Below are 72089 nucleotides of genomic sequence, written 5' to 3' on the forward strand. Positions count from 1 at the left end.
TCTGCCTCTCTCTGTGTGTGTGTGACTATCATAAATAAATAAAAAATTAAAAAAAAAGATTTTTGTTTATTTATTCATGAGAGACACAGAGACAGAGAGAGGCAGAGACACAGGCAGAGGGAGAAGCAGGCTCCATGCACCAGGAACCCAATGTGGGATTCGATCCTAGGTCTCCAGGATCGCGCCCTGGGCCAAAGGCAGGCGCCAAACCGCTGCGCCACCCAGGGATCCCAATAAACAAAAATCTTAAAAAAAAAGAAGGGGATGGCCTGATGTACCCCTTCAACAATGAGTTGAGACACAACAGGCTGAAACTAAAAAAAGAATAAATCAGAATAATACAGACACTACAATGAATTTTCAAATCATATTAACTTCTGATATTGGTTTAAAATGATACTGAGTGATTGCTCTGTTTCCTTGGAATAAAGAGACACATTTTCCCTGGAGGATGATACCATTCTAGTCTTCAAAATATTTCTAGAACAATTTTCAAACTATAACATCTGGACACAAACATAGCCTACACACATGAGGACATAAGACAATTTATAGAAAATCAGTAGAACAAAATGACTCTACATGAATTGCATGTATGGAACTAAATATCAATATAGATTATAAGAAAATATGTAGAATGAATTACTAAAGGACAGGAAATTGAAAAATAATTAAGATATGGAAAGAGATACAAAACACAGTGAAATGATCTACATTATACACAATTAGAGATCCAAAAGGAGAGATAAGGATAGAAGAGATTATGATCAAGAAAGTTAATTAAAGATGACCCACAGAGTCAAGATTTGCATACTTCAAACAGGATAAATAAGAAAGAAATCCACATGTAGACACATTATAATAAACTTTCCGATTAATCAAGATAAAAGGAAAATCTTAAAAGCAGTTTTAGAAATATATAGGTTACCTTACAAAAAGTAAAAGTCAGATTGACAATTGATGACTCAACACACACACACACACACACACACACACACACACACGCACACACATTCTCTCCCTCTGTCTAAGCCAGAATGCAAAGCTGCCAGCATAGAATTCTAGGCTGAATGGAGCGGAAATAAGACATCTGCAGACATGTCTAATGATTTCTATAGTCCAATAGTTTAAATATTATTCATATGCTGATTACCAAATACTTATCTCCAGCCCCAAACTATATCTAACTGTTTATGTGACATCTTGACTTGAATGATTCATAAACATCTCAAACACTACATCTCATATCAAAACTGAATTCCTGACCTTATTATCTAAACATCCCAAGTGCTTACAGTTGCATATGTCTTGACAATACTCTTTTCCTCATATCCATTAGCCAATCACCATCCATCATCCTATTTACCAAATATACTCAGTAAACTGCTAAAACAGAAGCTAGAATGATCCTCTTTTAACTTCAGTCACATCACGTCACTTGTTTCCTAAAACCTTTCAACAGCTTTCTATTTCACTCATTAAAGATATGGTTCCTTCCAGCAGCCTCCACTTCCTTCTCTGACCTCATCTCCTAATACCCCACAGCCACTTTTCACTCTAATTCCCACTGGATTCCCCACTGTTTCTCAAACACACTAGACATTTAACAACTGTGCAGGGTCAGAGATTTTACCCTACTGTCAAGCTAACAAGTTAGCCTTCTAGACTTCTCTAGAAGCTGGCTAAAAATCCAAGACTCTTATGTCAGAAACAAACAAAAAAAGTTTATTACAGTGATAACAATTGCCAAAATAACACATTTTCTTAACTCATTCCCCAAGCCACAAGCCCAGCAGGCAGCATACCAAAACCAGATGATGCCAGCACATAGAAGGCATTGTGATCTGAAAAAGAAACTCCGAACTTAAAAGATCCTAATTTTTAAAAATGGCTATACGCCAGATGCTTATTTTTTTTCCAGAGGCAGACACTGACATTATACTGCAGAGCAAACAAACCTAGACATTTCTATCTTCCAATGATGTCTGTCATACAAACACTATTGTAAATATAATTCAGAATAAAAATGACTTGCTTATGAGATGCACAAAAACATTGTTGAATCATAAAGAATTGTTTCCTAAAATAAGCATATTATTTTCCTTTGAAAAAGATTTTATTTACTTATGGGGAGGGAAGGCATGCACAAGTGGAGAAAGTGTCAGAGGGACTAGCAGATTCCCTAGGGAGCAGGGAGCCTGACATGGGGGGAGAGAGGACTTGACACAGGGCTTGATCTCTCAGGACCCTGAGATCCTAACTCGAGCCAAAGTTAGATCCTTAATCTACTTAGCCACCCAGGAACCCCTAGGCATTTTCTCTAGGGTGATGTCATCCAAAATGGCAGGGTAGGAAATTCAAGGGGTCTGTTCTTCCACCATAGAAACTAATAAGCTGGAAAGAGATTGGAATCAAATAATTCAGAACTCTGAATCAGACTTATTTGGTCACTTATAACAACTAGGGAAGTTAGGATGAATGGACAGAATGCTATTCCAAGGAAAGAATATGAACATGATCCTTTCATCCATAAACAAGTCACCATATCCCTCAGCCATGCAAAAGCTGGCAGCTAGGAGCTGACTGGGAGGAAGGGCAGGCAGAAGGGCCCTAATTCTCCAAAAATTTGGAGTTGTGTGCTTGTTAGCATAGCAGCACTTTGAGGGACTGGCACAGATGCTTGCCTTGGTTTCAACTCTCTGACCACAGTAGTTGGTAACTAGAGATATGGCTCAAAAAATTTTAAAAAGAGAGTGCACTTTTTTTTCCTTTTTTGGAACCAGACAATTAAGAAACTCTTAGTTAAGTCACTAGCAGACTGCAGAGGTAACAGAACAGAAGCATCAATGACTGCACACAGCAAATCATATACACTATGCAAAAATAGTTTGGAAAAGTCAAAAGTAGATAGCTCCAGTCTTTAACAAATGGAAATCAGAAACCCCTGAGGAGTTAAAAGACTTGGATTTCCAGAGTTACTATAATATCCTGAATGTCTAATTCTCAATTCCAATATATATATATGATATCATATATGTATGAAACTAGAAAATGTGGCCAACTTATGGAAAAACAGAAATGGCAGAAACCATATCTGAGGAAAGCTAAACATTTGAAATACTAGTCAAAGACATTAAAACAATTCAAATATCTTAAATATGCTCAATGAGCTCAAGAAAATCACAGACAAAAATAATTCCAGGGAAATGATGTATAAAAATGAAAATATCAATAAAGAGGTATAAGTTATAAAAAGGAACCAAGCAGAAATTTTGAAACCACAAAGCACAATAACTTTAAAAAAAAAAAGATGTCTTGAGAGGGTTAAGTAGTAGATCTTTGCAGGTATAAAAAAAAATCAGCGGATTTGAAGACAAGGTAATTGAAATGATTAAGTCTGAGGATTTGAAATAAAAAAAAGAATGAAGAAAAATAGGCAGAGTTTAAGAGATCTATATGACATAAATAAGTATAGCAATGTATGTTTCATAAGAGTTCTAAAAGAAGAGAGAAAGGGACAGAATAAATATTTGAAGAAATAATGGCTGAAAAGTCCCCAAATCTGATGAAAAATGTGAATACATACACTCAAGAAACTAAAAGCAACAACAGCAAAGTCCAGTTAGTATGAATCCATTGAAGTGCACACTAAGAAAAACAGTTGAATTGTTAAAACCCAAAGGCAGAAGGAAATTTCAGAGCAGCAACAAAAGAAATAATTCATCATATAAAAAGAATAGGTAATCAAATACCTCCTGGTAAACCAGACTTTCAGACCAAGCTGCTTCACTGATGAATTCTACCAAACAATAAAGAATTTACAATTCTTCCCAAACTCTTCTAAATAATTGAAGAAGAGGGGACATTTATTAGCTCAGTCTATGTTGCCAGCATCACTTTGATATAAAAGCCAGATAAGGACATTACAAGAAAAGAAAATTGAAGGAAATATTCCTAATTAATATAGATGCAAAAATCCTCAAAAAGATGATACCAAACCAGATCCATCAGCATATTAAAATGATTATGCATGGGGCACCTGGGTGGCTCAGTCAGTTAAATGTCTGCTTTCAGCTCAGTTCATGATCCCAGGGTTCTGGGATCGAGCCCCACATTGGGCTTCCTGCTCACTGGGGAGCCTGCTTCTACCTGTCCCTCTGCCTGCTGCTCCCCCTGCTTGTACTCTCTCCCTGTCAAATAAAAAAAAAAACTTTAAAAATAAAAAAAAGTAAAATGATTACATGATTATGCACCATGATGAAGAGGTTTTTTTATCCTAGACATTCAAGAGTTGTTCAACATACAAAAACCAATCAATGTAATAATACATTAATAGAATAAAGGGTTGGTATACCCTTAAAACATTTGGCAAAACACAAAACCTCTTCATGATAAAAAAATTCAACAACTAGGACTAGTAGAGAAATTACTCAGTGTGATGAAGGCCATATATTAAAAACCCACAGCTAATATATAAATGGTGAAAGACTAATAGCATTCCTCTAAGATCAGGAACAAGGCAAGGATGCCCACTATTACCATTTTAATTTAACATAGTGCTCAAAGTTCTAACTAAAGAAGTTAAACAAGAAAAATACACAAAGACATCCAAACTGAAAAAAAAGTAAAATTTTCTGTCATGCAGATAACATGATCTTACATGTAGAAAATCCTAAAGTACCCCCCCACACACAAAAAAAAATCCTGTTAGACCCAAGAAACTAATTCAGCAAAGTGTAGAATACAAAATCGACACTCAAAAATCAGTTGTGTACACCAGCAATCAACAATTCAAAAAGAAAATTAAGAAAACAACTTCAGTTGCAATAACATTGAGAAGAATAAAATATTTAGAAATAAAATTAGCCAAAGAAGTAAAAGACCTCTACACTTAAACTTATAAAATATTGTTGGAAAATTAAAGAAGGCACAAAGAAATTAGAAATAAAACCCATATTTATGGATTGAAAGACTTAATATTGTTAAGATCTCAATACTTCCCGCAGTGACCTACAAATTCAATGCAATCCCTATTAAAATCTCATTGGCAAATTTTTGCAGAAGTAGAAAAATTGATGCTAAAATTTATATGCAGCTTAGTCATAGGCTGCTATACCAGGATAACATTCTTTGGTGATTTAAGCAACAAACATCTACTTCTTGTGTCCTAGAAGCTGCAAGTTAGAGACCAGGTGCTGACATGATCAAATTTTTTGTGAGGACCCTCTTCCTGCCTATGTCCTGACACAGCTTTCCTTGGTGTGTGCACTTGGACAGAGCAAGCTCTCATGTCTTTTTTTTTTTTCTTTTTATAAGATCATTAATACTATCATGAGGGTCTCATCCTTATAATCTAATATAACTGTAATTACCTGCCAAAGACCTCACCTCTAAGTGCCATCATACTGTGGAGTAGGGTTTCAACATATAAATTTTAAGAAGATACAAAATTCAGTCCATAGCAGTACAAAATAACAAGGGAGCACAGAAAGCAAATGAAGCAAAGCAAAACAAACAAACATTAAAAAAAAATTGAAAAAGACAAAGTTGAAAGACTTATATTTCCTAATTTCCCTGATTTCAAAACTAACTACAAAGCTACAGTAATCAAAACTGGCTGGTAGTAGCTTATACACCAATGGTATAGAATAGAAACTATAGGAATAAACTCATACATGTATCATCAATTGATTTTCAACAAAGATACAAGACTGAATAATTGTGGAAGGACAGACTTTTCAACAAATTAATCTGGGTAAACTGCATATCCACATGCCAAAATAAATAAATATGATAAAGTTGGACTCTTATCTTAGAAAAAAGAATGAATTTGAACCCTCACATTATATACAAAAATTAAAATGGATCAAATAACTAAATTTCATAAAACTCTTAGAAGAAGAAGATAAATTTTTCATAATCTTGGCTTTGACAGTGATCTTGAATATGACATCAAAATCACAGACAACAAAAGATAAATTAAACTTTATCAAAATTAAAAACTGTGCATCAAGGAGATTCTGAAGAGAGTAAAAAAGGTAAACCTACAAAATGGTAGAAAATATGTGCAAATCATATATCTGGTAAGGAATTCACATGCAGCTTTATAAAAAACTTTTCAGAATTCAACAACAACAAAAAATCTAATTCAAAAATGGGCAAAGTTCTTGCATAGATATTTCTCTAAATAAGATATATAAATGACCAATAAGCACATGAAAAGATGTTAAACATTATGAGTCATTAGGGAAATGCAAATCAAAACCACAATGAGCAATTACTTCACATCCATTAGAATGATTAAAAAAAAAAAAAGAAATTACGAAGTCAATTTCACTCCTAGTTATATTCCCCAAAGAACTGATAATGGGGACTCAGATATTTGTACAATAATGTTCAAGATAGAATTATTCAAAATAACCAGAATATGGAAACAACCCAACTATCCTATCCAATGACAGATAAACAGATAAACAATGGTATATCATTCAAGCATAAAAAAATGAAGATCTGATATATTCTGTAATAGGTGAACCTCATAAACATGCTATGTGAAAAAGGACAAATATCACACATCTCCATTTATAATCAAGTATTTAAAATGGGTAAATTCACAAAGACAGAGAAATTGAGTTTAACCGGTGCTTCAGATAAGGGTAATTGGAAATATTACTTAGTAGTGATTATAGAGTTTCTGTTTTGGATGATGAAACATTTTGGAAATAGTGGTAATGGCTACAGAAAATTGTGAGTATATTTAATTCTTTGAATTTTACATTTAAAAATAATGTATATGGTAAACTTCATTTTGTGTATGTTTTACCACATTAAAAGAATGAGAACTTTGCTTTGGCTATTTCTTCTATTTGGATTATTCTTTTCCCAATATCTACTTGGCTAACTCTCCTCCATGTCTTTGTTGAAACTATTTCCCACTAAAGCCTACCCTAACCACTCTATGTTTAATTTCAAACTCAAACATAACTACTCCTTTTACTTCCTTATACTCCTTTCCCTATTCCCCCTTTTTATAGAAATTATTTTCTAATATACATTGTTATCTCATTTTTTGTTTACTATTTGTGTTAGTTAACTCCACTGGAAATTAAATTTCCACAAATTATCTTTGTTTTATTCAAATGTAAACAACGATGCCTATCACATAGATCATAATCAATAAATATTTGTTGAAAGACTGAATCAATGATTTAAGTCTTACACTGAAAGCACTATTTAGAGGAAATATGAATGATAGTTTTCATTTGGAAATCAAACATGATTGACCGAACTATGGTAATATAATAAAATGTTGGTGTTTTGTGATTATTCATAGTTAAATAAGAGTTTGTTTATACTTAGCTATTTTTAGCCATTGCTTTTGTTACAATTAAATGGCTGAATAATATATGTAAGTCCTGAAGTTCATACTGTGGTTTCATTTACTGGGGATACCCTTGGAAACACAGTATATGAACATATAAAACTGAGAACATTTATTCTTCACTGTTTTTCGTGTCCTATATCATCTGTTATCCTTGCCACATAGGTTGAAAAACACAAATATTGATCTATTTATCTGTAGAGTAATCACACTTCCTCCACACAGTCATTGGCTTTTGGAAATTTCTTATGATACATCATAGAAGAACAATATTGTGTGAAGGCTAACCTTAAGAAAAGAGACTTACTTGTTTACTGAATCAAAATTAGTCTCTGTGGGTATTGAATTGAAATCAAATTTCTGTTAAATAGAGCCCCAAGAAATCAATTGTAACCAGCAGTTAATGACCAGTTTGCTAACAGCTTGAGGCAAGGCCAAGGGCAGTTAACACTCCAACAAATTAGTTGTTAACTGTGCTAATGACTGATTTTGCAGGGATTATTGCTATTATAAACAGTCATCAATCTAGCTTTACCACTGAGTCTAGATAAGTTTGCATCCAAAAAATATTTTCATGCCCTCAGTTTGATACTCTGAATTCTAGTTAACATGATAATCCCAAATCATATAATGTTAGATTTCTTGCTTTTACAGGAGTAAAAGTAATAAAAACTCCTTTTCATTTTCATTATTTGTAGTATAGATGGATGAATATATAAATTTCTGATAATTTCTTACAATCAATAGAGAAATATGATAATAGGAATAAGTAAATGTTTTCTCATTTGAAATATATATTCATCATCAATTTATTAAAATATGTGTGTTAAGACAATTGGGCACCATAAAAATGATGCTGATTTACCATTTGTAGCAAAATTTCCAATAAAAAAAGGAGAACAGGAAGAATAAATTAATAAGATTTATATAGGAACAAACTAAGTTTTGGGAAATTAAGTCCTAAAGCATTTTAAGAACAAAATATATAAGCTTTTGGAAATCAATATTAATCTTAAATTGTGAGTGTTATTTTACAGTAAATTCCTTTTTTACTTACCAATAAAACTAAATGAGATTATCTTTATATTCTGCATTTTAAACCAAAAACATAATATTAGACTTATCTCTCATTTTGTTTTACAGTATTTTGAAATGATTAACTTTAATCAAGCAACTTTTTTTTAAAGTGAAACCTTTAATTTTTTTAAAGATTTTATTTATTCATGAGAAAGAGAGAGAGAGAAGCAGAGAGAGAGAGAGGCAGAGGGAGAGGCAGGCTCAAAGCAGGGGGCCCAATGGGAGAATTGATCCCAGGACCCCAGGGTCATGCACTGGGCTGAAGGTGGCGCTAAACCGCTGAGCCACTTGGGCTGCCCAATCAATCAACTTTTAAGTCTAATTAATTGCCTATATCACTGGTTATTTTAATATATATTTTTACCATATGGTTGAATAATGTGGTTAAGCAGTCCTACTTTTAATTGTTGAATTTCAAGTACAGTTACAGAAATGTTATTATTTAAATGTTTCAACATAGCTTCCTTTAAATATTTCACAAGTACAGATATATCCTCTAGGAATGATAATAATATGATGTTTTAATTGTTATAAATATATTTTAATTAGAGGTCCATAATAATAAATAAATTATTAGTGCTTTCACTATACTCTCCATAGCCAGGTCTCTGCAGTTAAAATTGCATTTTAAGCTAAGTAATTATTGTAAAATTAAAATGCACATTCTTTGTTTTTCTTATACTACAATGAAAGAAAACTATGGTTACCTTTGAACATACACCCTGCATTTCAAAATACAGTTTTCTATTGAACAAAAATATATATTCTAATTTGGTTATATAAAGACAATGCCTATTAAAATAACGGAATTTTAAAAAGTTATGCTTAAGACCCACATAATTAAAGAAAATTATAGAGTATATTTAAGCAATTATTTTACTCTAATTTTTATATGGGCATAAGGAATAAGGAAAATAATGTTCACCTGGAATGAATCTATTTGATTCTCTGCTTTCCAATCTCCTTGAATCTTCTCTGTAATAAAATTAAACCAAAATTTGAAAAGTCATTTGAAAGGTCTTTACAAAATTTCCATTTACTTCAACACTGTTTCATGGATTATGTATTTTTTAATATTTTAAGCAATCTTTGTGAACTTTAATCGAAAATATATAATTATTGCTCTAAACTCTTAATTTAGAGTCTCAGCATATTTCTAACTACTTCAATTTAGACTTATTTTCAATTAAACATATTATCCTTGAAGAGAACAACTTTATTCATTTTATACTCTCAACAAAAAACATAATCTTCTTTATACATGATCACTTTTCTTCCCAGGTTTACTGAGATATAATTGACCTACAAAATTATGTAAGTTTAAGGTGTACCAATGGGATGACTTGATGAATGTATATGTTAGGAAAAGTTTACCACAATTAAGTTAGTTATCACATTCTTCATCTCACAAAGTTACCATTTGTTGTTGTTGTCATGTTGTTATGGTGAGAACATTGAATATCTCCCTTAATACCAACTTTCAAATATACAATACAGTATCGTTAACTACAGTCACCATCCTGTATTGCATCAGATTCCCAGTAATTTATCATTTTATAACTCAAAGTTTGTACCCTTGATCATACTATATTTATCTTTCTCTGTTGGACTTATTTCACTTAGCATAATGCTCTCAAGTTTCATTCATGTTGTCACAAATGGTAGGATCTCCTTCTTTTACACCTGAATATTTCATTGTATAAATATATACCAAATCTTATTTGTCCATTTATTTGTAGATGGATACTTAGGTTGTTTCCAGTTCTTAGCTATTGTGAATAGTGCCATAAGGAACATGAGAGTGCAGATATCTCTTCAAAATAGTGAGTTCAGGTGAAATAGGACTCTGGATTTGCCTCATCCCATGAATACAACTAGATAACTATCAAATCATCCTATATATCCAAGAAATCAAGCTGAAGACTGGCAGAACAAACTCCACAACTAAAGGTAGAGAAGAGGCAGCACTGAAGAAGGTAGGGAGTGCAGAAATTTGGTTTGGGAAAGAAACAGATAGTGGCTACTGCAGTGGGGACAGAGCTGCGATCATAGAGAAGGATGAGGGAGAGATAGAACAAAATAAGCACACAGGGAAAATGAAACCCCATAGCAATTGGCTTGGAACACAGAAGGGCCTAAATTTCATGAGGTCTTGCAACCTGTAGGACTTAAAGTCTAGAGTTTTAAAGACTCTAAGGGAGTCTTTAAAGGTCAGTGGGATAAATAATAAATAAGTAAGTAAGTAAATAAATAAATAAGTCAGTGGGCTTGGCTCTAGAAGAGCTGAGAGGACACTGGAGTTGCTCTTGGAGAAAAGGTAGGGCAAATATACTGTGACCATACAGCCTGAAAACAGCAATCTGAAGATCTGGGGAAACATTCTGGGGCACACAGTGGGGAGGTTAGTTGCTCATCTTGGATATGTTCCAGAGAGTCAGCATTCTCAGAAGAGATCCCTCAGGCTACAAAGGAACTGGAAGGTACCATTTCCCTCCCCTTCACCTCAGCATAAAACAAGGCTCCCTGCAGAAAACCCACACAGTGCTTACACTCACTAACTAACTTGCTTACCACAAGCCTGACACCCCACACTCTGGAATAAGTGCCCTTCCCAGTCACACTTCCTTAAGACCCAGAATGGTGGGCTTAGAAGACCAGCCCAAACCCCTACCAACTCTGTATCTCCCAACCTGGGAGTTTTGCAAAGCCTTGGTTCCAGTGGTAGCTGCATAGGTCACAAACAGACCAGAGCACACCTAGTTAAAACTCACCACATTCAGGCCTGGGACAAAACACTGCCTACAATAGGCAAAGAGAGCCTCCAAGGCAACTATCTTGAATAATAAAGAGGTCAGGACCCAACAGCAGAACATGTACACACACACACAGATATACTCCCAGAAGTACCAGGCCCTGAGGAACAGGGGACACTATATGGCAGTGCACCTCAGGACCTCTTCTTTATAAGATTGTTACCCTGGAGTACAAGACACATAATGACTTTCCTAATACAGAGAAATAGGCACAGAGACTTAAATAAAATGAGAAGACAGGAATTTGTCCCAAATGAAAGAATAGAACAAAGCCATGGCCAGAGATCTAAGCAAGATGGATATAAGTAACATGCTTAATGGATAATTTAAATCAATGATCATAAGGATACTCACTGGACTCGAGAAAAAAGTGGAGGACATCAGTGAGACCATTAATACAGAGATAAGGTATATTATAGCAGAGACAAAGGGTTCAATAAAATGAGAAACATACTTGATGTAATGAACAGCAGGATGAATCAAAGGAACAATTAATGACCTAAAAGACAAAGTAATGGAAAGTAATTAAGCTGAACAAAAGAGAGAAAAAAGAATTATGCAAAACAAGAACAGATTTAAGGAAATCAACAACTCCATCAAATGTAATAACATTCGTATTATAGAAGTCTCAGAAGAACAAGAGTGAAAAGGGGGCAGATAATTTATTTTAAGTAATAGAGCTAAAGATTTCCCAATCTGGGGAAGGAAACAAATATCCAGATCCAGGAGGTACAGAGAACTTCCAAAAAATTGAACAAAAGCGGATCCACACCAAGACATATTGTAATTAAAATGGCAAATAAATAATTAATTAAATAAATAAGGCACAATGTATTGATGAAGAAAAATATTAAAAGACAGTTGCATACAAAGGAGCCCCGTAAGGAAGATTTTTCAGCAGAAACTATCCAAGTCAAAAAGAAGTGGCATGATATATTCAAAGTGCTGAAAGGGAAAACCTGCAGCCATGACTATTCTATCTAGCAAGGCTATCATTCAAAATAGAAGGAAAGACAAAGAATTTCCCAGAGACAACGTTTTTCCATAAAAACTAAGGAACTTCATGACCACTAAACCAGACATGAAAGAAATATTAAAGGGGACTCTGGGTGGAAAGAAAAGACCAAAAATGATAGTATCAAGGGAAGAAACACAAAAGCAGTAAAAATAGATATTTCTGTTAAAAAAATAAATCAAGGCACTCACAAAATAAAAGGATATACAACATGACAACATATACCTAAAATGTGATGACTAGAGAAGTAAAGAATGGGTTCAAACTTAACCAATAACTTAATATAGTCTGCTCTATGCAGAAGATGTTATATACAAACCTAATGGTAACTGCAAATCAAAAACCACTAATAAATATGCAAAGAATAAAAATAAAGAAATTCAAATATATCATTAAATAAAACTAGCAAACATGATAAAGAGAATGACAGGAAAGACTCAAGGAAAATATTCAGAAACAACCACAAAACAAATAATAAAATGACAATAAATACATATCTATCAATGCTTACTTTGAATGTAAATGAACTAAATGCTCCAATCAAAAGACATAGATGTCAAATGGATTATGGAACCCAAAAGGACACCAGGGTGGCCCAGTGGTTGAGCACCTGCCTTTGGCCCAAGTCATGATCCTGAAGTCCTGGGATCAAATCGCTCATTGGGCTCTGCATGGGGAGTCTGCTTCTCCTTCTGCCTCTCTCTCTCTCTGTTTCTCATGAATAAATAAATAAAATCCTTTAAAAAAAACTGAACTCCATCTATATGTTGTCTACAAGAGACTCATTTTTAGACCTAAAGACACGTATACAATTGAAAGTGGCAAGATGGAAAAACATTTATCATGCAAATGCATGTCAAAAGAAGGCCAAAATAGCAATACTTGCATCAGACAAAATAAGACTTTAAAACCAAAACTAAGAAAAGGCAAGAAAAAAGACACTATATAATAATAAAGGGAACAATCCAACAAGAAAATATAGCAATTATAAATATTCATGCATCCAACAAGGGAGTGCTCAAATACATAAAAAGGTTAGTAACAAACATAAAGGAACTAATCAATAATAATGCAATAGTAGGTGTCTTGAATACCCTACTTACATCAATGGACAGATCATCTAAAGAGAAAATCAACAAAGAAACAATGGCTTTTAATGACACACTGGACAGGATGGATTTAACAGATATATTGAGAATATTCCATCCTTAAACAGCAAAATACATTCTTTTTCAAGGGCACATGGAACATTCTCCAAAATAAACAACATATTAAGCCACAAAACAAACCTCAACAAATTAAAAAAGATTGGAAGTCATACCCTGCATCTTTTCTGACCATGACAACCATGAAACTAAAAATCAACTGCAAGAAAAAGTCTGGAAAGACCACAAATACATGGAGGTTAAATAACATGCCATTAACCAATGATGCATCAATCAAGAAATAAAAAAATTAATTAAAAAATACATGGGAACAAATGAAAATGAAAACACAATGATATAAAACTCTTGAGATGAAGAAAAAGTGGTTCAAAGAAGGAAATTTATAGCAATACAGGTCTGCCTCAAGAAGAAAGAAAAATCTCAAATGAATAACCTAACCTAGAGATGGTTCTTTGAAAAAACTAATAAAATTGATAAACCTCTAACCAAACTTAACAAGAATAAAAAGAGAAAGGACCTAAGTAAATAAAATCACAAATTAGAGAGGGGGAAAAACCCACAAAAAAACATAGAAATACAAGCAATTAAAAGAGAATGTTATGAAACACTATATGAAAAAACAATATGCCAACAGATTAGATAACCTAGAAGAAATAGATAAATTCTTAGACACATAAACTACCAAAACTGAAACAGGAAGAAATGGAAAATTTGAACAGACCCACAATTATGGCAAAGAAATTGAATTAGTAATCGAGGAACTACCAGAAAAAAGAAAAAAAAAAGTTCAAAGCCAGATAGCTTCACAGGCAAATTCTACCAATCATTTAAGAGGAGTAATACCTGTTCTCCTCAAACTATCGTAAAAAAATAGAAAGGGAAGAATAACTTCCAAATTCATTCTACAAGGCCAGCATTAGCTTGACACCACAACCAGATAAAGACACCAACAAACCAACAGACAGACAAAATCAAAAACAAAAGATCTACAAGTCAATACCTCTGATGATCATAAATGCAAATATAGTCAATAAAATACTAGCAAACCAAATCCAACAAAACATTTAAAAAAAATCAATCATCATGATGATGTGGCATTTGTTTCTGGGGTTGGGAAGTGGTTTAATATTTGCAAGTAAATCCACAAAATCTCACAGTAAGAGAGAGGATTAGAACCATATGATCATTTCAATAGACACAGAAGAAGCATTTGAAAAGTAAAGCATCCGTTTGTGATAAAACCTTCAAGAAAGCAGGTTTAGGGGGAATTTTTAAAAAGATTTTATTTATTCATGAGAGACATACACAGAGAGGCAGAGACACAGGCAGACGAGAAGCAGGCTCCCCGCAGGGAACCCAGGACCCCAGGATCTTGACGTGAGCCACCCAGGCTCCCCTGGCTTAGGGGGAATATACCTCAACAAAACAAAGGTTGCATATGAAAACCCACAACTAACATCATCCTTAATCAGGAAAACTAAGATCCTTTCCCCCTAAGATCAAAAACAAGACAATGATATCCATCCTTACCACTTTTATTCAACATAGTAGTGGAAGTTCTAGCCACAGAAATCAGAGAACAAAAAGAAATAAGGCATCCAAATCAGTAAGGAAGTAGTAAAACTTTCACTATTTGCAGATGACATGATACTATATATACAGAACCCTAAAAACTCCACCAAAAAATTGCTAGAATTGATACACAAATTCAGTGAAGTCACAAAATACAAAATCAAACTGCAAAGATCTGTTGCATTTTGATACCTAAAGATAAAGCAGAAGAAGGAGAAATTAAGAAAACATTCCCATTTACAATTGCACCAAAAATAATAAGGTATCTAGGAATATGTCTAACCAAAGAGGTGAAAGACCTGTACTCTGCAAACTATAAAACTGATGAAAAAAATTGAAATGACACAAAGAAATGGGAAAAGCATTCCATTCTCAAGCATTGGAAGAACAAATATTGTTAAAATGTCTATCATACTACCCAAAGCAATGTACACATTTAATGTAATCCTTATTAAAATACCACCAGTGAGGTATGGCTCAGGTGGTTAAGCCACTGACTCTTAATTTTGGCTCAATTCATGATTTCAGGGTCTTGAGCTAGAGCCCCACATTGGGCTCCATGTTCAGTGGGGAGTCTGCTTAAGATTCTCTCTCTTCCTCTCCCTTTGCTCTTCCCCCCTTGTTATCTCTCTCTCTCTAAAATAAATAAATATATTTTTAAAATTCTACAAAAAAATACCACCAGGATTTTCCACAGATCTAGAACAAACAATCCTAACATATTTATGGAACTACAAAAGACCCTGAATAGCCAAAACAATGTTGAAAAAGAAAAGCAAAGCTGGGGGCATCACAATTCCAGACTTCAAATTATATTACAAAGTTACAGTAATCAAAACACTATGGTACTGGCACAAAAAATAGCCACATAGATCAGTAGAAAAGAATATAAAATCCAGAAAAAAATCCGCAATTCTATGGTCGATTAATCTTTGCAAAAGTAGGAAAGAATATCCAATGGAAAAAGACATTCTCTTCAACAAACAGTGGGGAAAATTGGGCAGGAACTTGACAAAAATGAAACTAGACCATTTTCTTATACAATACACAAAAATAAATTCAAAATGTATTAAACACACAAATATGAGACCTGAAACCACCAAAGTCCTAGAAGACAGCATAGGCAGCAATTTCTCTGAAACTGGCCTTAACAACTTTTTCCAAATAGGTCTTCTGAGGCAAGGGCAACAAAAGGAAAAATAAACTATTGGGACTTCATCAAAATAAAATTTTCCTTTAGAGTAAAGTAAATAATAACAAAAGACAATCTATGGAATTGGAGAAGATATTTGCAAATGACAAATCTGATAAAGGGTTATTATATAATACATATAAAGATTATCAAACCCAACACCCATAAAACAAAGAATTTAACAATGGGCAGAAGATACGAACAGACATTTCTCCAAAGAAGACACACAGATGGTCAAAAGGCACAGGAAAAGCTCCTCATCATCACTTAAATCACTCATATCAAAACTACAATGAGATACCACCTCACAATTGTCAGAATGGATATAATCAACAACACAAGAAACAACAGATTTCGGTAAGGATGCAGAGAAAGGGGAAACCTCTTCCACTGTTGGTGGGAATGCAAACTAGTGAAGCCACTGTGGAAAACAGTAACGAAGTTCCTCAAAAAGTTAAAAACAAAATTACCCTATATCCAGTAATCATACTGCTGGGTATTTATGAAAGGATACAAAAATATTAATTCAAAGGGACACATGCACTCTGATGTTTACAGTAGCATTATCAACAATAACCAAACTATGGAAAGAGCCCAAATGTGCAAGAGCTGATGAATGGATAAAGAAGATGTGGTTGGTATACACATATAGTGGAATATTACGCAGCCACAAAAAATCCTGACACTTGCAATAACATGGATAGAGCTGCAGAGTATAATGCTAATAGCAATGCCAGTCAGAGAAAGACAAATACCATATAATTTCACTCTTGTGGAGTTTAAGAAACAAAATAAATCAGCAAAGGGGGAAAGAAAGGGAGAGAGGTGGGTGGGAGGATGGGTGAAATAGGGGATGGGGTTAGGAATGCGCTTTTTGTGATGAGCACCAGGTATTAAAATAAAAACTTAAAATAATACATTTTATACAAAGTGATGGTAAAATACTAGAATGGATAACGACAATAAAAAAGTGATTTCATTTTCTTCAGATATATAGCCTGATACAGGATTGCTGGATCATATGATTATTCTATTTTTAATTTTTTGAGGAAACTCCATTCTGTTTCATATAGTGGCTATACCAATTTCTATTCCTACCAATACTGCACAAGAGTTCCCTTTTCTCTACAACCATGCCAGTATTACTTTTTTTTATATACAGGTGGGAGATGATATCTCATTCTTTTGATTTGCATTTCCTTGATGACTGGTGATGTTGAGCATTTTTCCATGAATTTGTTGATTATTTGTATGTCTTCCTTGGAAAAATGTCTTTTTAGTTCCTCTGCCTATTTTATAATTAGATTGTTCTTTAGCCATTAAGTCATATGAGTCTCTTATATATTTTGGATATTAATCTCTTATCAGATATATGGTTTGGAAATATTTTCTCCCATTCCTTGTGTTGCCTTTCCATTTTGTTGGTTGTTTCTTTTTCTTTGCAGAGATTTTTAGTTTGATATAGTCCCAATGATGATTTTTGCTTCTATTGCTTGTACTTTTGGTGTCACGTCCAAAAAAATCATTGCCAAGATTACATAAAGAGGCATTTTCCAAATGTCTTCTAGGAGTTTTATGATTTAGGTCAAAACATGTAATTCTTTAATCCATTTTGAGTTATTTTTTATGAGTGCGTAATAACAGGTTTCCAATTTCATTTTTTTGTGAGTATCCTACTTTCACAAGATGATTTATTAAAGAAACTATCCTTTCCCTATTGAGTATTTTTGGCTCCTTTGTGAAGCATTAGTTGGCCATATATGTGTGAGTTTATTTCTGTTCCATTGGTCTATGTATTTGTTTTTATGCCAGTTTCATACTGTTTTGATTTTCTATAGATTTGTATTATTATAGTTTGAAATTGGGAAATGTGATGGCTCCGGCTTTGTTCTTTGTCAATGTTGCCTTTGCTTTTTGGTATCTTTTGTGGTTTCATATGAATTTTAGCATTATTTTTTCTATTTGTTAAAAATTCTGTTGGTATTTTGGAGAGATTGCAATGAATCTATAGATAGCTTTGGGTAGTGTGAAAATTTTAATGAAATTAACTCAACTGATCCATGTGCATGGATGTCTTTCCATTTATCTGTTCTTTAATTTCTTTCATCAAAGTTTCATACTTTTCAATGTAGAGATCTTTCACTTCCTTGGTTAAATTTATTCTTAAGTATTCTACTCTTTTTTTAATGCTATTGCAAATATTAATGTTTCTTTATGACTTTTTCAGATAGTTCATTGCTAGCGAATAGAAATCCAACTGATTTTTGTATGCTTATTTTGTATTCTTTACTAAAGGATTCCTTTATTAGGTCTAACAGTTTTTAGGCGAATCTTTAGGATTTTCTATATACAAGATTATGTCATCACAAACAGACAATTTTCCTTCTTCCTTCTCAATTTGGATATATTTAGTTTATTTTTATTGCCTGATTGCCCTGGGTAGGACTTCTAATACTATGTTGAACAGGAGTGATGAGAATGGAAACTTTGTCTTGTTGCTCAAAGTGAGTAACAAGATTGAAGAAGTTTTTGATTTCTCACCATTTAGTATATCATCTATGGGCTTTTCATATGTGGCTTTTACTAAATAAGGTATATTCCTTCAATACACAATTTGTTGTGCTTTAACCGTGAAAGGATGTTGAATTTACTTATCTGCAGATGAAACATCCCAGTGATAAATTCCACTTGATATGGTGTATGATCCTTTCATTACACTCTTGAATTAATTTTGCTAGTATTTTGTTGAAAATTTTTGCATTTACATTCATCAGGGATATTTGTCTATGGTTTGCTTTCCTTATGGCATCATATGTGGCTTTGGCATCAGAGAAATTCTGGCCTTGTAAAATGAATTTGGGGGCATTCACTCCTCTGCAATTTTTTGGAAGAGCTTGAGAAGAATTGTCATTATTTCTTTTAAAAAATTGGACAGAATATACCTATGGAGAAAAGACATTCACCTGTGAGTTGGGATATGCTTGAGTGTGCTGTGACTCTGAGTTGATTGTTTAAGGTACCAATTGTGAGGGAGTGTGGTAGCACATCAGCTCAGGTGTCACTGGGTAACGAGAGCTTTGACAACTGTGACAACTTCTATAGAGGCATTGAAATCAGGTACTCATTTTTCATGTATCCATCAGTAATCTAATCTGTTATACTCATTTATTAAAAATTCTATTGCATTTACAACTGTCATTATATCAATTACATGACTGTATTTATACAAAAGAATGTTATGTTAGCAGCTATGAATATATAACATTATATAATAATACAAGGATCCCTTCAGTGCATTGGTTGTTGAACATAATAAATGGAAACTCAAGGTCATTGTTCTACACTTTTTTGCAATATATCAATTAACTGCATTTTTATCAAAAGTTCTCAAGGGGCACCTGGGAGGCTCAGTAAGTTAAGCATCCAACTTTTGATTTCAGCTCAGTGTTGTGAGATTGAACCCTGTATTGAGCTCCATGCTCAGCTGTGACTCTGAGATTTTCTCTCTCCCTCTCCCTCTGTCCCCTACTCTCTCCCTCTTAAATCAATCAATCAATCAATCAATCAATAAATAAATCTATCTTTAAGAACAGCTCTCAAGATTCAGTTGGGGAAAACGATGACATACATCATTATCTTATTTATTATACATATATTAAAGTAATAATGTTACCTTTTCATTGTTATGTCATTTAATTATACAAAAAGGGTCTTGCCTTTTGTGTGTTATATTTGTTCCATTATTAAGTACTTATTCATGATACTTTTATTGAATTGTCACTTCAGAGACTAAAGCATAGATTCGGGCATCTAGCATCACATATTGAAAGCAGCCCTACTAAAATATTAGGGCAGATCGTCACTATAGAAAAATGGATTATCTATCCAGGTAATAGTGTCATTCATCTAGATTTGAGTTATGTTCAGGTGTTCATGAAATAAAAACTAATTTTTTCTCTCTGAGACATCAAACATCTAGATTAAAATGAGATAAAAAATGGCCACTGATTCAGATGCATTTAAAGGTAGATTTTTATAAACATTTTACAAACTGCAATATTCCCCCTTTAACCAGAATATTTACGTTTCTAAATAATAACTTTAAGTTTAGATTTACTCAGAGTTTATAATTCCATTGAACATTTGCGAATTTTAAGGAATTCAAATATTTAAGTTAAGCAGAGATAATGGACTTACCTGAGAATAATTGAAATCGTAGTGAAACATATGCTCTTGTAAATGTTTTCAGTACTATTGTGTCATCATAATAAAAACACATACCATTTCAATCTTAGATTAGAACAAATTGCCAGAGATCTGCCAAATTTTGTGTTGATCCTCCCACATGCGTTAGCAATTACTATGTCAATAACTGATTTAGATGAGATAGAATGAAAATATGATTACATAACATTTATCTTTACAATTCATGGAGTAGCAGCTAGTCCTAACTTTATAAGAACTAATAATGTGGACTAAAGAGATTTTATCACCTGATAATCTCTAAATTTACAGTAATTTTTGTCCTGTATCTTAACACATATCAAAATATAGTATACTTTTCATATCTTTTATACAGTTTTTTCCTACTACTCAAAATGTCAATTATCTCCTCCCTTACCCAAATTTAATCCTCACAGATATTCAACCTGTAATCCCCAGAAACTGAATATTTTACCTTACATAGTTAAGGAGAATGAAGGTTGTTCAAGAGAATTAAAGTTGCTAATCAGCTGTGCTTTTAACCACGAGATTACTTTGGGTTACCTATTGCTGGATCAATGTAATCAAAGGGTCCTAAAAGTGGAGGTACGAGGCAAAGAGGAAGTGAGAGGGATGTGATGTGAGAAATCAACTCACTGTTTCTAGCTTTGAAGATGAAGGCACGTGTTAAAGAATGTGTGTGACCTCTAGAGCCTGGAAAGGGTGAGGAAACATTCTTTCCTACAGCCTCCAAAGGGAAAGAATACATGCAGCCTTGCTGAAACCTTAGCCCAGTAATACCCGCCTCAAACTTCTGACCTACAGAATTGTAAGATAATAAATTCGTGTTCTTTTAAGCCACAATATTTTGGGTAATGTTACAGCAGCAATAGGACAGTAATATAGTGTTTTAATATGTAATTGGTAAACAGTGATATTGTTTTCTTATTGCTTTAGATATGTGAATATCTTTTCTCTATGATGTGCTAATCTCTAACAGATTTTTTTCTTCAAAGTTTTTATTTAAATTCAAGTTGGTTAACATATAGAGTAGTATTGGTACAGATTTTTTTCTTCAAAAAAATTTTTTAATACAAGTTGGTTAACATATAGTGTAGTATTGGTTTTAGGAGTAGAATTTAGTGATTCATCAATTACATATACCATCCAGTGCTCATCACAGGTTCCCTCCTTAATGGCCATCAACTATTTAGCCCATCCTTCCATCGACCTACCTTAATCAATCCTCAGTTTCTTCTCTATAATTAAGAGCCTTTTATGGCTTGCCTCTCCATCTGTTTTATTTTTCCTTCCCTTCTCCTATGTTCATCTATTTTGTTTCTTAAATTCCACATGAGTTAAATCACAAGGTATTTGTCCTTCTCTGACTGACTCATTTCACTTAGCATAATACACTCTATCTATATCAATCTTATTGTAAATGGCAAGATTTCATTATTTTTAATAGGTAATATTCCATCCAATATATATACCATATCTTCTTTCTACACTCATCAACCGACTTATATTTGTGCTCTTTCCATTGTTTGCCTATTGTCGATAATGTTGCTATAAATATTGAAGTACATGTGCCCCTTCAAATCAGTATTTTTGGATACATTTGGTAAATACCTAGTAGTGCAATTACTGGATTGTAGGGTAGTTCTATTTTAACTTTTTTTGGGAACTTCCATACTGTTTTCCAGAATGGCTGTACCATTTTGCATTCCTACCAACACTGTAAGCGGGTTCCCCTTTCTCCACATGCTCACCAACATCTGTTGTTTCTTGTGTTGTTAATTTTAGCTATTCTTACAGGTGTAAGGTGGTATTTCATTGTGGTTTTGATTTGTATTTCCCTGATGCTATATGGTATTGAGCATTTTTTCACGTATCTTTTAGCCATTTGTATGTCTTCCTTGGAAAAATGTCTGTTCAGGTTTTCTGTCCATTTCCTTATTGGATTATTTGTTTTTGGTGTGTTGAGTTTGATAAGTTCTTCATAAATATTGGATAGTAACCCTTTATTCAATATGTCATTTGCAAATATCTTCTCCCATTCCCTTTTAGTTTTGTTGATTGTTTCCTTCACTGTGCAGACACCTTTTATCTTGATGATGTCCCAATAGTTCATTTTTGCTTTTGTTTTCCTTGCCTCTGGTGATATATCTAGTAAGAAGTTCATATGGCCAAGTTCAAAGAGATTGCTGCCTATGTACTCTAGGACTTTGATGGTTTCCTCTATCACATTTAGGTCTTTCATCTACTTTGAATATTTTCGTGTATGGTATTAGAAAGTGGTCCTCGTTTCATTCTTTTGCATGTTGCTGTCCAGTTTTTCCAACACCACTTGATGAAGAGACTGTCTTCTCTCCATTGGATATTCTTTCTGCTTTGTCAAATATTAGTTGACCTTATATGGTTGTGAGCCCATCTCTGGGTTTTCTATTCTGTTCCATTCATCTGTGTGTCTGTGCCAGTACTATACTTTCTTGATGAATACATCTTAGTAATATAGCTTGAATTTTGGAATTGTGATGCCTCCACTTTACTTTTTTTTTTCAACATTGCTTTGGCTATTCAGGGTATTTGTAGTTCCATATAAATTTTAGAATTATTTGTTTTAACTCTGTGAAAAATGCTGGAATTGAATTGAATATATAGATTACTTTGGGTAGTATGGACATTTTAACAATATTTGCTCTTCAAATCCCTGAGCATGGAATGTTTTTCAATTTTGTTGTGTCTTCTTCAATTTCTTTCATATGTGTTCTAGAGTTTTCAAAGTACAAATCTTTTACTTCTGTGGTTAACTTTATTTCTAGGTATCTTATGGGTTTTGATGTAATTGTAAGTGGGGCCAATTCCTTGATTTCTCTTTCTGCTGTTTCATTACTGGTATAGAAATGCAATAGATTTATGCATGTTGATTTTATATCCCATGACTTTGTTAAATTTATGTATCAATTCTTTTTTTTAATTTTTTTTAATTTTTATTTATTTATGATAGTCAGAGAGAGAGAGAGAGAGAGAGAGAGAGAGAGGCAGAGACACAGGCAGAGGGAAAAGCAAGCTCCATGCACCGGGAGCCCGACGTGGGATTCGATCCTGGGTCTCCAGGATCGCGCCCTGGGCCAAAGGCAGGCGCTAAACCGCTGCGCCACCCAGGGATCCCTATGTATCAATTCTTGCAATTTTTTGGTTCAGTCTTTCAGGTTTCCTATATAGTGTATCATGTTGTTTGTGAACAAAGAAAGTTTGCCTTCTTCCTTGCTGATTTGTATGCCTTTTATTTTGTTGTTGTTGTTGTTGTCTGATCACTGAGGCTAGGACTTCCAGTACTATGTTGAACAGCAGTGAGAGTACACATCTCTGTCATGTTCCTGAATCTGGGGGGAAAGTTCTCAACTTTTCCTCACGGAAGATGACATTAGTTGTGGGTTTTTCATATATAGCCTTTATGATTTTGAGGTATGTCTGTTCTATTCCTATTTTGTTGATGATTTTATCAAGAAAGGATGCTGAATTTTGTCAAATGCTTTTTTCTGTATCTATTGAGAGGATCTTATGGTTCTTTTCTTTTATTAATGTGGTGTACCATGTTTATTGATTTGTGGATATTGAATCAGTCTACAACCCAGGATAAATCCCACTTGATCATGGTGAATAATTCTTTTGATGTACTGTTGGATTCAATTAGCTAGTGTCTTGTTGAGAATTTTTGCAACCATGTTAATCAAGAATATTGACTTGCAATTCTCTTTAGTGAAGTCTTTGTTGGTTTTAGAAGGTAATGCTGCCCTGAGCATGAGTTTGAAAGTTTTCCTTACATTTCTTCTTTTTGAAATAGCTTGAGAAGAATAGATATTAACTCTTAAAGTGTTTGATAGAGTTCCCATGGAAGCCATCCAGCCCTGGACTCATTCGTTGGAAGATTTTTGATTACTGATTCAATTTCTTTGCTGGTTATGGGTCTGTTAAAATTTTCTATTTCTTCTTGTATCAGTTTTGGTAGTTTATGTGTTTCTAGGAATATATCATTTCTTCTAGATTGCCCAATTTGTTGGCATGTAATTGCTCATAATATTCTCTTATAATTGTATTTCTGTGGTATTAGCTATGATCTCTTTCATTTGTGGCTTTATTTATTTCAGTCCTTTCTCTTTTATTTTTGGTAAGTATGGCTAAGGGGTTATCAATTTTGTTAATTATTTCAAAGAACCAGCTCCTAATTTTGTTGATCTGTTATACTGTTTTTTTTTTTTAGATTTTATTTATTTATTCATGAGAGACATAGAAAGAGAGAGGCAGAGAGAGAGAGGCAGAGGGAGAAGCAGACCCCATGCAGGGAACCTGATGCAGGGTTCGATCCCGATACTCCAGGATCATGCCCTTAGCCAAAGGCAGACGTGCTTAACCACTGAGCCACCCAGGCATCCCTATTATACTTGTTTTTTTTTTTCTTAATTTCTATGTCATTTATTTCTTCTCTAATCTTTATTATTTCCCTTATTCTGCTGGCTTTAGGCTTAATTTGTTGTTCTTTTTCTAGTTCCTTTAGGGATAAGATTAGATTGTATTTTTGAGATTTTTCTAGCTTCATTAGGCAGGAGCTTTTAATGCTATATTCTTCCTTGTTAGGACCACCTTTGCTGCATTCCAAAGGTTTTAGACTGTCATGTTTTCATTTTCATTTGCTTCCATCTATTTTTTTATTTCCTGCTTAACCCATCATTCTTTAGTAAAACATGCTTTAACTTCCATGTATTTGTGGTCTTTCCAAAGTTTTTCTGTAGTTGACTCTAAGTTTCGTAGCCTTGTGGTATAAAAATATGCATGTTATGATCTCAATCTTTTTGTAGCAGTTGAGGCCTGTTTTGTGACCAGTATGTGTTCTATTCTGGAGAATTTTCCATGTACACTCAAAAAGAATGTGTATTCTGCTGGTTTAGGATACAATGTTCTGCATACATCAGTTAAGTGGATCTAATGCAGTGTATTAGTCATAGCCCTTGTTTCCTTGTTGATCTTCTGCCTACATAATCTGTCCTTTTTTGTGAGTGGGATGTTAAAGTTCCCTACTATTACTGTATCATTATCAATGAGCTTTTAAATGTATTTTCTATAAATTGATTTATAAATTTGGGTGCTCCCATGTTGGAGGCATAAATATTTACAATTATTATATCTTCTTGTTGGATAGACCCCTTTATTATGATATAGTGTCCTTCTTCATCTCTTTTTCACAATCTTTGGATTAAAGTCTAGCTTGTCTGATATAAGTATGGCTGCTCTGGCCTTCTTTTAATGTTCATTATTGATAGATGTTCTCCATCCCTTCATTTTCAATCTGAGAGTGTCTTTAGATCAAAATGAATCTCTTTTACATAGCATGTAAATGGGTCTTGTGTTTTTATCCATTCCAATATCCTGTGTCTTTTGATTGGGGCATTTAGTTCATTCACTTTCAGAATAATTATTGATAGATATGAATTTAGTGCCATTGTATTACCTGCAAAGTCAGTATTTCTGGAGATTTTGTCTGTTCTTTTCTAGTCTTTGTTGCTTTTGGTTTCTCCTCCCCACTCAAAGTGTCCCCTTTAATATTCCTTGCAGAGCTGGTTTAGTGGTCAGGAACTCCTTTAGTTTTTGCTTACCTTGGAAATTCCTTATCCGTTCTTTTATTCTGAATGACAGCCTGGCTGGATAAAGTATTCTTAGGGGCATATTTTTTTTCCCATTTCACATGCCGAATATATCATGCCACTCTCCTCAGGCCTGCCCCATTTTTTGTGGACAGACCTGCTGCTAACCTTATGTGCCTACTCTTGTAGGTTAAGGACTTTTTGTCCCTGGCGGCTTTCAGAATTCTCTTTTTATCTTTGTATTTTGTATGTTTAATTATGGTACTTCTTGGGTTTGCCAATTTTTGTCAATTTTGAGGGGAAATCCCTGTGCCTCCTGGACTTGAATGCCTGTTTCCTTCTCCAGATTAGTGAGGTTCTCAACTATAGTTTGTTGAAATACATCTTCTGTTTCTTTTTCCTAGTCTTCTTCTGTGACTCCTATGATTTGGATTTCATTATGCTTTATAGAGTCACTGAATTCCTTAAATTTACATTTGTGATTTAATCATTTTATTTCCTTCTTCTTTTCAGCTTCATTATTTTCCATAACTTTATCTTCTTTATCACAATTTATTCCTCTGCTTCTCCCCCCCTTAATGTGATTATATCCAGTTGGTTTTGCATCTCAGTTAATGCATTTTTATTTCAGTCTAACTAGTTTTTAGATCTTTTATCCCTTCAGCCAGGGTTTCTTTGGTGTCTTCTACACTGCTTTCAAGCCCAGTTCTAGTCTTTCTTCTTTTTCTTTCTTTTTTATTTGTAATGTGAGAGAGAGAGAAAGACAAAAAGAGACTTAGCAGGAAGGAGGAGAAGAAGGAGAAAGAGAATCCCAAACAGGCTCTGTGCCCAACATGGAGTCATATACAGGGCATGATCTCACAACCCTGAGATCATGATCTGAGCCAAAATCAAGAATTGGGCACTTAACAGACAGCCACTTAGGTGCCTCAAGCCCAGTTAGTAATTTTATGATAAATTATTATTCAGATATACTGCTTATATCTGTTTTGAGTAAATCCCTGGCTGTGACTTCTTGATCTTTCTTTTGGGAAGAATATCTCCATTTTATCATTTTTCTAGGCTTCTGTCTTTCATGTGTTATGAAAGCTTCTTATACTTCCTTCTCTTGAGAATAATGCTATAAAGATCTTAATGTGAGACAAGATTCCATCTTGGCCACAGTAACTTCTTGCAAGATTCATCCATGAAGGCAAGAGAAACAAAAGCAAAAATGAACTATTGGGACTTCATCAAGATAAGAAGCTTTTGCACACCAAAAGATACAGTCCAAAAAACTCAAAGACAACCTACAGAATAGGAGAATATATTTGCAAATGACATATCAGATAAAGGGCTAGTTTCCAAGATCTATAAAGAACTTATTGGGGATCCCTGGGTGGTGCAGCGGTTTGGCGCCTGCCTTTGGCCCAGGGCGCGATCCTGGAGACCCGGGATCGAATCCCACGTAGGGCTCCCGGTGCATGGAGCCTGCTTCTCCCTCTGCCTGTGTCTCTGCCTCTCTCTCTCTCTCTCTCTCTCTGTGACTATCATAAATAAATAAAAATTAAAAAAAGAACTTATTAAACTCAACAGCAAAGAAACAAACAATCCAATCATGAAATGGGCAAAAGACATGAACGGAAATCTCACAGAGGAAGACATAGACATGGCCAACAAGCACATGAGAAAACGCTCTGCATCACTTGCCATCAGGGAAATACAAATCAAAACCATAATGAGATACCACCTCACATCAGTGAGAATGGGGGAAATTAACAAAGCAGGAAACCACAAATGTTAGAGAGGAGGAGGAGAAAGGGAAACCCTCCTGCATTGTTGGTGGGAATGTGAACTGGTGCAGCCACTCTGGAAAACTGTGTGAAGGTTCCTCAAAGAGTTAAAAATAGATCTGCCCTATGACCCCGCAATTGCACTGCTGGGGATTTACCCCAAAGATACAGATGCAATGAAATGCCAGGACACCAGCACCCCGATGTTTATAGCAGCAATGTCCACAATAGCCTCGGTGCCCATCGAAAGAGGAATGGATAAAGAAGATGTGATTTATGTATACAATGGAATATTACTCAGCCATTAGAAATGACAAATACCCACCATTTGCTTCGACGTGGATGGAAAGGAGCATATTATGCTGAGTGAAATAAGTCAATCAGAGAAGGACAAACATTATACAGTCTTATTCATTCGGGGAATATAAAAAATAGTGAAAGAGAATAAAGGGGAAAGGAAAAAAAATGAGTGGGAAATATGAGAAAGGGAGACAGAACATGAGAGACTCCTAACTCTGGGAAACGAAGTAGGGATGGTGGAATGGGCGGAGGGCGGGGGGGTGGGGGTGACTGGGTGCCAGGCACTGAGGTGAGCACTTGACGGGATGAGCACTGGGTGTTATATGTTGGCAAATTGAACACCAATAAAAAATAAATTTATAAAAAAAAAGTATATAGTAAAAAAGAAGAAGAAGAAGAAGAAGAAGAAGAAGAAGAAGAAGAAGAAGAAGAAGTCATACACTGCCCAGGGCCTGGTGCTTCTGTAAGTATTTCCAGTGTATGCTGTGTGCACTCTGCTGTTGTGTTTTAGCTACTCTTTCCCATAAGTCAGTCCTCTGCTGAGTTCCTTGTTGCTTGCAGTGGTGAGTACTTGGACCTTTATCTAGCTTTGATTTGTTAAAATAAGCTGGGGGGAGGGGGGCAGGAATAACCTGATCCAAAAAAAAGAGAAACTGAAAAAGAGTGAAAAAATGACAAAGAATTATAAGCTTGATTCCAAAGAAAAAGAAAAAAAAAAAAAAAAGCTCGATCCAAAAAGAAGAGAAAATTTTTGAAGAAAGAAAGAAAGAAAGAAAGAAAGAAGAAAGAAAGAAAGAGAAAGAAGAAAAGAAAGAAAGAAAGAAAGAAGAAAGAAAGAAAAGAAAGAAAGAAAGAAAAGAAAAGAAAAGAAAAGAAAAGAAAGAAAGAAAGAACAAAGAAAGAAAGAAGAAAGAAAAGAAAGAAAGAAAGAAAAGAAAAGAAAAGAAAGAAAGAACAAAGAAAGAAAGAAGAAAGAAAGAAAGAAAAAAAAGAAAGAAAGAAAGAAGAAAGAAAGAAAGAAAGAAAGAAAGAAAGAAAGAAAGAAAGAAAATAAAAGAAAGAAAGAAAAGAAGAAAGAAAGAAAAGAAAGAAAGAAGAAAGAAGAAAGAAAGAAAAAGAAAGAAAGAAGAATAAAGAAAGAAAGAAAGAAAGAAAGAAAAGAAAGAAAAAGGAAGCCTGGTCCTATATTCATCAGAACAGAAGCTCACCCTTTGGAGCACTTTATGATTGGTAGACTTGATGCATGCTGGCGGCATGTGCTGGTCTTTTGGGGGAGAGGTCTGCTACATGGGCTCACAGTCAGACCTGCCCTAATAAATACATGCCTGCAGGGCATCTGGGCTCCAGGAGGAGAAGGGGGACAGGGTTTGGTGTAAGGGGCTTTATCCTCCATTGAGGGTGCTATATTGCCTACTGAGGTCCCCTTTGCTGATTAGTGGGCTGGGAGTGGGGGAAAGAAAAGATGAAATAACTGTCATTGTGCTTCTTATGGCCCCACAGCTCAGAATTTTAAAACCAAAGGGCTGGCTTCATAGGCATGCAACCTGTGTAATCACAACATTCTTAGTTTAATGCTCTGTCATTACTATTTTGAATTTCTTAATTCAATTTCAATTCAATGTCCTAATTTCTTAAATGTTTTGTATACAGACAATGGACCATGTGCATGAGCAGAGGAGATACATGTAACATGCATGGCTGCCATTTAATGTGTGGAAATTCAGCAAAACTGAAAGCCAGTACGAGGTCAAAAGAGATGACACTTTTCATTTATACCATAACTTGCTTCAACCAGAGGAAGCAATGGCATTCTAACAAACATGAAGCACCAAGAAATCCTATCATATCCTTTGTTACTTCCCTGTATTAGCCAAGTACTTATCCAGAATCAAAGACATAAAGGAAAGTGAAAGAGAGGGTAAGCCATAATTACTTTGTTTTTTTTCCCCCAATCTTCCTTAATCTTTAGTGAGCTTGAAGTAGAGAGCTGATATACTCTATGATCTATGCATAGATCATGAAGCAAAATGAGAACAGTTCAGTTAATTTACTGCAGCATTTTCACTGTTCTGGTAACAATAAAATACATATGTATGTATGAGTTATCATACATAGATGATATATTTTTGGTGATTTTGCATATAAATTAAGTGCTTTTCTATTTGCCTTTTAAAATCACATTTCACAATATAAAAATGAATAGATAATTATTTTTTTCCTTAGAAAAATATTAAGTCACAAATTAAAGACATTCTGACAAATCAAGGAAAAAACACAGAAAAAAGGAAAAAAAATTATATTTTAATATCCTTAGAAACAGTTTTTTTTTTCCATGCTTGAACAAGGTAACTCCATTTTCAATTTGTTTTGTGCTCTTCAAATTATGTAGTTGACCCTGAATGGCAATGTACTCTCACAAATGGAGTTTGATTTTAGAAATATTTAGCCTTAGGTTTGATTTATAGCTTGTGCCTATGGCTGTGGGTACATGGATAAGTTACTGAATCTGAATTTCTGGGTTTCATTTTATTATTCTTAAAGTAGAGACAAGAGCATTTTCTTCTAAGAGTTTTTGTAATGATACAGTAAGATGAATATATCCCCTAATACAGGGCAGAACAGGTCCTCATTAACTGATATGTTCCATTTTCTCTATTTTGTCTTGCCTTCACTTAAAAACTGACTGAGCAGGGATCCCTGGGTGGCGCAGCGGTTTGGCGCCTGCCTTTGGCCCAGGGCGCGATCCTGGAGGACCCAGGATCGAATCCCACATCGGGCTCCCGGTGCATGGAGCCTGCTTCTCTCTCTGCCTATGTCTCTGAGCCTCTCTCTCTCTCTCTCTCTCTCTCTCTCTCTCTCTCTCTCTGCCTATCATAAATAAATTAAAAAAACTGACTGAACATAATCAAGTTTTATTCTAATTGTATAGTAGACACCTTACCACAAGCAATGATGTGGGAATGATACTTGGGAATAGTCTCATCAACCCAACTTATTTACTCTTTACTCCTAAAAGCAAGAGAGTACAACTCCTTCTATCATAAAACAAAAACAAGAATAAAAGAGCCAGGTTTTTATTGGGTCTCAAGACTCTTGCTGTATTTGAAAATTTCCATCAGTCCTTTGTAATAAACAAAAATTGTGACGTTTCTCTGTTCTATGCTCCTGGCATTTGATATGGGTAAATGCTAGGGTAAAACTTTTAAGGGCAATGCTTGAGTTTGAAACTTTAATACCAACTGCACTTAGCCTTGAATAATATGAGGGTTAGAAGCACAAATCCCCAATGCAATGAAAAATCCATGTGTAACTTTTGACCCATCAAATGCTAACCAGAACACTATAAAATCATACATGGAATAGTCCAACAAGAAGATATAACAATTCCAAATATTTGATGAAATTCAGAGTGCCCAAATACGTAAAACAGCTAATAAAAAACATAAAAGAAGCAATTGATAGTAATACAATAATAGCAAGGAACTTTAATACCTAATTTACATTAATGGATAGATGACACAATCAGAAATTCAGCAGGGAAGCAATGGTTTTTAATGACACATTGGACCAGAAAGATCTAACAGATATACTTAGAACATTCCATCCTAAACAGCGAAATACACATTCTTTTCAAATGCTCATGGAACATTCTCCAGAATAGAGCACATGTTAGGCTCCAAAACAAGCATCAACAAATTAAAAATGACTGAAGTCATACCATGCATCTTTTCCAACTGCAACATTATGAATCAGAAGTCAACCACAAGAAAATGTCTGGAAAGACCACAAATACATGGAGGTTACATAATAGGCACTAAACAGTGAATGGATCAATCAAGAAATCAAAGATGAAGTAAAAACATTTATGGAGGCAAATGAAAATGAAAACAGAAAGTTCTAAAATCTTTGGAATGTAGCAAAAGTGAATCTAAGATATAAGTTTGTCTCAAAACTGGTCTATCTCAAAAAGCAAGAAAAATCTGAAATAACCTATCTAACCTTACATCTAAAGTAGCTAGAATAGGAAGAACAAACAAAACTCAAAACCAGTAGAAGGAAGGTAATAATAAAGATTAGAGCAGAAATAAATGAGAAAGGAAAAAATAATAAAACAAGTCAATGAAACCGGAAACTGGTTCTTCAAAAAGAGCAACAAAATTGATAAAGCTTTAGGCAGACTCATCAAAAGTGGGGGAAGGGGGTGTTCAGATAAACAAAATCAGAAATAAGAGAATATTATGAAAAATTATATGCCAACAAAATGGACAACCTAGAAGAAATGGATAACTTCCTAATAATATATAACCTACTAGAACTGAATCAGGAATAAATGGAAAATTTGAACAGACCAATTATCAGCAATGAAATGGAATCAGCAATAAAAAAACTCCCAAAAAACAAAAGCCTGGAGTAGAAGGCTTCATAGTGAATTCCACCAAAAATTTAAAGAAGAGTTAATAGCTATTTTTCTCAAACTATTAAAAAAAACAGTAGAGGAAGGAAAGTATCTAAATTCATTCTTGAGGCCAGCATTATCTTGCTAACAAGACCAGATAAATGCACCACAAAGAGAGAGAGAGAGAGAGAACTACAGGCCAATATCTCTAATCAATAGAAATATAAAAATCTTCAACAAAATATTAGCAAACCAAATCCAAAAATACATTAAAAGAATCATTCACCATAATCAAGAATGGTTCAATATTCACAAATCAATGTGATATAGCACATAACAAGAGAAAGTATAAAAATCCTATGGTCATCTCAATAAGTGCAGCTAAGGAACTTAACCAAGTACAACATCCACTCATGATTAAAAACCCTTAACAAAGTGTGTTTAGTGGAGATATATCTCAACATTAAAGGCCATATATGAAAAATACAGCTAACATAACATTAAATGATGAAAAACCGAGAGCTTTTCCTCTATGATCAAGAGCTAAACAAGGACATGTTTCACCATTTTTATTCAACATAGTACTGGAAGTGCCAGCTACAGCATTCAGACAAGACAAAGAAATAAAGGCATCCAAGCTGGTGAGGAAGAAGTAAAATATATTCACTATTTGAAGATGACATAATGCTATCTATACAAAACCCTGAAGACTCTGACAAAAATTACTAGAACTAAGAAATGAATTCGGTAGGGTCACAGGATACCAAATCAATATGCAGAAATCTCCTGCATTTCTATACGCTAATAATAAAATAGCAAATAGAGAAATTAAGAAAACAGTCCAAATTACAATTACACCAAAAAGAATAAACTATCTAGGAATAATCTTAACCAAAGAGGTGAAAAATCTGTACTATAATGATCTGGAAACTACAAAATATTGATTAAATTAAAGATGACATAAACAAATGGAAAGATATTCTATGCTTATGGATTAGAAAAAGAAATATTGTTAAAATGTCCATACTACCCAAAGCAATCTACGGATTTAATACAATCCCTATCAAACACCAATAGTATTTTTTCACAGTACTAGAACAAATAATGTTAAAATTTGTACGGAACCACAAGCAACCATAAATTCCCAAAGCACTCTTGAAAAAGGAGAACAAAACTGGAGGTATCACAATCCCAGAATTCAAGTTATATTATAAAGCTGTAGTAATCAAAATATTATGGTATTGGCACAACAACAGACACATATATCAATAGAACAGAATAGAGAGCCCAGAAGTAAACTCATGATTAAATGGTGATGAATCACTGACAAAACTGGAAAGAGTATGCAATGGGAAAAATACAGTCTCTTCAATAAATGGTGTTACAAAACTGGACAACTACATAAAAAAGAATGAAACTGGGCCACTTTCTTACACCATACACAAAAATAAACTCAAAATGTGTTAACGACCTAAATGTGAGACCTAAAACCATAAAAATCTAGAAGACAGCACAGGCAGTAATTTCTCTGACATTAGGTGTAGCAATATTTTTCTAGATATTTCTCTTGGGGCAAGGGGAAAAAAGGTGAAAATAATCCATCAGGACTACATCAAAATAAAACTTTTCTGTGCAGTAAAGGAAACAACAAAAGTAAAGGATTAGCTAGTGAATGGGTGAAGATTTTTGCAAATGACATATCCAATAAAGGTTAATATCCAAAATATATAAAGCACTTATACAACTCTACACCAAAAAAACAAATAACCAAAATAAAAAATGAGTAGAAGACATGAACAAACATTTCTCCAAAGCAGACGCCCAGATGGCCAACAGACATATGAAGAGATGCTCAACATCACTAATCCTCAGATAAGGGCAAGTCAAAACCATGATATCATCTCACACCTATCAAAATGACCAAAATAAAAAACAAAAACAAAAACAAAAAACAATGAATGTTGGAAAGGATGTGGATAAAAAGAAATCCTGCACTCTGTTGATGGGAATGCAAACTGGTCCAGGCACTGAAGAAAAGAATATGGAGGTCCCTCAAAAAATTAAAAATAAAATAAAATCACCACATGATCCAGTAATTCCACTACTAAGTATTTACTGAAATAATATGAAAACACTAATTCAAAAAGATATATGTGCCCCAATGTTTACTATAGCATTGTTTACAATAGCCAAAATATGGAAGCAACCCAAGTATCTATCAATAAATAAATAGATAAAATGTGATATCTGCCTATGGATAGATAGATTTCATATTCCATCAAATATTTTATTGTGTGTGTGTATGTATATATTCCATTGTGTGCAATATATATAGTTTCTGCCATAAAAGAAATGAAATCCTTGCCCTTCACAACAATATGAATGGATCTAGTGGGCATAGTAGCAAGTGAAATAAGTCAGTCAGAGGAAGAAAAATACTATGTGACTTCACTCATATGTGTAATTTAAGAAGCAAAAGAAAGGAACAACAAAAAAAGTGACAAGCAAACAAAAAACAGACTTTTAAGCATATAGAAAACTAGTGACCAGAGGCAGGTGGGGTAATGTTTGAAATAGTTGACAGAGACTAAAAGTACACTTATGATGATGAGCACTGAGTAGTGAATAGAATTGCTGAATCACTATATTGTACACCTGAAACTAATATAGCATCATATGTAATTACAGTGGAATTAAAATTCTTAAAATAACACTATTTAAAGATAGATTATGCAAAAATCGATAGAATTCCAGGAAGAAATAATCAATTTAGCAGTAATAGTGGAGATTTCAAAGTCCTACTTTTATGTTTTCCATATTCCACTAACATATATAAAATACCCAACAGGGGAATATACATTCTTATCAAGAGTTCACTGAATATTTTCTAGAGTAAACTATGCCATCATAACACTGGCCTGATAAATATAAAAGGATTATAATCATACAAAGTATATTCTGAAACCAGATATATTGGAAATCGATAGAAAGAAGTTTAGGATTCATGATGAATGAAATTATGTCGAAATATACCAAAACTTAGTTGCAGCTAAAGCATCAGTAGCAAAATAACTTTATGTCTGCGAATTCCTAAACTTAAAAAAAAGAGAAATATTTCACATGCATATTCTCATATTCCACTTTAAGAGCCTGGACAAGTAGAGTACAATAAACCCAAAGCAGCGAGTGGAATGAGATATTAAAGATGATAGTGGAAATAAACCGAAAAGAGAAAAATCAATAAAACCAAAGATGTTTCACTGTAAAGATCAGGGAAACTGATAAAACTTCAGATTGATCAAGAAAACTGAAGAAAATTCAAATCATAAAAAGCAATAATGAAGGACAGGAATATCTCTACTGATCTTAGAAAAAGGCTTATAAGGCAGAACTGCGAATAATGCAAGGCTAACAAATTAGATAAATGAAATGAACACAGTTAAAGAAAGACAGAAACCCTTGGAAAGAACTCAGAAAGAAATACAAGATATGAAGGACCTAAAAGATATAAAAAGGTCGAATTAGTCATTTAAAACCTACCCAGAAAGAACCCAGGACGTTGTTTCATTGGTGCATTTTATCAAACCTTTAAAGAGTAAATACCAATTGTTCACAAAATTTTCCAAAAAACGGAAGAAGGGCAGCCCGGGTGGTTCAGCGGTTAAGCACTGCCTTCAGCCCAGTGCCTGATCCTGGAGACCTGGGATCGAGTCCAACGTCAGGCTCCCTGCGTGGAGCCTGCTTCTCCCTCAACCCACCCCCCCTCTGTCTGTCTGTCTCTCGGTGTCTCTCATGAATAAATAAATAAAATTTAAAAAAAACAAACAAAAGAAAACAATTCTCAATTCTTTTAAGAGGCCAGTATTACCCTGATATCTGAACAATAAAAAGGCTTTCCAAGAAAACTATCAATATCACTATCAATCATAAACACAGATGCAAAATTCTTTAAAAAAAAGATAGTAAATTGAATCCAGCATCATATATATAAGATTATACATCATGACCAGGTGGGTTTTATCCTGGGGATGTAAGGTTAGTTTAACATCCAAAGTCAGTTAGTATAATGTATCATATCAATGGGATAAAGGGGAAAAGAAACCCTACATGCTCATGTAAATAGATGCAGAAAATTCATTTGACAATTTCAACATATATTTATGATAAAAGCACTCAATAAATTAGGGAATAGAAGGGAGCTTCCTTAATATAATAAAGTAAATCCACAAAGAAAACCCCCACACAAAAAAAAAACAGCAAATATACCTAATGGTGAAAGACTGAATGCTTTTTCACTAACACTGGGAACAAGGTCTGTTCTTGCCACTTCTATTCAACATTGAATGAGAGGTCCTAGTCTGGGACATTAGGCAAGATAATTAAATAAAATACATCCAGAGTAGAAATGAAGACACAAAACTATCTTTATATGCAGATGATTTTATATATATATTTTATATTTATAAATTTATAAACTATATATTTATTTACTATATAAACTATATATTCATAAACTAATACATAAATATATATTTATAAACCATATATATTTTAACGGTATAATTTAAAATTTATGAATATATATGTATATATATATTACTGAGAGATCCATAAAAATATCAAGAACTAATAACCTAGTTCAACATGGTTACATGCTACAAGATCAATAAGCAAACATTAATTGTATTTCTATAAAATAGCAATGAACAATCCAAGAACTAAATTAAGGAAAAAATCCCACTGGCAATAAAAAAGAGTTAGCTATCTAGGAATAAATTTAAGCAAGGAAATTTATATATACTACAAGACATTTTGAAAGAAATTAAAGATCTACATTATGGAAAGTCTTTTTATACATATGAATCGGAAGATTTAATATTGTTAATATTGAATCTATAGATTCAAGGATTTCTATAAAGATATAAGCTGACATCTTTCTACAAAATGATAGACATATCCTCAAATTCACAGATACTCATAGAACCCAGAATAATTTAAAAAATGTTGAAAAGAACAAAGTTGGAGAAGGCACTTATTTGATTTCTAAACTTACTCATCAAGTTAGTATGGTATTGATTAAGAATAGACAGATCAATGGAATAGAATAGAATTTCCAGATGTAAATCCTCATATCTATGGTTAACTTATTTTCTTGACAAAGATGACAACACATTCCCATGGGGAAAGAATAGTTAATTCTAACTATTTTAAGAATAGTTAAAATTTTTGAGGAGATCCTATCCTGTATGCTCCTTTTGGCAACTGCAGGGCTGCTCATTTTCACAGCTGCCATAATTATAAGGCTGTTGCTATTCCAGGCTATTGTGGATTTGGGTAGAAGCAGATGTAAATAGAGCAAGTTTAAAAGCCACAAATTCTGTTGTTCTTACAAGGTTCAGCAGTTCTTCTTGGATAAGTACTTCTTAGATTATCACAAGCTCTTGGTTAATTTCCTAGACTTCTTAAAAACACGATCATTTGATGACTGTTCCTGGTTTCTATCTGCTTAATATCAGTAGCACAGTCATCCCAACTGTCTTGAAAAAAAAGATCTCTGGATATTGCCCTGTTATAAGCAAAATTGCCCCTCATTAAAAATCACTCCTCCAGAAAATCAGGAAAAATTATTTCATATCCTTGAATATGGTATATATGAGTCTTCTGAATCAGGTGGCATTTGCCAGTTAGAGAATTTACTACCTTTCCCTCCTCATTTACTGCATGATTGCTTGTTTGATTTAATGTCCTTAAGGAAAGGGACAATTGGATGACTCACTTATCATAATGTTCCAAATATATAACTTGTGTAGAAATAATCCCAAATCAATCTAGAACTGATTCTCTAGCAAAACAAATAATCTCAGTCTCCATCCATTGGGATGGAACTCAGAATGATTCCCTCCTTCCCATTAAGAAGATCCTCATGCACTGAAAAGCTATGATTTATAGATGTAAAGAGTTTCAACAAGCTGATGTCAAACACTTTTCTTAAAGGAGAGGGCAGGTTTACACAGACAATAGATAATACTGAATTAAAATTTTATATCATGGGGTGCCTGGATGGCTCAGTCAGTTGAGCCTCTGACTCTTGATTTCAGCTCAGGTCATTAGCTCAGGGTCATGGAATTGAGCTGTTTTAGGGCTCCACACTTAGTGGGGAGTCTGCTTGAGATTCTCTCTCCCTCTCTCTCTGCCCCCTCTACCCCCTCTCAAATAAAATAAATACATCTTATAAAAGTTTTATATCATAAAAGAACAAATTAGTACCTAAAAATATTGGGTAAATTGCTCTATGTCCCGAAATTTTTATTGGACTGTTTGAGGCCCAGCTTATTCGAACAGTAACCTATTACTGCTCAATTAAAACCATTACTATTTCAACTAAATCAAAAAATGTTTTGAGACAATACAGAAATAGTAATTGGGAACTTCTCAATAAAGGAAAATATCTCTGCATGGCTTAAGAGGTCCCCCAAATTATACTGCATTATAGTGCAACCTGGTAAACCATGGTTTATTCATTAGGAAAGATAAAATAATTTTAAAGTATACTCTGTTTAAAGCAGATAATATTATTTAGAACATTTTGTGTAAAATACTGAGACACCTGGGTGGCTCAGTGATTAAGCGCCTGCCTTCGGCTCAGGGCATGGTCCTGGAATCCCAGAACTGAGTCCCACATCAGGTTTCCTGCATGGAGCCTGCTTCTCCCCCTGCCTGTGTCTCTCTCTTTCTCTCTTTGTGTCTCTCATGAATAAATAAATAAAAATCTTAAAAAAAAGGAAGAACATTTTGTGTAAAATACTCAATAAATACAAAATGATTTGGCCCTTTTCAGAAAATTAGAAATCAACTTTTATGGAAATAGCATCTATAGAGATAATAAGTTTTTCTTTGAGCAAAGGATAAAAAACAAAATTTCATTTACTCGATTGTTAAAATGAACAAGTATGATAGTCAACTTTTGGAAATATAAATTATTTGTTATGAATTATGAAAGGAAATAAAGCTTCATGTCATAATATAGTAACTGGAGTAAGTTTATATTGTACATATATACATCTTAAACCATTAAGTATATGTTAAAAATTATAATCTATCATGTAAAATAAGATCTAGTTTTACACAAGTAAATTTATAATACCAGTAGTTATATGAATGCTTGATTTTAAAAGACAGTACTGACAAAATAGCAAAGTCCTTGCTGAGGCTAATTTATGGATACAAGGTAGGAGGTGTTAAAACTATAAAGCATTTGGAGACTCATGATGCCATGGCAACTCATTTTTTAAAAAATTCACAATAGACCTAATAAAATACTATCCTCACAGGAATTTAGTTGTCTGAAAATTAGGGATCTTTAATTTTAACACTTCTTAACATTCCAATAGGACCCTGCTAATTTTTGCTAATCTCTTTATGAATAATTTCTTAAAACCATAAAGTGATAAATGGTAGTAATTACAATAAAATATCAGTGCTATTTTTTCAGTTATATCAAGCAATGTTATTTTAATATTTTAAAAATTACATGTGTTAATATTGTGTGTTTTTAGTGTTACATAGTAATAGCAGGAACTTATTTTTTGAAAGAATAAAAGATTACATAAATTATTTAATTAACAAACACCACTTAATTAAAAATGTATTTAGGGCAGGCACTGTGCTATGTACCTTACAGCGGACATTTGTTGACAAATCTTCTTTGGTACCTGGTGAGTGCTTTATATTAATTATTGTACTCAGTCCTCAGAACAACAGTCTAGGTGAGTTTAATCGTCCTCCTTTTTTTTTCTGAATAAAAAATTGAAATGAGAACCTCAAAAAGACTAAATGATTCCTTACGATTACACAACCTATAAGAAATAAATTAGGATGCAAATTCTATTTTTCCTTCTTCATGACTACTGTATCAGTCTTGTCTACTATAATACATTGTTTCTGAGTGAATAAATGAAAAAATGAATCAATCGATATTCTTGACCTATTAAGGAATACACTTCTAGAACGTCCTTATGTATGAATTAATTAACTTCCTAATTTAGTATGGTAGATAGAATAATGTCCCTCCCCTCCAAAGATGTCTGTGTTTTAATTTTCAGAATCTGCAAATATAATATGTTATATAGATAGGAGAATGGATGCAGATGGAGGTAAGATTACTAATCACCTGAGTTTAAAACAGGGATAATCTTGAATTATCCAGAGAAGACTAATGTAAACAGGTTTCCTTAAAAGTGGAAGAGCTAATTAGAATGTGAGAAGTAATGCAATGTGATAAGAAATCACTCACTGTTGCTGATTTTGAAGATTGAGGCAAGAGGTGACAAATCAAGGAATGGGTGTGACCTCTAAAAGCTCAAAAAGATCAGGAAGTGGATTCTACTCTAGAACCTTCAGAAAGAATACAGTCCTCCTGACACCTTCATTTTAACCCAATGAGACCCATGTTCCCTACGGATCTCCCAAGAAAATGAGTTTTTTGCTGTTTTAAACATTCAAATAATTTGTAACAGCAGTAACAGGAGATGAATATAGTTAAGCTTTGTAGATATTAGTTGTTTTGCTTTGATAATGTACATGTTTATTTCTAAAATAAATAAAAACATGTTCTCTCTTTTGTTTAGTTTATTGTCTTAAAAAAAAGCTGGCATATAGTCTAACTTGGCATATAGTCTAACTTGGCTGAAAAACAGATAAGAGTTCTGACTCTTTAAGGGGGTCTGGCAGTCCCAGTGATGCTTTTATACCTCAGTTGAACTGATTATAAGGAAAAAAAAAGATTATACTCAATGAAAGTATTTATCATTGAATGAGAAGTCCTGAAGTTTCAGACTTGTCTAAGTATGGTACTAAAAAAGATAAAAGCTTGAAAGCTTGACTTTTATAAGAATATAGAATAAACATATGCCAAATCTGTTTTACAATTCAGTAATAAGGATCAAAAGCATTTTAAGGGAGTAGAAAATATATGCTTTTAGAAACAAATATTAGAATCAGATTACTAGGTTATATACAAAATTATTGGTAATATCTTACAGAGCAATAAACCTGAAACCTTGGGAGGAGGAGTTAGGTAAGATTGCAGAGCAATTGGGGGATCTTATGCTTCCTCATCTTTTGCAACTAGATAAGTATCAAATCATTCTGAACACCCAAGAAATTGATCTGAATGATGAGAGAATTAACTGCAGAGCTAGAGGGAGAAAAGAAGCCACATCATAGAAGGTAGGAGGTACAGAGACATGATTCCAGGGAGTAAAGAATTTTAGGTGCTGTGGAGGGGAAGTAGCTTTGACCTTGGAGAGAGGAGACACAGAGAGACACACACACAGAGAGAGAGAGAAACATAAATCTGTGTGTAGGAGATTGCACAAGAGAAACACTTCCCCAAAACCACAGAGTGGAAAAACTAGAGTGGCTGATTATCTCAAGTTTTACAAGCAGTGGAACTCAAAGTTTGAAGTTTCAAAAGTCCACACCTCTGCTAGGTGGCACCTGGGAGGTATAGCAGTGCTCCTGTGGGGAGGAGGGCAGAGGCTTAGGAGCAAACAAAATGGTGTGAGGATCCCCTGGGTGGCCCTGGAGGAAACAATTTCCCTTCTTGGAGTGTATTTGAGGTGGCATGGCCTCTCTGGGGCAAAAGAGCTTGTGGGTGCCAACATGCTATCCTGTTTATTAGTAAAGGAACAGATATACCTGCTGAGGGTGGAAAACCTTAGTGCCCACTTTTTGCTGTGCCTTACCATAAACTCTGAACCACTGCGTGGTATGTATAACTGTTTTTCTGAGACAAACTGGCACCAGCCACAGCACAGCAAGACCCAGGCTCAGAGGATCAGCATGGTCTACACTGTGTTAGGTCCCTAAAATTTGAGTTTTAAAACCCAGCCATGTGCCTGAGAAAAAAAAATATGAGTACTGTGCTGCTGGTAGGCAGACAGCTTAAATGCAGACAGGGTGAGGGCAAGGATCTGATAGAAACCAGGGACATATGAGGGGAGAGATTGTTTGGTCTTCTCTGAGGGCTTCCTGAAGAGTAGTGGGCACAGATTCCCCATTCTGGAGATAAGAGTGTGGAGTGACATCATTTTCCTCCTGCACATATGACTGACCAACTTCAGTGAGCAACACAGTGACCTTAAGTGAAGGCTGGAGCCACTTACATGAAGCCCTACCTGCCTGCAGGTGCATCCTTACTTGGGCAAGTCCACCTTAGAATCAGTGCAGCAGGCCTCTTTCAATAAAACAAGCACAAACGATTCCCATGCACCAGGTTTAATGATCATACAATGCAAAAAAAAAGAAAGAAAGAAAGAAAGAAAGAAAGAAAGAAAGAAAGAAAGAAAGAAAGAAAGAAAGAAAAAAAATGGTCATACAATGCTGCAAATCTTCACCTCAAGGTGAAACAAAAGAGAGCTTCTTTAATACGCAGACCAAAACACACATAGTTAAAACTTGCTGCACAGTGGACAAGTTCCAATCACTTTCCACTCCATGGAAAGAGAAGTCTGGAGGACTGACCTGAGGGAAGGACCAGCCAAGATGCAACATCAGAGTACACACTCCGAAACACTTCCTGAAGCACCAAACCCAAGACTGGTTAGGATCTTTTCTTAAATTAGCCATTACTCTGGGGGGCAGGGTTTTAACAGGCTTTCCTAACACACACACACACACACACACACACACACTCACAGTGACCTAGACAAAGTGACAAGATGGAGCAATTAACTCCAAAAGAAAGTACAGGAAGAGATCATTGTTAGAGATTTCATCAACACAGATGTAAGTAAGATGCCTGAACCAGAATTTAAAACAACAATCACAGGGATACTAGCTGGGCTTGACAAAAGCACAGAAGATACTAGAGAATCCCTTATTGCAGAGATAAGAGGACTAAAAACTATTCAGGCAGGAAAAAAAAGTCATAAAACCAAGATGCAAAACTGACTGGATACAATGACAACAAGGATGGATGAAACAGAGGAATGAATAAGTGAGATGGAAGACAAAATTATAGAAATAGTGAAGTTGCAAAGAAGAGGGAAAGAAAAGTACTGGATCTCGAAGGTAAACTTAGGAAATCTACTGACTAAATAAAGCATAATAGCATTTGTATCACAGGAGTACCAAAACAAAAAAATAGGGAAAGGGGGGCAGAAGGTTTATTTGAGCAAATTTTATAGCTGAAAACTCCCCTAATCTGAGGAAAGAAACAGTTATCCAAATCCAAGAGGCATAGAGAATTCCCACCAAATTCAACAAAAGCTGTTCATCACCAATATATATTGTAGTAAAATTTGCAAAATACAGTGCTAAGGCAAGAATCCTGAAAGCAACAAGAGAAAAGAAATTCATAACCTAAAAGGGAAGACAAATCAGGTTAGCAGCAGATCTATCCACAAAAACCTGGCAGGCCAGAAGAGAGTGGCATGATATATTCAACAAGCTGAAGGGGAAAAATATGCATCCGAAAATACTTTATCCAGCAACTGTCATTCATAATAGAATGAAAGATAACAAATTTCCTAGACAAACAAAAACTAAAAGAGGTCATGACCACTAAACTAGCCCCATAAGAAATATTAAAGAAGCACCTTTGAGTGGGAAAGAAAGACCAAAAGCAACAAAGACTAGAAAAGAACAGAGAAAATCTCCAGAAACACTGACTTTGCAGGTAACACAATGGCACTAAATTCATATCTATCAATAATCACTACAAATGTAAATGGACTAAGGCTCCAATTAAGACACAGATATCAGAATGGATAAAAAACCAAAACCCATATATATGCTGCCTGTAAGAGACTCATTTTAGATCCAAAGACATTTCCAGATTGAAAGTGAGGGGATGGAGAAAAATCTATCTATATCAGACAAGCTAGACTTTAAACCAAAGATTGCGAAAAGAGTTGAAGAATGGCACTATATCATAATAAAGGTCTATCCAACAAGAAGATCTAATAATTGTAAACATTTATGCCCCCAACATGGGAGCACCCAAATTTATAAATCAATTAATAGCAAATACATAAAGAAATTCATTGGTAGTAATGCAAAAATAGTAGGAGGCATTAACATCCCACTAACCAAAAAAGTCAGATGTCTAAGCAGAAGATCAACTAGAAAATAAGGGCTTTGACTGACAAACTACATTAGATCCTTTTAACAGATGTATGCAGAACATTACATCCTAAAATCAGCAGAGTACACATTCTTTTTGAGTGTATATGGAACATTCTCCAGAATAGATCATATACTGGTCACATATCAAGCCTCAACTGATACAAAAAGATTGAGATCATAACATGAATATTATTTTCAGACAACAAGGCTATGAAACTTGAAGTCAACCACAGAAAAACTGTGAAAAGACCACAACTACATGGAGGTTACCCAACATTTTACTAAAGAATGAATGGGTTAAGAGGAAATTAAACAAATAAAAAAATTAAATCAAAATGAAAATGAAAACATGACAGTCTAAAACCTTTGGGATGCAGCAAAGATAGTTATAAGAGGGAAATATAAAGCAATACAGGCCCTCAAGAAGTAAGAAAAATCTCCAACAATACACAACCTAACCTTACATCTAAAGGAGCTAGAAAAGGAACAAGTAAAGCCTAAATCTAGTAGAAAAGAAATAATAAAGATTAGAGCAGAAATAAATGTTATCAAAACAAAAGAGTAGAACAGATCACTGAAACTGAGTTTTTTTTTGAACAATTAATAAAATGATAAATCCCTAACCAGACTTTTTAAAGAAAGTGAAAGGACCCAAATATGTAAAATTACCAATGAAAGAAGAGATCACAACCAACAGAAATATAAACAATTATGAGAATATTATGATCAATTATACACCAACAAATTGGGCCATCTGAAAGAAATGTGTAAATTCCTAGAAACATATAAACTACCAAACTACTGAAACAGCAAGAAATAGAAAATTTGAACAGACTCATAACCAGCAAAGAAATTGAATCAGTAATCAATAACCTTCCCTCAAACAGAAGTCCAGGACCAGAGGGCTTCCCAGGGGGAATGCTCCCAAAATTTAAAGAAGGACTAATGCCTATTTTTCTCAAACTGTTCTGAAAAATAGAAATGGAAGGAAAACAGTCAAACTCATTCTATGAGGTCAGCATTACCTTGATCCCAAAACCAGAGAAAGATCTGACTTTAAAAAGAATTATAGGCCAATATCCCTGATGAACATGGATGCAAAAATTCTCAACAAGATACTAGTTAATTGAATCCAACAGTACATTAAAAGCATTATTTACTACTATCAAGTGTGATTTATTCTTGGGATGCAGCAGTGGTTCTATAACCACAAATCAATCACATGATACACCACATTAATAAAAGGAAGGATAAGAATCATATGATCCTTTCAACAGATAAAGAAAAAGCATCCACTCCTGACAAAGTACAGCATCCATTCTTGACAGAAGTTCTCAACAAAGTAGGGATAGAGGAAACATAACTCAACATCATGAAGGCCATATAGGAAAAACCCACAGCTTATATCATCCTCAATAGGAAAAAACTGAGAGCTTTTCCTCTAAAGTCAGGAACAAGATAAGGATATGCACTCTCATCATTGTTATTTAACATAGTATTGGAAGTTTTAGCTCAGCAATCAGATCACAAAAAGAATAAAAAGCATCCAAATCGGCAAGGATGAAGTAAACTTTGACTCTTTGTAGACAACATGATATTCTATGTAGAAAACCCATAAAAATCAGTAGAACTAATACATGAATTCAGCAAAGTCACAGGATACAATCAATGTACAGAAATCCATTGTTTTTCTATACACCAATAATGAAGCAGCAGCAAATCAAGGAATTGATCTCATTCACAATTGCACCAAAATCCATAAAATACCTAGGGATAAACCTAACCAGAGATAGATGATCTGTCCTCTGAAAACTATTGGACACTTATGAAAGAAATGGAAGATGACACAAAGAAATGGAGAAAAATTGTATACTCATGGATTCTAAGAACAAACATTGTTAAAATGTCTATACTACCCAAAGCAATCTATACATTTAATGCAATCTCCATCAAAATATCACCAGCATTTTTCACAGAGCTAGCACAAATGATCCTAAAATTTGTACAAAACCACAAAAGAATCCAACGAGCCAAGCAGTCTTGTAAAAAGAAAAGCTGGAGGCATCACGATTCCAGATTTCAAGCTATATTACAAAGCTGTAGTAATCAAGACAGTGTGGTACTAGCACAAAAACAGACACATAGATCAATGGAAGAGTATAGAAAGCCCAGAAGTGGACCCACAGCTGTATGGTCAACCAATCTTCCACAAAGCAGGAAAGAACATCCAATGGAAAAAAAAAAAGAGTCTTTTCAACAAATGGTACTGGTAAAACTAGGCAGAAACATGCAAAAGAAACTAAATGGACCACTTTCTTACACTACACAAAAATAAATTCAAAATGCATGAAAGACCTAAATGTGAGACAGGAAGCCATCAAAATTCTGGAGAACACAGGCATCCATAGCAACTTCTTACTACACATGTCTCAAGAGACAAGGGAAACACAGCAAAAATGAACTATTGGGAGTTCATCAAGATAAAAAGCTTCTGCACAGTGTGGGAAACAATCAACAAAACTAAAAGGCAACATATGGACAGGGGAGCTATCAACGTTAAAAAAAAACCACTTGTAGTTCATGTTTTACAGGGTCTGACATTTAATAAAAACTTTACTGTTAGCTATTATTAATTCTATATCTTATAAAGGGTGCATGAAGTTAAGATATCCTGAAACATGGAAAATAACCATTTGAGATTAGAAGTTTTGTGGTGTTTTGTCTGAATGACACCTTCAGTTTTAAAAAAGGCAAATTACTGAAGAAAAAGTTTCACAAGCTTTGTTAAGATGGTGTCAGAAGAAAGGGTCTATACATGTACATATGCATCTATATTGGGGGAAAAGTAACAGGGACTGATGAGAGTAGGAAAAAAAATTGGTGAGCAAGTGACTCAACAATAAAAATTGAAATAAAAACTCATGTAATAGCTAAGCTTAAGGAAAATTATCTGTGCATTTTTTTCAGAAGTAGTAAGAAGAGAGTAAGAGAATGGGATATTGTGTCAAACACTACTAAAAGATAAAAAAAAAAAAAATTGGCCCAGGGATCTACTGCAAAGAAGAAAACAGAAAACAAGAAATCAGATTGAACCTCTGCAGACTTTAAACTCAGGTTTCAAAAATACCACACGCTGTACCCCAGCATCCTGACATCATGTTCTTAGGGACTTCTGAAATATTTAATCTCCTTAATCTTCCACATTGTATGGACATCCCCTTCCATTTCCTCGACTAAACAGGTACTCAAATTTCTCCAAGGATTCTGTGTTAACTCTTCATAGGACATAACATTTCTCTACTAAAAAACAACAGGTGGTTGGCTGCTACAAATTCCTGGATATTAATAATTATCATCAATGACTTCTCATATTCTTTCAAAAGTACTTATTTATGCCACTCTCTCGATTGATTTCTTTCACCAGCTGCCAGGGCACTGCAAAATCTTCCATGAAGGCTTTTTGTTATCATTTCACTTTCTAACCTTGCTAATAGACTTCAGTTTTCTCACTGTTCACCTGTACCAAAAATGGTTTTGTAATTCCTTGAACTCTTATTTAAGTAATTTTTACATTCTCCACATTTTGCTTACATGCCTACACAAGGACCGTCTAGTTTACCTCTTCAATAAAAATATGGCTGTTCTAAAATGCAGTGCACATCTGATGTCTGCAGAGTTCAAAGCAAAAGCATGCAGACTTGAAATTTTGTTGTAACTCTATAGGTTTTCTATGAGAACAACACAGCATGCCTTTGTTTTACATCATTAATGCACTCATAAAGGCTTTCCTCATCCTCTCTCTATCCGGCATCAAGGACATATAAGCTCTTGTTTAAAAGGAGTATATAAAGAATCTGTTTAAAGTAAAAATTCTTATCTATTAGTAACAAGTTACAAATTATTAAAAAAACTACATAGAAAAAATAAGTGCTTTCTCATAGTCAGTCATCCCTTTCTTGGGAATGTGACATTTTTATTTTCTTTCCTGCCTTACTGATTTTCTCCATGTAGGGCCATCATTACTTGAGATTTCAATTACTACAACAATTTTTAATGAGTCTGACTTTAATTCCTCTATTTTCTAATATGTTTTGAATACCAAAACTTTTGTGACTTCTTACAGTAACTATGATACTATAATATTCTTGCTAAAATGTCTATAAAAATAATCTTACGTTTATATCATTTATTCATTCAATAACTATTTGATGCTCATTACAGTCTATTTCCTACTCTTCATCACATGAAAACAATAATATTTAAGGCATAAAATTAAAAACTTAAAATTTTAGTTTTAAAAAGTAGAGAGTAATATGTAGAGTGATAGTGTAAATGAAGGCATTTCTATAAAGGTGGTCAAGAAAAGGACTTTTAAGCTGTTATCATTCTAGTTAATTTATCTAAAAGAGACAGCCAGGAAGCAGAATATTTTCGACAAAGTGTAAAAAACAGTGTAGAGACTCCAGGGCAAAAACAAACTTTGGGGCTGTGGAAAGTAAAGATGATCTGTTCTGTCACAAAGAGTGAGGAGGAGACTGGAAGGAGATGAGGTGAGAAAGGAATACAGGACCAGATGGTGTTGGGAGGCCATAAAAAAAGCTTTCGTATTTCATTCTTTTTTTAAGATTTATTTATTTATTCATGAGAGATACAGAGAAAGAGAGGCAGAGACATAGGCAGAGGGAGAAGTAGGCTCTCCACAGGGAGCCTGATCTGGAGTATTGCCATTAACCTCTCCTGGGATCAGGCCCTGAGCCAAAGGCAGACGCTCAACCGCTGAGCCACCCAAGCATCCCTTGTATTTCATTCTAAGTTCAAGGTGATACTTTTGGAGGTAGGATTCTTCTTATTCCAAGTTAATGAAGGGCAATTTAAACAACTGCTAGGGAAAGACCCCAGGAAATTTAATGAGAGAATACTGGGGTATCTCATAAATGCAACTCTAGCAATAGAGCTGGTCTCAGGAACAGTGTCAGAGATTGGAGATCTGCTATCAAGAGATGATGTAATCTCTCTCCATTTTCCTTCTTTCAATGTGTCTACTTCATCGTTCTTTCTTTGGAATATGTTTTTTGCTCCTTGTGGAATATGGCCATCAAAAACTCACAAGTGGGGGTGGCCCGGGTGGTCCAGCGGTTTAGCGCTGTCTTCAGCCCAGGGCCTGATCCTGGAGACCTGGATCGAGTCCCACGTCAGGCTCCCTGCATGGAGCTGCTTCTCCCTCTGCCTGTGTCTCTGCCTCTCTCTCTCTCTCTCTCTCTCTCTCATGAATTAAAAAACAAAACAAAACTCACAAGTGCCATAATGACAATACTGGATTTTCCTCTACTTTCTGCCTCTTCCTCTCTTTCTCTCCATCTCTTTTTCTGTTAGTTCTAAAATTTGTAAAAAGAAGTACTACTGTGTTGCACATCCAGCAACTCCTGAAAATGAGGTAGACAAAAAGGCAAATACTTACATATTTTTATTAAAGCAAGTATTTTACCCTAGCATTTAAAGTATTCCATAATATTTTCCCAAACCATTCCTATGTGAACCTTCCAAGAAATTTTTAATGGGTTACTCAGAGGTTCTTTTTTTTTTTTTCTCTTTTTTACTCAGAGGTTCTTGAAGGGAAACTGTATTCTACATCTCCACCAAGACCAATTCCATTAGGTCTTGTATTCCTGTTTATTTTAAGGATTACTTAAAGTATGAGTCTCCTTGATAATCATTGTTATCCACATATGATTCAGTATTGCCATTAACCTCAAAATGCTTGCCAATATACTTGCTCTATACAAACTTCCAGTTCTTTCCTCAGAATTCTCCCTTAGTGAATAGAAAATTCCAAGATCTCCTCATGCAATTCTCATACCTTCTCCTAACACCTTTGTTTAACTGTATGTGGTTACTCTTTGATGATTTTTTCAGTGACACACAAAATTAGAAGACATTTACTTCTCTGACATCATATACTTTTGGGAGGAGAGGCAATGAGAGCTGCCATCTTTCTAAGATATATTTATGGTTTGTAGTCTTCCTATATACTTCTATCACCATTCTTGGTGAATTCAACATCCAGGTTAATGAGCCCCTCGAAACATATTTGCATCCATCTTCCTGTTCAACCACTATGTCTAAGTGACTATTACTATTAGCCATTAAATTATATTTCCTACTGCCTTATTTTCCCTTCTTCAGTTCATCTATTCATCACAGATCATCTTGAGTATTCCTTTTATATCCCAAACAGATCATACAAATACCTCTCAAATTTTTTACAGGAATCTTTATATTATGTAGAACAATATTTAATTTTGTGCCGTATTTTAGCCAGGCCTTACAAGATCTGGCAATTCCAAACTCTCAAACTCACCTGGTGTCTCTTAGAGGTCTCTTCATTCTCTTGATTTTTCTTGTCTTAAAAGCCCTTTGGCATTCCTTGGATCGTGCCATGTTTTCTTCTTGCTTTAAGGTCTTTACAATAATTTTTCATTCTCATGCTGTCTCTGAAATACAGAATATAGTTCCCAATTTTTCCAATATATAGATAGTGATAAAGTTATACTGCTCATCCTTCCACTTAAATATGAGCCTTTAGAAAAAAACTTCACTCATCACCCTGGTAAGTCCCTCTACTCAATGTTTTTATCGCACTCTGTTAATTTATTGTTTTATTCTGTTGTAAACTGCCATATGACAAAGAGGCACTATATTACTGTTTTTTCATAAATATCTGCTCCTTTAATAGTTGGAGGGTATTTAAAAATATATAATATATACATAAGATATATAAATGTATATGATATATTATATATTTATATATATGTAAGATATATATAAATATAAATATATATAAAATCTCCTAACTTCATGTGCTACAACGAAAATAAGCCAACCAACTGTCCCTCTACCTGGTATTCTATCATATGGCTATAATTAGCAAAACCCAAACAAATAAACTCCAAAATAATTTAGCATTCACTTACAAGACTCTGTAATTTAAAATTGCTCATTGCATAGAAGGTGCACCAGAATCATATTAAACAGTATACTATTTGCAGTGACCAATTAACCATACAATAAAGGTAATTATCAATAATATTCTATTCAGTGGCAAATGCATTACTATTTCAGGTTTAAATGTTAAGCTTCAGCTGAAAGAATATAAATAACTAGATTCATCAAATCCTAATATTACTCTTCAGGTAAGGATAGATGTTTCTATTCAATACTTCCAACTAAAAGGCTTATTTTAAACACCACTCACTTCATTGACAATAATTAATTTCTAACATTGATTATGTTCATCAATAAAATACATTGTGTTGATAATAAATATAGCTGGTGATGTTGGTTCTTGTCTCACGGAGTTGAAAAATGAATCTCGCAGAGAGTGAGCAAAGTGATAGAAGTTTATTAAGCAGAGATACAGAGAAAGCTCTCAGAAGTGAGAGGGGTCCTGACAGGGTTTCCACTGAGGACTTTTATGGTCTTTTACAGGAAGCTTACCAGGGTACTTGGTAAATTTCTAATCAATATCAGGGTAGATATTTAAGAGAAACATGGTTGGATTATAACTGTTATAATAACAAACAAGATGTTTTTATAAATATCCTGAGCCTAAACAAGGGGTTCCCTTCTCTCTGGTTAATATCTCCTCCATAATATTTCTCTACATCTAAGATTTCCGTGATTACTTAGTAGCCATTAAAGGGGGATATTCCCTAACATTTTGGAGCTAGGTAACCAGGTATATTTTGTGTTTTTTACTGTCTTATCTCTGTGTTCTTGGGATGGGTAGGAGCCTGACTCTGCGGCCTTTCCCTTATGTTTCCTTGCCTAGCCCCGTCTGTTCCCAACTCGTTCCTACATCACTGGGACACCTGGGTGGCTCAGTGGTTGAGTATCTGCCTTCTGCTCAGGTCGAGACCTGCATTGAGCTCCCCGTGAGGAGCCTGCTTCTCCCTCTGCTTATGTTTCCGCCTCCCTCTGTGTGTTTCTCATGAATAAATAAATAAAATCTTTTTAAAAAGAGAAATAAATGTAGCTGAATGAAAATATTGTTGTGGTTTCTTCTGGAGTGTTTTTGAAGACACTAATAAACAAGGCAGAATGTAATTCTGATCAGGATATTGAACAATTTGGTGTATATTAGACAAAAGTGTGTGTATGTGTGCATATTGCACATATATATACACAAACAGAAACTATTAATATCAGTATGACACAACATACCCTTATATTACCCTTATACCCTGGTACAGATTTTTTTTTTTTTAGATTTTATTTACTTGAGAGAAAACAAGTGAGAGAGCACAAGCTAGGTGGGAGTGGGGCAGAGGGAGAAGGAGAAGCAGACTCCCCACTGAGCAAAGAACCCGACTCCAGGCTCAATCCTAGGATACTAGGATCATGATCAGAGCTGAAGGCAGACACTTAAGTGACTGAACCACCCAGGTGCCTCTCTACCTGGTATAGAATTGGGAAATGAATGCAGACTTAAGTTATTTCTATCTCTTTCATTATACTACCTTCCAGATTTTCTTGTATAATCCAAATTTTATTGTACAAGTTTCAAAGTCTACTAGATTCAGAAAGTCTTTCTGGCTTCTACATTCAGAATTTCTTTTATTGAAAAAAAATTCTTTTATTGTTCTACTACATATTGTGGCATTAATTTACCACGTGATACATTTTTGTGTTACTATGCTTGCAAGCATGGCATTTATTTAAACAATTATCTATATTAGGAGATTGTTGAAACCAACATTGTCTTGAACACTTCTTGACCTTTACAGCCACAGAGCAGCTTCCATCTCCCCTCAATCCTTCAAGATTTTTTGCAATCCCGAGGATCCAAATACTATTTTTTTAGAATTTAATTACTGATATTTCATCTTAATTTCCTGCTTGTGATTTGCTCCATCACAATTTCTAATATAAGAACAGTTTAATATATGTATCTTAATGAAATATATCTCTAAATAAATTTCATCTAGTTAACTCAGTTACAGTATCCAGATAATTATCAAGTACTTATGCTCCCAGATATTATTATAGGTGCTCTTGACTTGACATTTATGCTAGGAATGGTTATGAGTGTCAGAAAAATTATTCAAAGTTCATAAATAGACAAAAGAGAATGCTGGATGTATTGTCAGCAGAGTGTTGGGGTTGAAGTGTTAATTGTCTATTACACAACTGTATACAGAAAGAAGTTAACTTGCATATTGTTGTCCAGTAGAGATGGAAGTATTTACTATCCATTGGGACCAATAACAATAAAGATAGTAATTTTTGGCTCTGTCAGACATTAACCAGTTTTGTAAATAATCCAAAAATATCTTTCTAATATTTCTTTGTTAAACTGATTAAGTTTTTAAATATTCTTTGGACTGGTTTTCACATCTTATAGGTTCCTTCATTAATTGAGTTAAATAAAATCCCTGACATGTCTTTATACACTTGAATTAAAGTCACAATATTACCTTTTTGAAAATTATACTATGAAATTAGGACACTTTTAATGGATACTGGTGTTTTATCAAAGTATATAATCATTTTATAAGCAAGATAAAATACAGACTGCGCAGTAACCTAATTTAACAATGGTGTTAAAGATACCTTCCTCATGCAAGTTATAAGAATAAGAGAAAGAAAATACTGCTATTTAAAAGGCTCTAGCTGTATGAGACAGAATTCTAAGAAGATTGTGCAATTCATCGTAGGGAGTAAAGAGCTCATTGTTTGGGAAAGCTTTGTTAAAATCTTTTGATTAAACAGAGACAGACAAAATGCAGTTCTTTTAGAAGTGTTTCAGGTGCTTCTCTAGTTTTCCAAACTTTTTTTTTTTAATTTTTAAAAGATTTTCTTTGTTTTGAGAGAGAGAACATGAGCTGGGGGAAGGGCAGAGGCTGAGGGAGAGAGAAAATCTCCTACAGACTCCACTCTGAGTGTGGAGCCTGACTTGGATCTGGAACTCACTACCCTGAGATCATGACCTCAGTCAAAAACAAGAGTCAGACACTTAAATAACTGAGCCAGCCAGGCACTCCTCCAAATTTTATATGCAGAAATTCAGCTTGGTATTGTTTGTAAAATGCAGATTCTTGGGTTATGTATTGGAAAAACCCATAGCTCTCTTCCTATATGCCTCCTTTGCTTTCACATAGAACATTTCACTTCGGTCACTTCTGGTGTTTGTGTTTTTTTTTCTCTTCCATAACAGGCAATTCTCTGCAATATTACCTGGATGCCCTACAATTTAACCCAACTCTGACACTATCTTCCTGGAGCTAAGGGCTCAGTCCCACAAAACTACTCCCTACTTCAGATGCCATCATAACTAGTAGGTCCTGAGGTTACTCAGAACTTCTGTCTGACTTTGCTATTAATTGAAGGTTCCCATGACCTCCTCCCTTTTTGACTTTCTCAGAGTGAATTACGGAACTGAGGTAAACACTTATGTTTACCAATTTATTAAAGGATATAATAAAAGATACTAATGAACAGCTAGATGAAGAAATACATAGGGTGAGGAAGTAAAGATTCCCAAACATAGGAGCTTCTGTTGGCACAGCATTTAGGTGCATCACCCTTCCAGTACAGGTATGTGTTCACACATCTGGAAGCTCACCGAACCCCATACTACTAGAATTTTATGGCTGTCTCCTTATGTAGGCAAGATCATTTTTTTTCAGGTGGTAACCAAATGGTCATACATTTCCTTTCTTTTTTTTTAATTTAAGTAGACACACAATATTATTAGTTTCAGGTGCACAGCATAGCACTTTGATAATTCTATGCATTACTCAATGCTCACCATGATAAATGTAGTCACCATTTGTTATCATAAAACAGTGTTATGATATTATTGATTATATTTCCTATACTGTTTTTCATCTTGATGACTTTTTATATGTGGAAATTGGTACTTTTTAGTCCCCTTCACCTATTTCACTCATTTCTCCACAACCCTCCCCTCTGGTAACCACTAGTTTGTTTTGTCTGTTTCTGTTCCTGTTTTTGTTGTTGTTACTTATTTTTTTAAAGATTCTACATGTTAGTAAAATCAGATTGTATTTGTCTGACTTGTTTCACTTAGTATGTTGCAGAAATATATAAATATATTTATATATGTATAATAATATATGAATATATATTTATTGATTCATCCTGTGGTTCTAAAAATAGCTGCACTCTTCTATAACTATAGCTTCTAGAAATGGTTTCTGGCTGTTACTAATCCCTGAGTAACTTGAAACCTCCTATGAAATCACTTAATTCCATCCATAACACTATAGTTACTTCAATTAAGGCTTTTAAAAATAAAAGATGAATATGCTATCTTTTGAGGCAACCATGACTGATATAAAGAATTGAGTTTCAGGTGACCCTTTCATTTCCTAGGATATGTACTGAGATACCTCTGTATACTTCAGCCAATTTAAAGAGTTCTCTTTTCTCATATCCTTATGCTAGAATGCATAGCCAAGTCATTTTAATTATAGCAGCTCCACAATAATGAAATTACTTTAGAGATTACTGGTTCTATGACTATTGTTGATTTACTATCTTTCATAAGATGATAATCGTATATATTTTACACTACACACACACACATACATACATACACACATAGAATTTTGCATGAAAGTCTGAAGACGTCAGGTATCTCAGATTAAACAGAAGAACTCTTGCCTAGGATGTAGAAATTCATTCCAGCAGAAAAAAAAAAAAACAATCCAGTCATGAAATGGGCAAAAGACATGAACAGAAACCTCACAGAGGAAGACATAGACATGGGCAACAAGCACATGAGAAAATGCTCCGCATCACTTGCCATCAGTGAAATACAAATCAAAACCACAATGAGATACCACCTCACAGCAGTGAGAATGGGGAAAATTAACAAGGCAGGAAACCACAAATGTTGGAGAAGATGCGGAGAAACGGAAACCCTCCTGCACTGTTGGTGGGAATGTGAACTGGTGCAGCCACTCTGGAAAACTGTGTGGAGGTTCCTCAAAGAGTTAAAAATAGACCTGCCCTACGACCCAGCAATTGCACTGTTGGGGATTTACCCCAAAGATACAGATGCAATGAAATGCCGGGTCACCGGCACCCCGATGTTTATAGCAGCAATGTCCACAATAACCACACTGTGGAAGGAGCCTCGGAGTCCATCAACAGATGAATGTATAAAGAAGATGTGGTCTATGTATACAATGGAATATTACTCAGCCATTAGAAATGACAAATACCCACCATTTGCTTCGACGTGGATGGGGCTGGAGCGTATTATGCTGAGTGAAATAAGTCAATAGGAGAAGGACAAATATTATATGGTCTCATTCATTTGGGAAATATAAAAAATAGTGAAAGGGAATAAAGGGGAAAGGAGAAAAAATGAGTAAGAAATATGAGAAAGGGAGACAGAACAAGAGAGACTCCTAACTCTGGGAAACGAACTAGGGGTGGTGGAAGGGGAGGTGGGCGGGGGGGTGGGGGTGACTGGGTGATGGGCACTGAGGTGGGCACTTGCAGGATGACTACTGGGTGTTATTCTATATGTTGGCAAATTGAACACCAATAAAAAATAAATTTATAAAAAGAAAAAAAGAAAGTGTATACAGAATAATGAAACTTTAAATCCATTTGTGTGTGTATGTAAACTTTAATAATATCAGTCTCATTAAATACATTTAGATAAATATGTTAAGACAAAGATTTTATATCCACACATATAATAAGCATCTAAGAAATGTCTAGATAAATTGAAAGAGAGGTCATGGTACACTTCTTATCAAATCAGAGACTTCTTTTCTAATAAGAATTTTATGTATCAATTCCTCAAAGTTGCAATTCTAATTACATTAATATAATATTATTATATTTCTTAAGTTCTTCTTTTAAGATAATAAAGTGGTGTAGGAGTTTATTTTTTATTTTTAAATTTTTAATTCCAGTATAGTTAATATATAGTGTGATATTTATTTCAGGTGTATAGTGAATATAGTGATTCAACACTTCCATATTTTACTCAATGTTCATCAAGATAAGTGTACTCTTAATCCCCTCCATCTATTTAACCCATTCCCCCACTTACCTCCCCTTTGGTAACCATTCATTTGTTCTCTATAGTTAAGAGTCTAGTTTTTGGTTTTTCTTTTTCTTTTTTTTCCTTTTTCTGTTTTTGTTTCTTAAATTCCACAGATGAGTGAAATCATATGATACTCTCTAGATCCAACTATGTTGTTGCAAATGGCAAAGGTTTAATTCTTTTTTATGGCTAATATTCCAAATATCCCACTGTGTGTGTGTGTGTGTGTGTGTGTGTGTATGTATGTATGTATCATCTCTTCGTTATCCATTCATCTATCAATGGACACTTAGGTTGCTTACATAAGGGGTGCATGTATCCCTTTGAATTAGTGTTTTTGTCTTCTTTGGGTAAATATCCAGTAGTGTCATTACTGGATCATAGAGTAATTCCAATTTTATTTTTTTGAGGAACCTCCATATTTTCTCCTATTGTGGTTGTACTACTTTGTATTCCCACCAACAGTGCATGAGGGTTTCCATTCTCAGTGCAGGAGCATACAGTATAGATATTTTCTCTTTCCTCCTGAACTACCAAATCTGTATTTTATCATATTGATATAATAGAAATCAAGAGAACAATATTTTTCTTAAAGATTTATTTGAAAGAGAGAGAGAGAGAGTAGGGGGGTGAGGGACAGAGGGAGAGGGAGGGAGAGAATCTCAAGCAACTTCTCCACTGAGCATGCCCAAATGTGGGGCTTGATCTCACAACCCTGAGATCATGAGCTGAGCTGAAATCAAGAGTTAGCTACTTAACTGACAGAACCACTCAGGTGCCTCTCTTTTTAATGTTTTTTTTTTAATAAAGATTTTATTTATTTATTCATGAGAGACACAAAGAGAGAGAGAGAGAGGCAGAGACACAGGCAGAGGGAGAAGCAGGCTCCATGCAGGGGGCCCCAGGTGGGACTCCATCCCAGGTCTCCAGGATTATGCCCTGGGCTGAAGGCAGCGCTAAACCGCTGAGCCACGTGGACTATCCTCTTTTTTATGTTTTTAAACAAAACATAATAGTACCTATTAGTTCCCATGTATTCTTTGCTTTTAGGGGAATGTCTTTGGTATAATCTTGGCTGGAATATCAGTTGTACTCACACACACACACACACACACACACACACAACCAAAAAAAAAAAAAAAAGCCCAAAAAAACAAAACAACATGGCATCCACAATCCTCTTGTCCCTGCAACTTCAGATAAATTCATTAGCAACAATTTGAATTAGTAAATCTCTCTTAATATCCTAACTGTTAATATAGATATAAAAGTCATTTAGAAAATATTACTAAAGTGTGAGGTAAGACTGATATAATCTTGCATATTGTAAAATAGTCTCAACTGGGAAAGGATGAGATTGGGGATCTAGGTAGCAAATTAGATTGATGTGCTGTCCTCGACATAATGGCATTTTCATTTCTGAGCCCTACCAAGACCAAAACAAAACCATTTTTTATGGTTGCTCAAAATCCCAGGAGAAATGAGTTCAGGTGGTCTCGACTTAGTTTCTCATGTACAAAGGGACACATCAAAACGCTGTCATACACTGATAGTAATTTATCACTTTCACTTTTAAGAAGCTATGGGATTACAGGCATGAAGCAAATAACAGCAAAAAAGAAGTATTTCTAGAAGCATTTTTTTTCCTTTTGCCTCAGCTTGGAGTTTCTATTTTATTAGAAGAATGGTCTTATAAAACAAAAATTACATTTGTCATGATGTAGTCATTGAAATTTTCTTTAAATATTCAATTATTAACACATAATATGAAAATTTTGTCACTTGTAACCATTGCTCATAATAAATAGAGCAGCCACATAAAGTTATCATTCATCTTTAAAGTCATTATAAATCAGATAGCAAACAAAACTTAAATCAAATTTTCTTATGCATTTTTATCACTCAGATAAAAAACAGTAGGCCTCTTAAGTATACAAAATTTATAGGTTTAAATGTTCTGAGGAATTCAAAAGTCTGTTATGTTTCAAAGAAAACAAGTGGTTGAAAATAATTATAGTTAATATAAATAATTAAGTAAAACCTTATAGAGTTCGATGCCTTCAGAAGTGCAATAATGTGACATTACAATGTGGATACATTATTTTAGATGTTTGCTGTGGATATTCAACTCTTCATTCACCCTAAATATTTCCTTGACATATTGGTCTCAACGGAAATCTGAAATGTCAACAGTGTGACAGTCAAGAGAAGCATATCAGTATTTGAATCATTACAGAGATGTGGGTCACAAGAAGAGGACACAGTATAATTTATTAAAATATTATTAGGGGCCTTTCTCAGATATTGACTAAGAATATTAAATCAGATAAGAAGTTAGATGAATTTTTGATAATATAAAATCTAAAAGTTCGTATGTATATGATAGTGCATTTCAATTTTGAATACAAGAAATAGAGAACTATATTTAGGTGTCCTTTAAAACAAATTAAAAGAAAGATGGAGAATGTCAGAGCTTATTAAGAAGCAATAGCTATTCTATCCCATTGAAAATGTCATAAAAAAGATAATACAAAAATTAACTCTTGTTAGCTGATATTGAAATAGAGATTTTCAGTAGAAATTCATTATGATTATCAGGCTGATGAGAGTAAATTTTTTTGATCACATAAACATGTTTTCTTATTATGAAAGATGTATGTTAGAGGTAAACTTACAAACATTTATCATATTTTACTCTTACAAAGTTTCAAAAGAGCATGAGGTTGAATGGCTGAACTCATGTAAAATAAAATGTAGCATTAATACATCTAAATACATCATTTAATAAATGTACATTACAAAGAATATAGTAATGTCTCATACATTATGGAATTTTTTAAATTCTTAATTAAATTTTATCAACTTTGCTAAGCAGTTTTATTATTCTTTACAAATAAATAACTCTCACACTTTCTAATTGAGAAATGAGCATCATTATATTCACAAGAGAATGAGAAAGAAAAGAACCTTATGAAGAAAAAAGAATAGGTGATAAGCAGATCTAATGTTTCATTTAAAAATTAGATTTAAAAAATTTTTCACTTCAATCAGTATCCATAAAAATCAGGAAAACTCAAATAAGAGGCAATAAAATGACTTTTTAAATTATTTTAGTATTCTCCAAATGAGGTAAAAGAATCCCTTTTTCCATTACAGTGGTATAGAACTAAGATAATAAACTTCCATTAATAAATCAGTAATTGTGAGAAGAATCTCTTCATGAATCCTAGAGAACTACACATTGTTATTGCTCACTGGAAAAGCTAATTTTTAAAATTCAGTAGAGTCCTCTTCATTTTTAAGATTTTTAAAGACTAACACAAAAATGTAAACAAACACATTATTAAATTTAATATTTTATTTAAATTATTTCTCAAAAACTCTTAAGGTGTTTCATTGTCTTCACAACTGTCTTTATTTTTTTTTCACATCTGTTTTTAGATATAATTAACCTCATCATGACTCAAACATCCTATGATTACTTTCAAAGTTCAATATCTTACTGTATCATTTTTAGTCCCATTCTTTTAGTCTTAGTATTAAATTCAAGTTTATTTGTCCTGTTGCCTCAATTAAACTCAAGAAAGAAATTTAATTGTAAGAATAATTTTAATATAAAAGATAACAAAGTGTATTTACCACAAATCTACATTATTTCACTATGGAGATCAGGAAGTAACATGATTCACATAGCCTCCATCCATCAACACTATAATAATAACTATTTGCAGGGATCCCTGGGTGGTTCAGTGGTTGAGTGCCTGCCTTCAGCCCAGGGTGTGATCCTGGAGACCCGGGATCAAGTCCCATGTCAGGGTCCCTGCATGGAGCCTGCTTCTCCCTCTGCCTGTGTCTCTGCCTCTCTCTCTCCCTGTCTCTCTCTCTCTCTCTCTCTCTCTATATATATATATATATATATATATATATATATATATATATATCTCCCTGTCTCTCTCTCTCTCTCTCTCTCTCTCTCTCTATATATATATATATATATATATATATATATCATGAATAAATAAATAAGTAAAATCTTAAAAAAAAATAACTATTTGCTCCAGGAAAATCCAGGAAAATCCAGGACAACACTGCCATAGTCACTATCTTTGCTCTTTGCTTCAGGAAATGCTTATAATTTATCTGGGTTAAAAGTTTGCTCATTAGGGCAAGTAGTTATCAAAACAATTTCTCACCTGTATGAAAATCTCAATTATCAGAACACAGTTTTCTTTACCATATTTAAGACCTGCATCTTTCCATGTAAACCAGTATTCACCTACTGTGTTACAAACTTCACCAAACAGTCACCTGCCTTGGATGATCTATGTTAAATCCATTGAACTCATACCCCAAAACATCATTAATATTTTTCCTAACTTCCCTATTTTGAATCATTACTAAGATTCTGCCAAGGTATATTTCTCCCTTGAGCATAAGTTTATACTTTTAGACCATTTGATGAGCAGGCTTTTCTTTTCTTTTCTTTTCTTTTCTTTTCTTTTCTTTTCTTTTCTTTTCTTTTCTTTCTTTTCTTTTCTTTTCTTTCTTTTCTTTTCTTTTTTCTTTTCTTCTTTTCTTTTCTTTCTTTCTTTCTTTCTTTCTTTTCTTTCTTCTTTCTTCTTTCTTTCTTTCTTTTTTCTTCTTTCTTTCTTTCTTTTTTCTTTTGCTAATTTAACTACTCAGCAGTAGACAGCTTGAAGGTCTTGCTAAAACTGGCTATTAAGATTTGACACTCTTATGGAAAACTGCCCTTAAGGCCCCGTGAGTCTCCTGCTTGGAGTGACTTTCTGATAATGAGGGTGAAATAGGGTCCCACTTTGAGTCTGAGCCCCTATTTCTTTAAGATCCCAAATTCTGCGATAATTTTGTCTCTTAGAAATAAAAGAAACATTTTTTAAAGTAATCTTCTTATTTCATCAGTTTTAAAAACCTTTTCCTTGGACTCAGGTCAGTAAAAATCTGTCCTTTTACCACAGCATCATTTATCTCTTGGATTGTCCTTTTCATTTTCTGTTGTGAGTTTATAAGAGAAAGTTCATAGACAAGAAGATAAAAATAGACACAATAAATCTGTCTCTTGACTCAGTACTAAGGGCCAACAAGTCCCAAAAGCCTTGTCAGACTGGCATCTTTATAGGACATTCTTTGCCTTTGGCCAACAATCTTTCTAAATTTCAAATTTTCAAAATTACAGTGGCCACTTGGGGAAATTTTTTATGTGAATGCAATGATTCATTTGAGAAGTGTCTCAGCACACAAAAAAAATGGACAAAATTTAAAATATCAAAAGGTTTGCCAATTAAAAATTTTTTGAGGAAACCTCCAAAAGAAATCAAAATTACTTTATAAATGTACTTCTTAAAGAATAATTTGACAAAGGAGATTTATTTAAAGTATGAAATTTAATAGTCTTACTCTTTTAGATCCTGTGATAGTTAATTTAATATGTCAACTTGACTGGGCTATGGAGCCCAGATATGTGGTCAAATAGTGTTCTGGATGTTTCTGTTAGGGTGTATTTGGATGATATTAACATTTTAAATTGGTGGATTTTAAGTAAAACAGATTGTTTTGCATAGTATGAATGGGCCTCATTCTATCAGTTGAAGGCCTGAACAAAACAAAAAGATTGACTCCTCTGAGCAAGAGCAAATTCTGCAGCAAATGGCTTTTCTACAGAGCTGTGACACTGGCTCTTCCCTGGGTTTTCAGCCTGCTAGCCACTCTGCAGATTTTGGACTTGTCAGCCTCTATAATCACATGAGCTAACTCCTTTAAAAAAAATCCATCTTTCTCTCCCTCTTCACACACACACACACACACACACACACACACACACACACGCCCCTGTTGGTTCTGGTTCTCTGGAGAACTTTGTCTGATGCAGATCCCCACAATTCTGCAGTTGTTCTATGCTAGCCAAGAAATTGAAAGACAAAAAAAATAATGTGGGTAAATGATGCAGGTACTCTGAAAAAGAACTAAGCACTTAATCTAGTTTTCTCTTAAACTCCTCAGAAGAACTTTGTCTAAATATTAAAGAGCAGAGTAAAGTTTTTATTGATATCACGTGTTATAATATATTAACCTTAAATTTTGTCACTATCATAAAATCTCACCCTAGGAAAAAATGACTACTCTGAAAGTAGACATTATTATAACAAACTTCAGATGTTACCCATTCATTAGCCAATAAAATCTTACCAGTGTGCTTCTAACCAAAGAATATTTTTTCTCTTTGAAACCATACTTGATGACTTAATAGGCATGAGTTTATGTTGTGAATGGAACTATCTATTTAAATGGAGACCTCTTTCTTGAGATAAACCAAGGACTCTGTTATTCACAATCAAGTCATAGGTAATTTGAATATTGACCTACTAGTTTGCTTGTTCTAAATGAAGCTCCAATTGAAGATATCCAGAAGTTCATGGGCTTTGTATGATGCAAATATTCTTCTGATATTAATAGACTTATCGATGTTAAATATATTAAAGTTTAGATTGTCTCATACATACTTTTACACAACTCACACATTTTCCCCTAAAATGAGAAGGCAAAGAAGGATCCAACCAATCATTGAAAGCCTAGTAGAAAAAAGACTTACCATATTTGTACCAATCATTGTAATACTTTCATTCTCTAAGTCACACCCAGAAAAAGATACTGATTTGTTCAGTCCTGCAGGGCCATAAAAAGAAAATAGTAATCTCTTGTTTTCCATGATACCGAACCCAAGTAATACTTCATCTACAGTGCCACCTAAGCCTACACATTTTACAATTGTATACCTGCACTTTGATTTTCTTTTTTTAGTGGCCTCCTCATTAAGTTAATTAAGTAGCTGGCCTTTTCCTGGGAAGGTCTAAAATATACCTGCAGTATTATGTCTTAGCAGTTTACTAAGACACCATTTTTCACAACTAAAACCTTAATCATCTTAAATATTCCTAAGATTCTTTTATCCCATACATGGATCACCTCTTACTATGTTTTACTGATAATGTAATGCCTAAAATTCATTCCATATCTTTCATAAGCTCAAAAAGAACATAATGCTTTTAAGGAAAATTACACTTTGTCAAAACAAAGGATACAACTTATCCTAGGATATATTCCAAGAATCAAATCTTTCAGTTATGACAGACTTGACACCATTAAAATTTTTTCATTCTGGTCAAGAGATTATTAGAAAATTCACTGGTCTCATTCATCAGCGCAAGCAAAGGGTTCATTACTTTTCTCAGACCACTATGTATATCTATAATTTAATCAGGTTTTCAAAGATTAAACCCCTAAGCAGAAGTAAACATTTTATGATTTAAAATGAGGCCTTCAATAATTTCCCATCCATTCATGAATAAGTGATCTAAACAAGTCTTATATTCTGACTCAACTTCATGGGAATCATCAGACACCAAACATTAACATTTATTTTTATTCTGTGGCAAAAGCCTGCACTGTGTGTCACATCAATAAAAGCTTTAGTTCAAATGATGGAAGCTTCTAGGCATTGGGGCTTAGATTTTCCTTTAAACTTGATGGTTCCTCACACTGAGCAATCTTTGTTGTTATTTTTAAAAATCAGTATTTATAAACAAGTGGCTTTACTTGCTTGTTTATGAGTCTTATCTTAGGATCAGACAGGAAGTTTTCAGGATTTATTGAAACAGAATCCAACTTATCCATAGAATATGACCCTTTTTACTAGAGACCAAATCCGCCCAGATGGCAGAACACATTGCATACCCTAGATCTTGGCAAATGGGTAGAGATAAGAGAGCTAACATTTATTGTAGTAGCAGACATGTTTTGCATATAGTATGTGATTTTTGTTATGCTTGGAAACAGCAAGCATTCTCAATATCACAGGAATTCCAATTCAGAATATCCAATAGATTAAAGAACTCTTTCTGCCCTGATACTTTTGAAGTATAGTCATTATAAATTAGAAGTCTGCACACAAAAGGATAACTTGAAGGCAAAGGGAAATGTTTTAGGTAATCATTATGAAAAAATAGGAACTTTAATTAAGATCTTGGCCCCTTAACACTACAAGCCAATTCTTTAAAGAAGTTTAAAGAAGCTATTGTGGAATACCAGGGATTGATACTGAAATTAAAAAAAAAAAAGAAATACTAGGAGAAATCTGGCTTTATATTACATGAAAATAATCTATGGCACTTTCAGATCAGTCACTTGCTGTCCCCCAAAACTTGCAATAGTACAGTAAACTAATATTGGACCAGGGGCGTTTACTAAAATTACTGAGGAATATTTGCTTTGTGTCTTATCTGTCATTACCATTATCCTGGTAAAAACATAAAGATGGGGTATGGACAAGAAGCCCAGGCTCAGGGTAACTTCGGACACATTCAGAAAAGTTTCATAAAGTATTCCCTGCAAAGAATTTTAAATATGTCTGTTCACTGTTTGCTTACTGCCACAATCTGACTTGATAGAGGGTTACTGATTAAATTTTAGCAAAAATATTTGCTTCATTCCCAATCTAGGGGAAAAGAGCATCAATTTAGAGTGAATAATATTAAAAAAAATTACAAAACCTTGCTACTTAGAAATATTACTGTTCAAATTATAGTCGTCTTCAGAAAAGTTAGGAAGAAGAAATGTAATTCTGAAACTAACCTTTGCAAAGCACTTAATGACCTGATCTTGTGGGAGAGAAATCAAAGAGCCTGAAACTCCAATGGGAAGGACATTGCTAGTAACTGAGCAAAACTCAAACAGGTTGGTTTTTATAATCACAACTATTTATTTAGGAGACACAAGCCATCCTCCTACTAGTAAAAGGATGTTTTGGCTGGAGACTTTAAATTGTGAATTCTTGGAAATTCTCCAGAAGCAGACACCTTCATGTTCATGTAAGTCATGATGTAAAGCTGAACTTTTTGCCTGAGACCCAGAGAACAAGATACAGATGACTGAAATAACAGACTATCATGCTTTTATGAATGGTAATATTCTTTATTTTTATAACCATTTTATTTTATTTTTACTGGTTTAAGATTTTGGCTACAATAGATCATACTAGCTCTTAACTAGTATAGATGATATAGATATAGATATAGATATAGATATAGATATAGATATAGATATAGATAGATATAGATGATATAGATGATATAGATATAGATATAGATATAGATATAGATATAGATATAGATATAGATATAGATATAGATATAGATCATCTAGCCCCATTATAATGAAACAAATAACTTCAAGTTTAATATTATCAACCAGTAAACACAATTTTAGAAGCAAATATCACAAAAAGATAGCTAAACACATAAAACTCCATTTAACATGTCACATAGGACTTTTTGTAGGAGCTCTGTTTTGTAAGCAAAGTTTCATAAATGTAGAGCTTGGGAAGACACTATCATGACTGATACTCTTACTTTTATAGACTTTAAAAGGAAGGTTCATCTTTAGGTAAATTTTCTGACTCTGATCTTTAACAGATGATCTCTTATTATCTGGCACCTGACTGCTTTGTTGAATGACACTGAAAATGTAAAATACTAGTCAGCTACCTATGGTGGTATTTTTGCTACACAACCAGAGAGTTAGGTAGCCCTCAACGGGTGAGATTTGATTTGTAGGACCAAAGTCTATAGGTTTCTGTAGGCAAAATGGGGCAAGGACTTATCCTGATGGACTATTGCCAGTCTTTCTGATAGTCTTATTTTCAAATAGACCCAGGGTCCATTTTGATACTGATTTCTCCTACCAAATAAATAAATAAATAAATAAATAAATAAATAAATAAATAAATAAATGGAGGGAGAGAGATTATTTGATAACATAATTCAAGAAGAAAAGTCACCCTTGGCCTGTGACTCCAAAACGTTATAACAAAAAAGGAATTCTGTATTGTCTTCAACTCTTTGCTTTGCACTTTGTAAGAAGCCCAGAAAATGGGGACAAATTATTTATTGTGTGATTCAGATCATAACTAAGAAGTCAAAAAAGATCATAGAGGCTGGATAATTACCTGCCTTAAGGTTAGAAACTTTCAGCTATAAGAAGAATAATGTCTGAGGATCTAGTATATAATATGGTGTCTATACTTAATTATATTGAATCATACAACTGAAATTTTCTCAGAGAGTCGGGCTTAAGTGTTCTCACAAGCACACAAAAAAGTAGATATATGATAGCTGTGTTGACTAATTTGATGGGGAAATCTTTTTATAATGTTTATGCACATCAAAACATGTTGTATCCTTTAAATATATATGACAATTTTATATGTTAATTATACCTCTAAAGCTTTAAAAAGGAGAAATTTAATTTAATTCTAGATTGGAATTAGAGCTGATATAAAGACCTTAAATTGTCCTAGCAACTGAAACAAGGTGGATAGTGATACCATTAATAAAGGTAAAGCTTATACAAAGAACATGTAAATGTTGTGGGGAAATTCTTTCACTTTTGAGATTCTCTGCTTGGAAATATCTATACTGTGTGCAGTTGGTTTGTCCAGTAGATTGGATGGGAAATAGCAAGTTGAGAGTGATCAGTAAAAAAGATTATTATAATGGTAAAGAAAATGAAAAGAGAAGAGAGAAAACACTGTATTCCTCTGGGAACAACAGATTGGTGACTAGGTAGTAGAGGAGAATATTAAAAAAAAATACTATGCAGGAAAGACTAGTGCAATGAAGTTATAGTCGACTTTGAATGCCGATCAGACTAGTGCCACAGAAACACAGAATTTGAGAAAAAAACTGGTGAGACTTTAATTTGAGCATATAATTGAGTTTAGGGAAAACTGAGCATGCACATGTCCAAGGCAGAAGAAAGAGTGAGAGAAACAAACACAGGAATTTAGGATGGGAAGCATGCTAGGTATGGGGAAGCAATAATGCAAGGCTACTCTAGAGCAGTAGTCTATGGAAAATAAAGGAGAGATTTGAGTCAGATTGTTCTATATAGGAACAAGGTTAAATTCTGATGTACTTACTTTACCTGTACAGCCTGTATTCTGCTCCACATTTTCTTAATTCCATTTTCCTGTTTCTCTACTACATTTAGTTTACATTCTTCACATGTTAAGCTTTCATTTAGATATGAAATAGGTCATTGCCTATGATCTGTTATACTGTAAGCAATAAAACCTCATATAAACATTAACAAATATAAAATACTAATCTTTAATAAAATGATTCATTTACAGGTGAAATATATAATAAGAGAATGAATTTAAATATATTCCTGTATTTTTTTTAAAGATTTATCTATTTCTTTTAGAGAGAGAGAAGGGGAAAGGGCAGAAGGAGAGAATCTCCAAGCATAAGTCCCCACTGAGCTGGGAGCCTGATGCAGGCTCTATCCCCTGACCCATGAGATCATAACCTGAGCTGAAACCAAGAGTCAGTCGCTTAACTGCCTGAGCCACTCAGGTAGTCCTTCTATACTTTTCTTTTTGACTTTTGGTGTTGATGCTGTCTTCTTAGCCTTTGAGTGGAGAGGGGCCTGATGAATAGAGAGAAGTTAAAAGGATTGCCAGACCAGAAAGTCAAACACACACACACACACACACACACACACACACACACACACACAAAGAGTGAATATTCAGTTTCTGACTTTGCAAATAATAGACTGGAAACTTCAAAGTCAGACTTCATTGGGAAATAAAGGATTTTCAATTTCTATATCTACCCTCACCAAATGGCATAATAATTTCACTATTTACCCAGGACAGGAATAAAGAAGACATGATCACAAAGGAATTAAAATGACAAATCCATTTCTTATTATCTTAGCATCCTGCAGAAAGGGAGAACGGCAAATGTATGAAACCCCTGATGATATAGCAACTAATGGTAATACTGGCTGTAAGCTTTTAGGAAAAATTACCAAAAAAATGTCATTTTCAATAGTGTGCAAGAAAAATGTAGTGATTTTATCAGGAGAAATCAATTTAGGTGACCTTCGTTCTTCATGGCCAGCATGTGGTATGCCTGGATCCTAAATCTCCTAATATGCCCTAAGGGAACATGAAGTAGAGAAGGATTTGTGGTCATGGTGAAGAGACTACTATATGTGTGAACATGAAAAACAGAGGCAGGTGCCTGGGACCACAGATGCTAGCTTTGAATAAAATAATAGATATTTTTTCAAGCCAAGAACCACATGTACCATTTTGAAGCAGAAAGAGAATCACATGGATTTGTACCCCTCATTTCTTTTGCTCTGCACCGAGACATGTTAGATACATATCTTTAAAACAGCCAGCAGGTCACCATCTTGGCTAGGAGGCACACCAGGTAGGGCCAGAGTTCTGAAAATATAAGAATTCTGCATGATTCATTCAAACATTGGGGTAAATTCTATAAAGATCCTAAAGGAAGTATTAGCCTAAACTAAAATTATTGGTTAGGTCCAAGTATTATTTTGTCTTTTTTTTTACTACCTTATTTAGTGAAATTCATTAAGGAAAAACAGATTAACAAATAGGAAATCAAATTTTAAGAAAATAATGCTTTGTAATCTGACTGAATTATAAATCCTTCTATATATTTTTCTTCTTTTGCTTTCATTATAATCCATGCACTTGGTGGAAGGCAGTAGAGATCCCAGTACTTCACTGTTAGAATTAATCACTGTACCAAGGTAGTGAATTGGAAGTAGTAACTGAGCAAAAGAATGTCTTATTTTTACCCAGTTTCAAGTAGCATTCGATATTGTAATTGTGACCAAATTCATGTTTTTGGCATATTAATATCTCTCTGAAAAGCAGATATAGTGATGGTTCCATCCTTATAAAATTATCTATTCAAGACTGCTTTGAAGTTCACAATCTGGGAAAAGGCTAAGGGATACAAAAAATGTGAATTTGAATGGCTGTTTTCTTTCTGCTTCAAAAAGAATAATCTATATGGAACAGTTTTAGCTAAGCCAGGTTCTAATCAATTTCCATTATTGGTAAAGAAGAAACTGTTCATATTTTATTTAACATATCATGAAACATTTGGGTATAAAGTTAACCTGCTTTCTTTGCAAATCTTCAACATCACCAATATCATTCTATTTTATCACTGTCATCTGAGGGAACAATATGATGGGAAGTTACATTTGGCTCTAGAAATTTTTATTAATTTTTAAAATAATAATATATTTTTGCTTGTTCTTTTTTTATTTTTGCTTGTTCTAAAAGTTTATTGTTTTTCAAAAGAATAAGGTCTTGTTAGACATTTTAGAGGCATCTTCTGCATGAAAGTAATAAACTGAGATGCATCCAATGTTTACCATTATTTAGATAATGCTTTGACATACATTTAAAAATTATGGGGTGCCTGGGTGGGTCAGTCAGCTAAATGTCTGACTTTGGTTCAGGTTATGATCCCAGGGTCCTGAGATTGAGCCCTGTGTCAGGCTTTCCACTCAGCAGGGAGTCTGCTTGTCCCTCTACCTCTGCCCCTCTCCCTGCTGTATTTCTTTGTCTCTCTCAAACAAATAAAATCTTTAAGAAAATTTTAAAAATCATTCATAGAATGCTATGTGTGTCTAATGGATAATACTTAAACTGTCTCTATACATTTAGTGATATTTTGTGGCTATTTTTTCCACAAGTTGCTCCAAGCTGAAGTTTTGTACAGCTATGTAGAGGAGAAAATATAGAATAGTCTTTCTTAAAGTATCATTTGGGATGACTAAAAAGAAGGTCTTTATAATTCTATAATTTTTGTATTATAGTACAGCTTCCTGAGAGGAAGCCATGCTCCTTTACATGAGACAAAAATTGAACGTTACCAAGACATCTTCCTCTGAAGCCATATCCCTTTATTTGTATGCTTATCTTAAAATTCAAGTGAAATATGGATGCTTTATTAGCCAAGGAAAAAGAAATTGTTGTGTTTGAAGGCAAAGATGTAAGGAAGATAATAAAAAAAAAGATGTAAGGAAAATAGTTGAATGGAACATTTGGCAATGCTAATGAAGAAAATCTGGGAATAATGTTATGACTTATATAAATATCATCAATTCCCCATTGTATTGTTGACTTTTTGTGAGCATTGGGTAGTGGAGGGCAGAGTCTCAAGACTCTGCGAGACTGAGTCTTCAACTTTGGTCATGTCACAACACCGAATTTGCTTCTAGCGTTAACTAAGCTATTAAGACTCTATCTTTTACAAAATCCTTCAGCTCTGAGATGATAAGATACAATGTAATCTTTTCATTTGTTATTTTCATTATGTAACTCTTGCCTCACTTTCAAAATGTTCAAGTGATAGTAAAAGAAAATTTTTAAATGAACCTTAAGATAGCAACATGAAATTTCAAAACTAGGACATATGATTCTGATACT

The sequence above is a fragment of the Nyctereutes procyonoides genome, unplaced genomic scaffold (genome assembly GCF_905146905.1).
Source record: "Nyctereutes procyonoides isolate TBG_1078 unplaced genomic scaffold, NYPRO_anot_genome, whole genome shotgun sequence".
NCBI lineage: Eukaryota > Metazoa > Chordata > Mammalia > Carnivora > Canidae > Nyctereutes > Nyctereutes procyonoides.